This window comes from Mya arenaria, chromosome 5, assembly GCF_026914265.1.
Source record: "Mya arenaria isolate MELC-2E11 chromosome 5, ASM2691426v1".
Taxonomy (NCBI): domain Eukaryota; kingdom Metazoa; phylum Mollusca; class Bivalvia; order Myida; family Myidae; genus Mya; species Mya arenaria.
The window spans coordinates 54,692,580-54,764,668 of record NC_069126.1 but is presented as its reverse complement, the minus strand read 5'-3'; the positions used below and the strand labels follow the sequence as shown (position 1 = coordinate 54,764,668).

Below are 72,089 nucleotides of genomic sequence, written 5' to 3'. Positions count from 1 at the left end.
CAGTTAAATAGATTTTAAAATGGTACATAGCAAAACAATCGCAAAGCACTATTTCCATTGTAAAGTAACATCTCTGATATTTGAAAAACATTTTTTTTCTATGTTATCAGTACAACCAAAAGATCCTTTTTGAATTATATAAGCCAATGGTTCTACAAATACTGAAGTTATTAAATAATTTCAGATAATAACCAGCAATACCAAGACATTGCATCCGTTGTCATAGGAAATTCAAAGGTAGCTTTGACCTTTGCTTCTATTGGTTTAATACGATAATATGATTCTGTCGTATAACACATTACATAAGCATGATAAAATTCACTTTTACAAGATTGATAGTTAATCTCTCTTCTGTTAGTCGATTGAAGAATACACTGATTTTCTAAAGATAGTCATTCCATCTGTCGGAGTAGATGATCACATATAACATCTCCTTTACCTAATATTAGTATTTCAATTGGGTTAGGTGGATAGGTATAAACCTAAAGTGACACAAAACAATCTAACAGCAAAGGTTAGAAATAGTCAGAATATATTTAAATGATATACTAGTATGAAATAAAAACAATTTATGTGTACGAGTCATAGCGGTAGGAGCTCTTTCCCGTTTCAAACGTTTCCCACATATAAAAAATAACATTGAAGTAATTCTTTTAAACGCAAGTACGAAAAAAAACTCACCAAATTGGATTCAGCAAGTGAAAAAAGCTTGTCTCCTTTTGCTCATCGCAAGCCTGTGCAAGCTTGGAAAGATGATAAATTTCCAAAGTCAAACAAGCATTGAAAATTCCCCATGTTTCGCATAACAAATTGACTCAAATTTATATGTGGACACTAGCTTATGCATATAGCCTAATGCTCAATTTTCACTTCCACCAGTTCACTTAGATTCCGCTCTCGGGTGACCGCCTAAACTCTGATAATAAAGATTTCTCCTGTCCTTTCTCCTTTCGATATACCGCTAGACAATTATATAATCTGTACCTAGTTCTAACTCCGTAATGTAGACAGCCTGTAAGTTGTGTCATAGTACATTTATACATGTGATAAAAAACGTGTACAAAAAGTATAATTATTCTCATTCCTTGAAACAATTTATAAGATGAAATATGTACACTGCTTATTTTCTTATTGTGTTAAAGTCATTTGTAGATAGTAGGGCATAAAAACTATTCAGATCATCACCAGATTCATACCAATTTAACAAATATTGATTCTTTATATGTTTATACTTTTTACAACGAAAACAGGCATGATATTCACAATTAATTTCGGATATATTATAGTTTAATAGACAGAAATTGCATAATCGATCATGCGGTGCAATGCTTAATTGCCTTCCAACATCTTAATTTAGCATATGCAATTTTATGTTTTTGTGGCAATTCTATCAACAAATATCGTTTGATGTTAAGTAAACTCTTAAAGTGGCTGTAGTGGTAACATCGGCTGGAATCACTCAAATTATCGTGCCATGCTTGAGTAAAACAGTCAATTATCCTGTCTCTAAACATTTTAACAAATAAATTACAATCACCAATATCTTGTGATATCCAAGCATATCCAAATCCGGAGACTTTTAACTTTGGTAGCCCAACAGATCCTTCCCGCATCATCTAGGGACTTTAACATTATGTAACGTTGCCTTGGATACCTCCCAGATATCATAGTTAATAATTTACACCAATACCTTACACAATTTATAAAATATGTTATACATAATGGCGATCTTCCACAGTCTCCTAAAACCATACAAGTCAAATTTACATTCACACTTCATTCCTTAACGATGGTTGTTGTTTATAAATTGCACTTTATTTCTGTATAAAGTACAATGGCTTTTCCCATCGATATCGCGTGCGTTGGTTCGATACTTCTGTCCTGTCATTGGTCGCAATAATACCAAGGGGCGGGGCATATTTACTACAGAACTATTTTTTTCAATGAAATCGTAGTAAAATTATTGGCAACATGCACAACTGTAATCTGCAGTAAAGCAGTTCAAACAAAGTAAGCAACGATAATTTGATTGATTTTAATGTAGATAATTTCATGATGGATGGAACAATTGAAGAAACGTTTGTGTTTAAAAAGGCTGTTAAATGTCAAGAAAATGCAAAAAAACAGTTAGTTCAAAATAACCTCTATAACGGGTGCTTGTATGTCGTCATGAGTGATGCCATTGAAAAAGTTTTACATTAAGCTGGATTCGGGCCGCAACACAACTAGGCAGCTGCATTTTGTTTCGACGCCATTTTTTGCAGTGTTCATTCGTTTTGAAAGTGTTGTTTTTTTTCGAAAATTGACTGGATTACTGGGATTAATTGCACACAATACCTATTGGGTAATCAATTAATTACCTGTTCAGTCCTACTTTAACCATTGTTTGTTTAGATAACTGATTTAAGCCTGAAAATATTTTAAAAATGTTCTTGATAAAATGTACAGCATCTTCAGCATCAGAGAAAAAATATTGGAATTTCTTTGTTCATTGCATACGACGTAATGTAATCATGTCCATATAAGTCGTATGTTCTAAATAAAATCGACAAAAATAACTACAACTCGGAGGAGTTATTCGTTTTAGACCTAATTTAGTGCTTTTAATAGTCAAAACAACTGCAAAAAAAAACTATTTGGTAAACACGTCAGCTTGCCAGGAAAAGACAATTCAGCAGGAAATATGTAAGTTATATGTGGTTAATATCATGTTTTGGTATTTGTATGCAGCTACATTATATATTCTAAAATATGTTTTTGTGCAAAAGTTTGCATCGTTGACCAACTTTCGGTCAGAAACCAGGTCACTCAGCCTTCATTTTTATGATGCGGGCCCAGAAAGTGCATATGTAAAACAAAAGACCGGACATTAACTGCACGTGAATTTACTGAATAATGCACGTTTTCTACCGATAACGCCCGGGATTTTGCATTTTAATAGACCACGATAAGGAATGAAAACACACATTTTATGCAATAATACGTATTTATAATATTTTTGACCTTGAAAAGATAGAAAATAAACATATAAAAAAGGAACTATTTTATATGTGCATTCATTGTCGTATAAAATTAGGTTACGATAGCTGTTCTAATTTACCCACCGTTGAGAACGACGAGAGAAAGAAAAAAAAAGAAAATGCTCTTGAATAATCAATTTATTTTAGCAGAAATGTAGATGTAAATAAATGTAAATATAAGTATTAAAATTCGACATGTTGCATTTCATTGGGGTATGGTATACAATGGCGCAGTTCAAAATGTTGGTCGAGTTCTTCGGACTCCGCCCATGTTGAACAGCCCCATTGCATACCATACCCCAATGAAATGCAACATGTCGAATTTTAATCCTTGATTGGTTGTTTTACTTACATGTAAAAATTGTCTACACAATTTATTTGGAATTATTTCAATGGTTTGGCTATATTCAAATCCCCATACTCGCAGCCATAACATAGTATTGGCTTAATCATAGAGCCAAAAATCAAAAGACACCTGTGGAGTTAACAACATATATACTTGTATACAGAAGTTGTTTTAATTGACTGTCCACGATATAACCATTACGGAATACAATGATTTCAGTTTTATCAAGATTTATTACCAATCCAGTATTAAAACAAAATTGATCAACTGCGTTTACCTGTTGTTGTAACTTAATTGCAGTTTCAGCTCAATTGGCAACATCATCGGCAAACATTAAACATATAATGTCTGGAATATCATTAGTTATAATAATGCCTTAAGCACAATTTAGCCTTAAAACAGACGATAACTCGTCTATAAATAGAGCGAATATCATTGAACTTGACTTATCCCCTTGTCTAGTACCAATATAACAGGCAATGGACTCCGTGACACAATTTGAGACTTGACACAAGAGGTTAGACAGGAATACATTGATTTCAGAATTTTACAAACACACCTTTTCTTTCTTAGGATGAAAACAACTTAACATGATTAACGTTATCAAAGGCCTTACGGAAATAGACATACAAACAATATAAACGGGCACCTTTCTTGGAAAGGTATTTTTGAGTCATCGTTTGCAGACAAAAAACATTATCAACAGCTCAATATCCCCACGAAAAACTAGTCTGATTTTTTCGGCCCAGTCATACAATTGTTTATTAATTACAACGGAGAAAACTTAACGTGTTCGTTAAAGAAATGCCTCTATAATTTCCAGGTATATTGCAAGGACCAGACTTATGTATTGGCGTAATAATACTGCTGCCCCACGAAACGAGAAAATTACCTGTTTCTAGTATTTTATTAATCAAAAGCAAAAAAGAACTGGTGCAATATCAGCAAGTGTGTATTTATAAAATTCTGCCGGAATACCATCAAGTCTACAACTTTTACCATTTATCAGTTTTGATAGAGACAGTTTAATCTCATGTAATGTAAACAGGTCATTAAGCGAGCTCGCCGTTTCTTCGGCATATGCGTGAGCATTTCCAATATACAATAAGGATCAACAACATGAGAGTCTCCAAGAAATAAAAGACCACGAAAATACTGGAACCATTCCGTAAATCTGGTTGCATTTATACCACATCGGAAATATTGCAATTATACTATCCAAAAGGTTACCACCTTATTTTGGTCCGTCTACAGTTCGTGTCGACTTGTGGCATCTCGTAAAACGCACGAAGGATTTCAAAATACCACATAGATATTACATTTAGAGTTCATTTTCCGACCAGTTACCATCAATGTCAATGTTACACTTCATCTAGGGGTGAATGACAAGTCGATTGTCAGTTTCAAAACTCCTCAAAAAATCAACTTTATCAAAACAAGTAACGCCGCAATGCGACGAAACCAGGCTTTTAATGATTGACAGAAGCCTGTGTCTGTTTTTTTCTTTTTTTAGTAATAGTGACATTGACCTTGACCCTTAGGACCCCAAACGCAATCCCATGAAAGGTTTCCATAAACTCTTCATATAGACCAAGTTTGGTCAAGATTTGTGAACCCTGACTAAAGTTGTTCAGTTTCAACCATTTTTCTAATTTAAAAACAGTGAAATTGACCCTAGGGACCCCAAACGCTATCCCATGAAAGGTCTCCATAAATTCTTCCTATATACCAAGTATGGTCAAGATATGTTAACCCTGACTAAAGTTATTCCATTCCACCCATTCTTCTATTTTTAGTTACAGTGACCTTGACCCTAGGGACCCCAAACGCTATTAAATAAAAGGTCTCCCTAAACTCTTCCTTTATACCAAGTTTAGTCAAGATATGTTGACCAATACTTAAGCTATTCAGTTTCATCTGTTTTCTCTATTTTTAGTAACAGTGACCTAAACTTGACCTTAGGGACCCCAAACACAATCCCATGAAAGGTATCTATAAACTCTTCCGTTATACCAAGTTTAGTCAAGATATGTCAATCCTAACTAAAGTTATTCAGTTTCAGCCGTTTTTTTTAATAACAGTGACTTGACCTTGACCCCAAATGCAATCCCATGAAAGGTATCCACGAACTTTTCCTTTATACCAAGTTTGGTCAAGATATGTCATCCCTAAAAAAAGATATTCAGTTTCAACGGTTTTTTTGTAACAGTGACCTTGACCCTGAGACCCCAAACGCAATCCCTTTAAAGGTATCTATAAACTCTTCCTTAAGACAAAGTTTGGTCATGATATGTCAACACTTACTAAAGTTTTTCATAAGCAACCGTTTTTCTATTTAAGTAACATTGACATTGACCGTGACCCTAGGAACCCCAAAGGCAATCCCATGAAAGGTATCCATAAACTCTTTCTATAGACCAAGTTTGGTCAAGATATGTGAACTCTAACTAAAGTCATTCAGTTTTAACCGTTTTCTATTTTAAGTAACAGTGACCTTGACCTTGACCATAGGGACCCCAAACGCAATCCCAAGAATGGTATTCATAAACTCTTCCTATAGACCAAGTTTGGTGAAGATATGTCAACCCTTACTTAAATTATTCAGTTTTATAGGTGAGTTTGATGCCGCCCGGCCGCCCGCCCGAACAACGACGTTCGTCATTCTAATAACCAGGTTTCACTATATGAAAACCTGGTTAATAATGTGTTACAAATGATCTTCACATCGGTCTAGAGCAAAGAGCTGAGCACACTTTTACACCATATTCGTACATTTAAGGACAATGCCACACTTAGTCTTACAGGTGATACCCACTGTTCCTGTCCGCTCATGAATACCTAGAATACTTGACTAGTAGATTAACTACATTCAATTTGTATATTGCATTTTTGTCAGTGGGTCAGAGGTCAAATTCGTGATGTCCTTGAGGTGAAATTCCTTTTCCGATCAATAACTGAATGAAACATGCCATGGCACAGGAACCTCAAACTTGGTAAGGCAAGTTAATCATGACAAGCAGATGAGCCCCTGCGAATTTGAGGTCAGTGGGTCAAAGATTTAGGCCAATAACTGATGAACACTTGGGCATAGGAACCTTATATTTGGTAATGGATACATGGTAAATGACATGGAGGATCACTATGCATTGACGTGCCTTGCGAATCCTTCAAGGGACACGAGTGGCACACAGTATGTGTTATATGTTGTCCTTAGTGACATTTGTAAAAACAGATTAGGGGACCATACACATGTGTTGGTAGACTTGGGGAACACTGTATGCACATTGGTGGCCTTTTGTTTGACATTGAGGATCTTGTAGCTAGAGGTAATAGGGAGATGCCCCAGACTGTCGGAAACACTTTTAATTGAAAAACTGACTAAAAAGCAAAAGGTCTCTCTTCTTTGGTACAAGTATAGGCAAGGAATTTTAACATCATCAAATTTTCATCGTGTAGCAAGCAATGCCAGGGTTGTTGAAAAGAAAGGTCCGAATCAAGCACTTGCGTCAACTGTAGTGAGTGGTTCAACTTTCAAGCGAAATACAGCATCACGTTATGACCAAAAACAAGAGTCAAATGCATGGCAAATTACCTGCGGGTGATCGAGACAAACCGCAAAGACTGTAAAATAAAGAACTATGAACTTGTTATTTCTACTGTGCGTGAATACCTTGATGCTCCTCCAGACATAATTTTCTCCTGTTTCTGCCCTGGAAATCGACTGGTGGAAATAAAGTTTCTATACACATTAGTGGTTACCACCAGAATAAAAAAAAAACTCAGACAACCTCAGAGAAGATTAAGATGGCTGCCTTACACTAAAAGAGACTGGAAATTCAAACTTTGACCAAATTCAGGCTCAGATGGGTGTGACAGGTATTTATCAGTGTGACATGGTTGTGTATGATGGTAACAATGTGGAGGTAGTCCCGGGTACATTCATCCCCAAATACTGGGAAAAACTGGCTGGCGTTAATCAATAAAGTTAGTCAATTTTACCATGATTATGTGATCAGTGCCAATGACATTTCTGCCAATCAGTCAAGGAAGAAAGTCCAAAGTGAAATGAGTGCAAAAACAGACAGCTATTCAAATGGAAAATGTGGAATACATTCGGAAGAGATTGAAGCGAGTGATAAACAAGCAAGCACAAGTTGTGAATGCACGGTGTGCAACTGTAGACTCTGGTTCAACTGGAAATGTGTTAATTTTACACCGGGCCCAGAGCTTGACCCAGAGCCATCATGGTACTGTCCGAATTGTATTAGAAATTGCCTTATTAAAAAGTGAACAAGTGTTATACAAGAATTATCAAGTGCAGCATTTTGTATTATTGGAGATATTTATAAATCTATATATATGCTTGTAAAATTGTAATATATTCACTATATAGCAGTTTAACAGTTCACAACATAATCAGAACAAGAATGTACTATAATTATGATTATATTAGCTCATTCATTAGCTCATTCAGTTAATACTATATCCTTTGAGACGCCGGTAGCAATGCAAGATAAACTGTTGTGTGCATATACACTTAATTGTTCAAAACTTACTAGGCTTAGTTTTAATATTAACAATGTCACAGTAATCTAGACATAGTTAATTCCCCCCTCCGGACAAGGGATTAGCGGCCTACTGACCAGATGACTGTAATAAACCATGATATATTGATGTAGTAATAAGGGAATACTCTGCAAGTTAATGGACACATCAGCCCTGCATTTGTTAACAAATAAAGAAAAATACGACCAGGGCTGAATCCTTGCCTGGGCTAACACTGTTAGTTTCAGCATTATATACAGCGCTTTTACATTATGTTATACGACTCAAAAATTAACATTCAATTGTTGTTTTTTTGTGCTAATATATATATTGAACATATATCTATGAAAATTAAAAATTTAATGGAATCAGGACCTGGTTTATCAGTTAAAGAAGATATGCCACCATATGGTACAAAACATGAAATGGTAATTCTACAATACTGACAAACAACATTGCTGCAAGATGTTTAAAACAAATTCAATAATTTATAATAAGATCAGAAAGATTTGTAATGTAACGGAAATAAAGAAAATAAAGTATTTTCATAAAAGTTAACCAATTTCACTTATAAATTAAAATAAAAAAGGTGTTTATTACAGTTTATGATACTCTTTTGAGAACACTTTGAGATGCATATGCAATTCTTATCTCTTAGTTTAAATGTTTTTGATGATTACGGTACGGAAGTCATCGATCCCAGATCCAATATGCAACCCTGGTATAGGGTACTGAGGTGATCGGTCCCATATGCCACTCTGGTATCCTGGATAAAACGTTACTGGTGAATACGGTACTGAAGTGATCAATCCCTGATGCCAATCTGGTAATCTGAGTAAAACTTTATTGGTGAGTATGGTACTTAAGTGATCATTCCCTGATGCCACTATGGTATCCTGGATAAAACGTTATTTGTGAATATGGTACTGAAGTGATCAATCCCTGATGCCAATCTGGTATCCTGGATAAAATGTTACTTGTGAATACGGTACTGAAGTGATCATTCCCAGATGCCAATCTTGTATCCTGAGTTTCTGGTGAATACGGTACTGAAGTGATGGATCCCGATCTGAAACAGTTTAACACCAAACTGAAGTAATACACAGGGGTCATTGTGTTCTCATTGACACAGATTTTGCATATAATATTTTTTGCAAAACAGACTTCAAATCTCCTATAGTTCAAGTTCAGGCTATATGCAACACATACTGAAAGTTTGGCAATGATATATTAAACACTTAAAGAATGAGTATTAGCACCTGTGGTATTTTCATAAAAAGCAGAAATAGCCATTTCCATCAAATGGTAAGCCGCAATCCTTTTAAGAGCTATTATTTCCTCATTCATTGGAATAATCTGATCAAGTAGTTTACATTGTAGCTTTCAATGGTATCTATAAAACAGAACCACAAAAATTGCACACACTTTAAAGATTTTTTCTAAGCAAAATAAGACTTTTCCACTTAATCGGCTTAATGTTTTATATAAAAAAGAGCAAAACTAAAATGCTTCAACTTGTCCAATGTATGTTTTTCTGGTCCACTTATATACATAGGTAACAGAACTGTTCAGTTTAACATAAAAACAATTAGTGACCATGTGTTTATAGACAGTCTAAACTCCAATATATGACAAACTAATTGCTTCCGGGACAAATGGCGCAACAATGGCAAAAAAACACACACCAAAACTGAAAGGTACATGACAACTGCTAGTTTGTTCATGTGTGAGGTGGCTACATGATGTAGAAATGCAGAGATATCATTATTTTGCTCAATTTCATTTTATTTTTTACTTTTAGTATCTGTTTTGAAGGCTAGATTTGGCATACATTTAAGAGTACAGCACTTTACCATTGTCTATAAGTTGCTTATTTATAACTGATTTGCTAAAAATCTCACTCTTTTGAATCATTTACACACAAACAAGTTCTACAGTGTTGACTAACATCTTCATTCTTCTGAAATAGTGGATTCAGAGCTGCATCTCCTGGATTCAGATTGCATGACTACTGCCATGGGCGAAAAGCCGCAGCTAGCTGAAGCTTATTGGAAAATCATAATCTGCAAGCAACACAGAATAAAACTATCTGCTTCTACTGTTTGAAAATGAAATTTACGATCTGATTTTGTGTCAGCAATCTTATATCATTGGTTTTCAGACGTTTTGAACTTTTGGAACTATGCATCCTCTGTTACGGTCATATGGGTAATGGGCATTAATATATACCGGTTTATCCGGCCTTCTGTTCTAAATAGCTTCTGTCCATTGAGGGCCAGGAGACAGGCAATTTTTGAAACTCCTCCAACGAATTGGTATCAATTTCTGATTTTGGAAAATAGTAAAAGTGATAATTGTACAGAAAATGTTTTGTTTTAAAAAACGACGAAAGAAATCTAAAGGTGTATCTTCAGAAATGACTAGAGCCATTTATTGTACCTGAGAGGGTAAATTATCGATAAAAAATATAAATACTGGCAAAAATCAAACTCAAGATAAATTCAAACACTAGAAAACGCAGCTATAAACACCAGTGACAAATGTCTGAAATGCGCCTTGAAAGATGCTTGCTAAATGGCACGCGAAATTGAGTATTTGGAGGTTTATATTTTGGGTAAGAGATAAATTAGGATTAAATTTTGAATCTCGATTTCAAATTTGGGTTAGGGTAAGTAATCAGGGCCGCTCATCCAGACCAAATTTTTGAGTAAATTTTCAGGCCCGCTCGTGCGTGACGCTATTAATCCGGTGACGACGTACTTTCCAATAGCCCGCCATTTATATAAACCCTACTCACTTAAGGAATGGTCCGGTCGGTTTGAATATCGGTCCGAGCTAGTTTAACTATTGCAGTTGTTGCTAAAACTAATATTTTCTAATAACCCACCATTTTATTTAAACCCTCCATCAGTCAGGTTCGAATACCGGTCCGAGCCGGTTTAATTATTTCATGCCGTTGTGCAATCCGTATTAAAACAAATATTTCGTAGGTTTACCTATCCAGTCCAGCTGCTGACATCGACGCACAAAGATCGTAGCTAATAAACCGCACGAACATAGACTTTATCAGATAAACAAGGATCGAATTACAAATCGATGGAAAAAACAGGTAAAATTTTATACAATTCTGTATCGCTTCGGTCTTAATAAAGTCCGGTATAGATTAATAAATCAAATCAAATCAAATATAAATCAAACTTCTGATAAGTAAAGAAGAACAAAATACACATTTATTTACACATCAAACATATAATACATAATAAACAATACTTTATTGATATTAAAATTCATTAGCATTTATCCAGCTGTTAGATTTACGCGGATGATATTTCCATTTCACAAAATATTGTTTATTACGTCCTTGACCACGGATTTTAAACAATTTCTCCACAGTCCACTTTTGATCAGGATCAATGCTTATTTATTGGAGTTCACTTTGATAAAAGCTTCTTTTAATGTCCTCGTCTTGTATATTTCGTAGTCTGTATATCGGTAGTGTACCTCTGTGATAGCGTTTGTGTACTTTAAACACTTCAACAGGTTATGTTTGATAGTACGCTCGAGTACACACGGGTTTCAGATGACTGATACGGACATAGTCGCCAATTTTAAATTTAAATGGTTTGAGTTTAATGTCCGCCTTTCCACGTTTAGAGTTTTGCGCAAAATATGTGGCTAATCTCACTTCGTCCTGATTTGTGTCCATGACATCGGCGGGTCTCATTCCGATAGTTCTATGATACGCGTGGTTATAATTGTTAGCGATCTTTTGTTTAACCGGTAAAAAGGTGCCCGTGTCCTTGTGCGATATTATTTAATATTTTGTTCTTTACACGGTGTTTCTGATAAAAAAATTAAGATCGCCATTTCATATACATTACCTTGTAAAAGGGGTTATCCGAAATTCAGTGAGAAAGTTTTTTCCGCTAATTTGCATGTAGGTACAAACACATTCAGCCAAGATTGGTGTGGTGATCTCAAAATTTAGCTAATCCATATGTCCTTTGTCCATATTAAATAATTTAGATGTCATAAGGTCATAACGGTTAACACAGTATTTGTACCTACAGATTAATAACATTACGGAGTAAATCTATTGCCATTATCTGTGTTAATACAGATAAGAAGATTTGTATTTAACCATCGACATATTACATGTACAAGGACCAACCCCTGAGTAACTGTCCACTAGATGCATAGAACGTCGCAATGCAACAAACACAAACTACATAAACATTGAAAAGAAATGAACTTATATAAAATGACTGTTTGTGTTAGCGCCATGGAATGACAATCAAATCGAGGGGAAATCGATTCACTAGCACACACTGATCAACACTGATATCTTAAGTATATTTTGAACATAATGCACTCATGTATCAAATGTTCGATTTGAAGAATTGAAAAAGTAAGAGATATGTTTTAATATTTTATGATTTCGGATATTCTTCGTTCTAGCGCCTTCATGAATTCAAATCGAAATTAACACAACATACCTGATGGTTTCCGATATATCTAAATTACTAGCATTCCATCAAGGTTATCTTACAACGGTGTTAGGATTAACATTTATCTGCATTTACCAAACGGCATATTAAAAATGAAGATGGATAACAACATCAATCATTTATTCCTTGATATTGAGATATTTATTACGATTCAGTAACCCTATTATAACATGTTTACATAGGATTTCACAAGTTAATGTATACGATCAGGAAGTCTATCTGCTGTAGTATGCGTTATATTATCTAGGTTAGTTTTAAACTTCCTGATTATTGAACAAACTGCTGAAGTACACGTATGTACCATGCATAATGTATAATAATGCAGTTATGTCAAGTTTACACTTAAGAATTACCTTTGTGATAGTTATAGTTTGCAGGATATTCATAGGTGAGTACATTATTAATTACGTATATTCCCGTTTTATTTCAAAACACAACGTATGTTAATCTGTAGTGTGTACTTGTTTAGATCAAGTCTAATTTAATGATTAAAACAACTGCCACCTAAATATAGCTTATTTGGTAACGTAATATTCATTGGTTGCTTGGGAAATGCATGATCTGTTAGATTTGCTTTGTGTATGTCACGGATTCGACGTATTGTCTGCAAAATGCATCGATCGTATCATAGATCTCTGGACAATTGATATGGAACTGTTTGACGTCTTATATCAGTATCGTGTTGTATATTTAAAGGACAACATTGACTCAAACAATTAAGATTTGTAAGTTAGTTCAATACATTCAGGAATGATATATCTCACTGGTGGGGAATTATTTATTGGACGCATTTGCCTTTTTAGTTAATTAATTATGACATCCAACTGAAATATTTGCCCTCAGGCGGCAGCTGGATTAAAAATGCTTATATATATTTGTACGTAAAAGATATATTCACCAGTAGTATTTGTTCTTTTGCATTTTTCTTCAACGTATGGAATCAATAACAAACATTGTAAATTTCTTAAGCAATAATGATTACTAAACTGACATGTTTGGTTTGGAATTAAACTATTGTGAGTATGGATTTTTTTATTAAAGGCTATTTTACAAAATAATAATAATATAATTGTTTAAACTCATTTTGACAAATTGCTCTTATAAACGCTTATGAATTACTATTGAATGTTGACATAGGATAACACCAGAATAGCTTAATGAGGAATTTGAAGTAATTAGTAAATTGGAATAAGAATATGTAAGTCAAGAGTTCCTTTCAAAACAACAGCCTCGGTTATGGTCTATAGGAAGATGGAATCATTTGTTTGATAAACATGTTTATTGGCCGATTTTCACGTCATTTGGTACAAACAATGCTCAATGACTAAACGGTAATTTATTCTATTCTTGTACAATAGTCATGTTTTTTTTTAACAGCACCCCCTAGCGAACACGTTTGTTTTGGCGTAAAACCGTAACATACTTTAATTTATAGCTTGTTTTTATATCTGCTTTCAGAATATGTTTTCTTGTTTACTAAATAAAAAACTATTTAAAGTAAGTAAGATGTGAATATTTTAGCAGAAAATTAGGAATATTTTTTACCATATGTGAAGCCTCCAAGGAATAGATATGTACACATTACGGTTTATGGCATTATGAAATGTATAGCAAACCGGACAGTATACTCAGGTTAAGTATTTTGGACATAAATAATAGTAGCGTTAACAAACAAGTAGAAAACATAAATTACAGTCTTGACAGTGTAAGATTTCATAAAGGCCATAACGCTACTTCCGTTTAAGTACCAATAAATTCAAGATGGGGCAAAACGGTGAATATGTTCTGACGTTCTTACGTGAATAATTTATGAAGTTTCACATTTATATAATTGACTATGTGCTATGTTAAATGTAAACATTCCGAATATATATGTCAACGGGAGTTTAGCCTTTATGCAATAATTGCTATATTTTGCTGCGTTGAACATGCATAGGTTGTGATGCCAATAAACGGTTGTAGGTCTATTGTTTTTAAAATCAAAATAGATTTATCGGATTCTGTTTGATTTTGTGCATTAGTTTCGTGTATAATGTCTATTGTTCTATTGTTCGAACATTTAATTATATAGTTTGCAATATGATATTGAAAACATGTATACTCGCCCAATGGCATTCAATTAGTAATTTCGCATTAAAAGTATTTGGGCAGATATGAGGTTATGACCAACACCTCAACAAATTTAAGCATAGTTTATTTAAAATGTAGTTATATAAGTCGATGAGTAACAAAAACACTCCTGACAGAAGTGAACTATCAAAATTGATAATATCAAGTTAAGACAAGCAAAACGTTACAGTCATTGATCGATATCTATTTTTAAAAACATGTTTTAAAAAATCACCATGACTATGGTATTTTTTCTTCTTGTATTTGTTGTGACTTTTGTAACTTTCTAATCGCATACTTATGATCAAATAAGTAGTTGGTACTGATAATTATTGATTCTGAATGACGCTTGGCAGGAGTATACATTCTTTACAGGATCAAAGTTTACGAGATGTCTTTGGTTGCTAAAACTTGAAGGAGGAATACACAGTTTAGTTCTTGGGTATATACGTGGAAACCTCCCAATATCACTTAATACTGTTCAGTTTCAATGGACTCTAGCAAGCTTTCAAGCTAAGCCAATCTATAGATCAGTAAAAAGCCCAGGAATGTAATATCAGCGAACAAATGCGTATCCTGAACGGTTCTAAGGAATGTGTTTGGGACGATTGATTTAGCTGGCACCAAATACATTCCTTTTTTAAAGAAGCATGCAAGGCCGTGGTGGGTATTGTATTGTCTTGTTATATAAGTAAATTGCTGCAACCTGGAATGGTTTGGATAGAAGTGAGTTTTTGTTAAACCTAATTAGTACGACAAACTGCAGATTCGATCTGCTGCACCATATAGAAGGTATAATGATCTTGAAATGACAAGCGTCACTGTTAATATCACGCTTGTTAATAGGTAGTGGAGACAAATGCAAATGGTTTCCCAATGGCATCGACCATTGTAGTCTTGCCTCGCTCTTTTAACGGGAGCGACTCTTGTTATTCATTTTGCATCAACGTGTAGAATCAAAAAGCCTTGTAGTGTTATGGAGGGACTCAGCGCATGCTTTTCCGCCACTGTCCTCGTGTTAAAAGGCCACCATAAACTCATTTAATTTTACGCCGTGTCCCTCGTGGATGTTACAATCAATTGACGGAATTTGCTGGAATCGTGCCCATGTTATTTGCAGTCGAACTGACCCATTTGTGGATGCTGAGAATGAGCCAATAACACGTTTAATTGACCAAATACTGATTGTAGCGAGATAAGTCAAATAGTGATGATGTTCTAGTCGGTTTTCGAACGTTGTGCTGGTCAAATTTGATTAAAATAGTATGAACATTGCCGGGGTTTAGCTTAACCAATGGAAACTTCACCAATTGAAACATCACGAAATATTCTTCTGAAGCTCTTCCTTTACTATTTCGAAGTTTCATTTGAACACAAAATAGCATTTGTATGAAGGAAACAGTTGAAATGAAATTGTTCAACAAGGACTTTACAGTGTAAGCGAATAATTTGCACGGGCTAAAATGTGGTCCCTACGGCTAAGGTACACTATTCATCTTCGTTATGGTCGTATGATGTCCAACTTGGTTTGACTGTTAAACCGGGTTTAGAAGTTGTTTGTATTGGATCCGTTTGTTACGCAGTGACATCCCTTAGCAAATATGTGTCCAACAACATTGTCAAACTTGTGTAAATCTGATTTTGGTATTTGTTATTATTTAATCAAAGAGTTTCACCTCTGACAGTTACTACTGAAGTTATACGTTAGCTTTCGTTCCATGAATATCGGATCTAAGAAACTGAAACATTTTTAATACTGCGAGGTATTATTCTACTATATAAGGTAGAATGCCTAAGCTTTGTTTGTGTACGAAAAAATCTAATAAGATATAACAGCTTATAGCAGCAAAATCATAAATAACACACGTGTATATGTATTTAGTTTATAGGTAGATTTTAAAAGGGTATGAAAATGATATACCATTTCTAACGAAAATATATTTATAAGTACCCATTACCGCTTAACTTGAAAGACACACTAACTTCATTGAATTGGGAGTAATATAAAAAAGTGAAGTTTATCTCAAAGTCAACCGTATTTAATATACTTAAGACAATAAGAGGATGTTCTCTAAAATATTTGATTAACTTCAGTCAGAGAGTGGAATAAAGGTACTGAATGTTTAAGCATAATCATTTTTTTAATATACGAATCATTAAGTGCCTCTATGGATCGGTATACATCAGGCAAATATATTAATATTCGTGAATCTGACGTAATTGACCAAAGTTAATACGATGTTTATACAGTATCACTTGTTTAGATTGCATGCAAGTCCAAAGGTGAAACAAAATGAGAAATCAGGTTTCTTTTCGATCGTGTCCATCGGTATGCACTTGAATACCACTGATATACTACTGTCATATTTTATAAATTATATATACATGATCATATTCATTCAAATTGGTTGCAAGTATCTATAGAAATTGATCAATAGAGAAGTTTTCCCAAAAAGCGAAACAAAATTCTCCGATTGCAGAAATGTCTTAATAATAATAATATCAAAGTTTTGTTAAATTACTTAAATTGTATTGATGTTTAATAATTTACATTTACTACTTAAAACGTACAAACAAAACTAACTCAATGCTGCAAGATTAATTGTTTTATAAAATGTCCAAAAAGATCATTTCCGCAAAGTTTTGTTCATATACAAAACCCTCCCCCCCACCCTCCCCTCCTAAAAAAAGTGCAAAACTGGCCGAACGGGTGAAATATATATTGAATGCATCATACTTCTCAACCCTTTTTCTTACATTTTACTAAATCAATACAACATGCAACATTTCCCTGTGCCACTTTTGAAAGTCTTGCTGCAAATAATAAGAAAGATGTTTGCAAATAAGCCTAACTTACACCTGTTGCTGTTTAGTATAAAAACTGAAAACATGTATTTTCATAACAAATATTTACATGAAATATTCAAAACAAGTTTAGCCGTACCAAATTTATGACAGTGTAATAACTATGCACCCTTCAAAACAGTTTCTTATTATCATTGATATCTGACGCCGATACTGGCAACATTTTAAGGTATAATAAGACTGATTTGGGATTTATTTCATTTGTACTCTGATTGATTTCATGTCTTTTTTTTCTTTTTTTTTCTTTTTGAAATTGTCAATCAGTAACAATCCGTTTATTTTGTCATAACACATATAAAGAGTACACCTAACATCAACAAACAATGTGGTAAATGGTACATCATTAAGGTGATTAATATATAGCAATATATTTGATAAATTCAGTAAGAAAGCGCAAGGAAATGCCTTTATTTATAAAAATGAGTTTAAAGAGATATTAAATCAATATAAAAATGGTGCATAATAGTACTCGGTTTCGTTCTTCTTTCACACAAATAAACCACCAAAAAACATTTACAATTTCTACAAAACATGACTCTTACTTTCACATTCCTGTTTCTCTGCGTTACACGGAAAAAAAATATACAAAGCAATGGTATAAATGTTGTTCATATCATATAAGCTGTCAAATGAAACAACATTTAATATTACTTGATTACAAAATTCAAAACTGTTTTATAACGTGGGTGTACGGGAACTTATAATTCCGTACATCCATAATATACGGGAAATGTACACGCCCGTATATTAATCGTGTACGGGAATGGTATAATCCCGTACTCTCAAAATGTACGGAAGAGAATAACTTCCCGTACACTCAACATATACGGAGAACATACATGTTCGTCCGCTCAAGATATACGTAGATGTAGGGTGCCGTAATTTCATCAAAATAGTCTTAGTACTAGCCGTAAATCAACCCGCATTGTCGAATATTATTATACTTTTATCATAAACATGTCGCTTTTATTTCATCAAAGGCTGTTAAATCTCAAAAGCATTACATTTCCAACAAACGTGACCCTTACTAACATATTGCTGTTTCTCTACGTAACACGGAAAATGTATACAAATCAATGATTTAAATGTTGTTCATATCATATATGCTGTTAAATAAACCACCAAATTACCTTACATGATTACAAAATTTAAGACATTTTTTATAACATTGGTGTACGGGAAAGAGAAGATTTCCGTATATCCATAGTGTACGGGAATTGTTACTTTTCCGTACACTCAGCGTGTACGGGAACTGATTTATTTCCGTACATCCATATTATACGGGAATTGTACACGCCCGTATATTCATCGTGTACGAGAATGGTATAATCCCTCTCAAAGTGTATGGAAGAGCATACATACCCGTACACTTAAGATATACGGAGTTGTACGGTGCCGTATATCCATCAAAATAGTATATTATTAAGTACTAGTCGTTAGTCAATCAACTCAGTATTGTCCAATTTATTTATTTGTTATCATTCATACCTCTTTTTAATTTCATCAAAAGTTGTCGAACCCCATTAAAGGATTAAATTTTCTACAAAGGTGATTTTTAATGACATCTTCCAGTTTACGTAACAGTGTTTTTTTAAGTCTATGGTATAAATGTCGTCCATATCATATATGATATCAAATTAAACACCCAAAGACCTAAATTAATTACAGAATTCATTTTATTATAATAACACGGATGTACGGGTTAGTACACGCCCGTATATCAAATCCCGTATACTCAAGATATGCGAGTTTTATGAATATACGGGTCCGAACACACCCGTATATTCAAAATCCCGTACACTAACCGTACACGTTGGATGTACGGGTTTCAGTACATTCCCGTATGTTAAACCATTTTCCGCAGTGATAGTAAGTCTTGTCAATACAATAAGAAACCTGACTTAAAACAATGTTTACAATGTTACATGTAAATTCTTTTTGAGTAATTTTATACCCCAGCACAATGTGCTAAATATTCTTAATATGTTTCTGTATTCCACATCATTTAAAGACTGTCTAAATAGCACTAAAAAAAGTTGAAAATGCCTTACATGTAACAAAGAAGAACTCATAATATTATTTTCTACTTCATTGTCCTATATGCATAAAGCACATTCTTTTACTTTCCAGATAATTAAATTTAAATGTTTTGCTATAATATTATGCAATAAGATTTTTTAAAACTGTTTGAATTTATTGTCCACGATGCATTTATGAACTATGTACAACCAAGAGTTCCAGCAAGTATGCTCTTGTAATCGTCTTTCACAATAACCATGAACATATGGCTTTTCATAGAATTGTTTAATATATATCTGATATATCTGTTTATTCGCCATGTTTTAATGAGACTTGTCTTGACATTTAATTAAAAGTTTGGTTCTAACCATAGTGCTTGTAGATAATATTTGTTCTTAAGGTTCCTTTCTAAGTGTTAGGTATTGCTTGTGTTAATATATTTACTACTGCTATACAATTTTGATTATACTTTAGAATATCAAGAATAGTATTTGTGTCGAGGTTGTCCGAATTTGATATAGTGTCGTTTATATAAAGTATGTTTGAAACGATCCAATTCTTAAATAAATGACTTTTATTTTTAAATTTTATGAATTTATTACCCCATATTATATCTTTTCTAATATTTAAGTAAGTGTTGGGCCTTCTAGTTTGATTAATTGGCAGTTGTTTAAACTAGATCCATAATAAAAGCAACAGTTTATAAAACAAGTTATTTTGTTTATGTTCGGCAGGGATTAAATACTGTCTACACTCATAAAGAATATAAGAAACTTTTCCCCAAATTGATCGAATATTAATGATGGTATGACTTTCCAGTTTGCATTTACTGTGTTAGTTAGATAGTTTATCCATTTTAGTCTGTTTGTTTTAGAATACTATCCAAAATCGGGCATATCTAAACCTCCTTCAAGTTTGTTTCCAATAATTGTTGTGCGTTTAATTTTGTCTCTTTAACCACTCCAAAGAAAATCAAAGATCAACGAATTAACAATCTCTATTATTAAATCAGGTGTTAAAATGTTTTGAGCTAGATACACACATTTTGGAAAAAGTAAAGATTTTATGACCGTTATTTTGCCAAGAAGGTGAATTTTCGTTTATTCCAATTATTTATCAATTGTTTAAAATTTTCTAATTTTTCATTCCAGCCTAAGTTACTACCTTTTTTATCATTTCTAAACTATACACCAAGTGATTTAACATAACTCGATATGAACTTTATATATTATAACTACAATTTCCTTCGTTTCGTTTGCATTTGCCAAACCAAAGACCTTTTGTTTTTGCTTTATTTAATTTTAGTCCTGAATATTTTCTCAATTCATCAATTATATCAAGAACAATTGGTATTTCATTATGGTTCTTTAAAGAAACAGTCGTGTTGTCCGCAAGTTGAGTAAGTTTAAGATGTTTTCCTTGTATGTTTATACCTTCGTAGTTTTTATTCAAAATATCGAACAGGAAATGCCACTCAACTGTGTCAAATGCCGTTTTAAAATCTAAAAATAGAATTGCACCATCTATATCGTATAAATACTTGTAATTAATTATATTGTCTATTTGCCTGATGTTGAAACCTATATTTCTATGTTTTAAGAATCCTTGTTGATCTTCACTAATTATAATAGGTAATACAGATAGTAGATGTTTTGCTAAGATTTTTGCTGCAATCTAATAATCAATATTTAACAAAATTAAAGGTCGCGAATTATTCCAGATTTTCAGGATTTCCTTTTTATATATGAAAGAAACAACGTTTTGTAAAGGATAGTTCACCTTTTGTATAGGTATGATTTAACGCCGAGACAACAAGCGTTCCAATAATTTGCCTAAAGTAAATTCTAAGTCTACTTCATTTACATACCTTTTTGTAATGTTTTTCGTCTTTAAACCCTGATGTATACAAACCTTTATAAAAGCTTTATATATGTATTGAGTTTGATGTAGTCTAGCTCCGTCTATCATTAATGAATTGATGACTTTCTTACTTTGGTGCGATTTTTTCAAGGTTTAAGAAATATTTAGAATTAGTTTCCCCCTTTTCAATGAAACCTAGTTTTGAACGGATTTGGGCGTCTGTGGCTTTATGTATATATGTACTATTTATTTCTCTCTCAAGTAAGGTGATACGTGGGGATACATCGATGTAGAGGTTTTGATCATTTGATTCGTATAAGCTTTTAAGTTCTACTTCTAGTTTACTAAGGTGGTTATGTTGATTTCTTGAAATTTGTTTTGAATATTCAATAGTTAAAAAAAAATATTTCCATTTTGAGTTCATTTTTTTTCAGATTAAATATTTTGTTGAGACACTGCATTAAGAATATTGCACATAATAGTGTTGTAGTCGCAATCTTTAAGGAGGAAATTATTAAATTTCCAGTATCCGCGGCCACGTTTATTTGGTATTTTAATCTTTAGCGAAATAGCCATATGGTCGGTCGGTTGTTAAATTGCAGACCTAATATCTGTGGCATATATTTGTGGTACAAAATTATTTTCAATAAGCCAAAAATCTATTCTGCTTTTTTCGATGTAATTTTAATGCCTCCACGTGATTTTTTTTTATTTTTTATCTTTATTCAATAATTTCCAAATATCGCATAATTTTATTGATTTAATTAGATTTAATAAGTTTTTCACAGTTTTGATATCGGACTTTTGCGTCCTGCTTATACTTATATATGTCATGTCCTTATTCTGACTGATTTCATAGGAAACGCATTTCTCAATATTGGCAACTGTTTCGTTTTATATCGATTTATGTTCCGATTTTAGCCTGTACAGTTCAATTTCCAAAATGTTTGATAATTGATTTTTATAATGGTATTTGATTTCATACCATCTGGAATATAAACCGCTTTAGATAGTTGGCGTGTCTGTAAATTGACAAAGTATGTCGAATAATTACTGTTTCAATCAAGAGTTTCAAGAGTTTATTGGCGAATCGGCATGTTTGCCTTTGGCCATTTACAAACTATCTAATTATGACCAAGACACAAAAGTATATTGATTTATAAAGCAATTATGTAATTACATTACATATATATTCACAAAAGCAATATCCTAATAATATATACGAAAAATAAACAATAGAAGCAGCTAAACTTCTAGCTTTTCTTGTCTTAATTTCATAGCACTAAATATAAACTTAGCTAAGTTTTGTAAAAATAAATCCCTCTTTACTGACATCAAATATTTAAATTTAGCCATATTTGGCCAATTAAATTTAATATGATATGTTTTTCTAAGATCTGAATAGGCTGTACAACAAAGTAGAAAATGGTATTCAGACTCCACAGTGTCATGTGAACAGAGTTTACATTTTCTGTTTTCTCTGTTAATATTCGTATATCGACCAGTCTCTATTTCCAGTGAATGAGATGACAGTCTAAATCTTGATAATTCTTTTCAGTGTGAATCATTTTTGACACACGTTAAATATTCTTCAAATATTTTTATTTTTTTTAAATCTACAATAGTATTCCATTTTTGGTTGGGATGTTAAGTTATCATACCACGTTTGAACATATTGATCCCGTAATCTTTGGGTTAACAAAGGAAAATAATTGTAATCTGTATTAAAATCAACTAACAAGTTACCATAACCCATTCTGTTTAACAAATCAGACATAGCTGAGTGCCATATTTTTTACTAGCAGGACGTATGTTATCATAATGATAAATATTGGATTGTTTTGTTAACACATGGTGCATTAATGAATTCGGATTCATATTAATTTTTATCTAATATTTTAATGATCTTTCTTTACATATAACTGACAATGGAAACCGTCCTAGCTCGCCTAAAACGGCGGCATCAGATGTCTGTTGTTTAACACCAAGAATATGTTTGCAGAACTTTAAATGGAGTTTATCTAGCTCTCTATGATCATATGCTCCGCAAATCTCCGATCCATATCAAATAATTGGTACAATTAGAGCATCAAACAACGATATTTTAGTTTTAATATCTAGTGTTTATCTACTAAAGACAGATAGTAGATGGTTGTTGCCTTTAAAGCCTGTTCATTCGGCATTTTTACAGCATTATTCATATTCCCAGTATAAAAAAGTTAATACCTAAGTAACAAAAGTTATCCACAACAATGTTGTCATAATTGTCCATCTAAAATTACACCGGCTTTTCCTGCTTTCAAACACATATATTTTAGTTTTTTTTAATGTTGATTTTTAAACCCCATTTACATGAATACATGTACAGAGAATTTAGCTGATGCTGTAAACTTACAGGATCAGTGGTAAATAATGCGATATCATCCGCAAACAACAGCATAAAAATAGACAGTATATCAATGTCTGACTCAGTTAAATTGTGAAAGTCAACAGACCCTTTAACATCATTAATGAACAAAATAAATAAAAGGGGTGATAATGGCTCCCCTTGTTAGCACCAAGTGATATATCAAACATATCGGAGTAGGACATATTACTAGCATCCTTAATACAAGCCTTAACACTTCTATATATAGATTTTATCATATTTATCATCTTGGAGCTAACTCCCGATTCTACTTATTTTACCCACAATGCATCATGGATAACAGTAGCGAAAGCTTTTTCGTACTCAACAAATGCACAATATAGTTTATGTTTGCTTAGAATAGTATTATGAATTAATGCATGTAAGATAAAAACACAATCAGAAGTACTATGACTATTTCTAAATCCGAACTGTGATTCATTATATACATTATTGTTCTCACAACATTTATCAATTCTATTTCTAAGAACCAATGAGAATATCTTAGCAGTAATATTAACTAAAGTTATTCCTCAATAATTTGCCGGATCAGAACGATCACCTTTTTTAAAAATTGGGACAATAGCCCCTTTACTCCACGCTTCTGGATAGTCACCCTTCTGAAATATGTAATTAAATAATTTGGGCAAATATGGAGAAATAAATTCTTTGAAATCTATGAAAAAATCAGCAACAACATTAGATGTGTCACAGCTCTTATTACGTTTCAGACTTGAAATAATTTTACATATCTCATCAACAGTGAAGTCGCAATCCAATTCATTGGTTTCAATAGAATTCACAGAATCAGGATAATCGTTAAAATCGAAATTGCTGGGATGGGGTGTATTTGACATATTTTTGAAATGCTGAACAAATTCATCAATACTTATGTCATTAGAATTTGTATTTTTTTACCTTTATACTTATTAATATATTTCCAAAAGGATCTAGCATTTGTCTTGCTAAGTGTAGCTAATGTACATTTTTCAATATATGAATACTTTTGTTTAGCTCTACGCTTGGCTTTACAATACAAAGTCCTAGCATTCAAAAATAATAATCTGTTATCAGGTGTAGGATTTTCAGTATACAGCCTTTTACAATTGTAAAAATCCTTTTTACGTTGCTTACACGTGTTATCAAACCAAAGCGGCTGTTTTCTGTGTGGTGAACTATTTTTGTTAACTGTAATACGAATGGTTTTACCATGTACAGCAAATGATATATCATATATCAAGGTTGAAAAATCATCGATACAAGTGTTTTAATCCACACAATCGTTTAATAAATTTTCAACAATATTATCAAAATGAGGCCTATTATCATTTAGTTTTGATAAAAAATGTTCCTTTTTAGAAACATCCCACATAATTTTATCACATGAAACATTTTCACTGCAATTTTTCATATTGTTTAGATTTATTGTAAAATGTAATGGACAGTGGTCCGAAAATTCATTTAGTTCATGCACTTCCAAATGATCAATCAACTGAAACATATCATAATTGACAATAACATAATCAATAACACTAGCGGCTAATCTACTCCTGATCAGATTATAGCAAGTAAATTTTCCCACTTCTTTGCGACCATTTACAATAAAAATACTGTTTTCTTTGCAGACCGTTAATAGTTTATTTCCGAAACTGTTAGATTTATTATCAAACGACGATCTTTTTTGGTAACTTATCAGCAGGTATATAATTTAATGGCATGTCAACAAATCGGTCCAGATTAATATTTTGTACAATATCTGACCTCTGGCCTACCCTGGAGTTCAAATCTCCCGTTATAAGTATATCTCCAAGTTGGCTATAATGCCTTATATCAATAGACAATAATTCAAAAAAGTCAAATTCAAATAATTGTGAATTAATGTTTTTATAGACATTAGAATCGTCAGGTGGAATGTAGCAGCTACAGATATAAATATCATTATCTGTTCCGAAGAATGTTTTGTCTAACTTAATCCAAACTAATCCATTAGTTTTAATAGAAATGAGTTTTATATAACCAAAATATTTTGTTTATTGTAAATTATTACACCTCCACTATTACGTTTAGCTTTTTTATTACATTTTGGGCGCGGGCAAGAACAACAATGAAAATGGTCTATGTCTACATTAGTAGTTCTAGAGTTCCACGTTTCAGAAAAAAATAATATGTCATATTTGGTTATCAAATTTATAAAATCACTGTCATTTAATTTCGCTGTGAGTCCCTGTACGTTCCACGAAAGACTAAAGAGCTGCTTCTCGTCGAGATCCTAGGGTCTGTCACTCGCTCCGGTGGCCAGGCGCGCCTGATTCCGGTGGTTGCGGGGTTGGGGGGGGGGGGGGGTAGCTCCGGGACGGGACCTGGAGGGGGGCGGTCGTGAGTGTAGCGAACTATGTCTTTATAAAGGGCGTCATATGCCAATGACGCATCCTTGCCCTGTTTCCTGGCATGTACAAGGTATGGGATTAGCTTTCTCCGTCGGTCCTGGATGGCCTTCGGGAACTGGTCGCTTACACTGAACGGAGAACCACGAAGATTAGTACGGGCCTCTTCCTTTACTGTTAGTTTGTCAACGTAAAAGTTGAATTTAACAACAATTGGGCGTGTGTTACCCTGTTCGTATCTGCTAATTCTATGAGCCCATCAAGTTTAAAATTAGTTCTTGCGTTATCAATTTTGAGCTCTTTTTCACAAAAAGTTATAATTTGATCAATTTTCCGTCTTTCGCAGATCAGCTGAGATTTCGTCGGTGATGTTGAAAAATAAAAGATTGTCTCTCATTGAGCGTGATTCCAGATCAACAATATCTTCATTTAACTGAGAATTTATATTCTTAAAAGAATTTATTCCCTCGGACAAACTTGCATTCTTCTCTTTTTGGTCAACTAAAAGTTTTTCGACCTTGTTAAACTTGGTCTTTAAATCATCGCAAGTCTGACTATCAAACTTCGGCTTGCTTCAATTTCATTTAATTTGTAGTCCGTGGCATTCACCTTGGATTCTAAAGAAATCACCATAGCTTCAACTTGAGACATCTTGGCAGAAATAGTTCTCGTGTCTGATTCAATTTTGTCAAGTTTATTTAATTTGGTTTCCATCGTTTTCTGCCTACAATATGGAGTATTGAACTATTACCTAACAATCAACGCACATGATTTGTAAACAATTACATGCTACATGATATTCAATTAAGTACATGGTACAAGATAAATACAACGGTACACTATGATCTTTTGACAACGGATTGGTTTGTTATATGAATCTTAAAACACTTCAAAGATGTCATCTAAGAAGAAATAGAGACACTTGTTTTTTTTGTTTATTCCTAAATAATTAAGAATTTATGTAACTTATATATACTTAAAAAAAATAATGTACGGCTTTTGTTAAGGTGTCCGTTTCTGGCAGTAATGCCTTTATAGAAACTTGGAAGTCATAATAATTATAACGTATTCGTCAAAATTAACAGTTCAACTAAACAAAATATTTGTATACGCAATACTCCGATAAAATATTCACTTTGGATTTTTTTTATTAATGTTAGAATATTTATTGACAACCGTAAAAGGATAAATAAGTACTAACTTAATTTAAACACAATCGATCCAAGTTTCTATTGTGATATGGTCATATGGTTAATTCTATCTTTGCTCTCGTCTTAAATTAGTAATACTGGTAAAATGAATAACTTTTAGACTTACAGAGTGGTACACAGCAAACTCCCTCGAATCGAATAATGCTAGCGAAACATAATTGTACGTAACATTATTATTCTTTGTTTATCTGCTGGGTATTATGTTGTTGTGAGCATTCGCTGGAATGCAGGGTAAGCGAGATACGAATTAAGTGTACTAGCGCATAATTATAGTTTGTATAAAAGCAGCTTAAGTGATTTTTTTTAAAATATACTGTTTCGGAACGTGTATGTGTATAATTGTCTTTAAATTATATTGTTTCGAAAGAACAAATAATGTGTAAGACGCATAACGGCCTGACTTTATCAATGTGAATTGACGCTGTGAGTCAACACATAAGATTATCGTTATAGGATTTAATACGCAAAGTTAATTACTTGATGACTACTTGTACCAAATATAATAACAATCGGCCGATATTTATTTTTTTCTAACAAACGCGTGCATTTAACTGATTAAGTTTTTCAATCATAAATGATTGTAAAATAAAAACGATTGCACGGAATATTCAATCAATTCAGGAATGGAGCCAGACATTTGAACAAAACGACATTGAGTTCAATGTTAATATCTTGAAATATATGTTACAGCCAGAAATTAAGTATAAGATGCTTGTAGCACTAAGGATATGCAATTAATAAATTGAAAATGACTAAAGGTTTTCTTTGAAACAACAAACAATCTGATGTTGACAATTTGACATGTGATGGGATTTTGACATTGGTATGCATACTGGTAATGGTAAGTGGATAACCCCTTTTGATTTAAATGTCAGTATATTAAACATGAAGGTCTTGGTGACCGTTACTTAAAAACTATCGTAACACATGTGACTTAATTCTTGCTTTAAAGTGTGTAAACTTGCTTATCACAATCATCATGGTCAATAGACGAACCCTTCCGTTTTTTTCGGATCAACAAGTCAAAGGTCAGGGTCATCATAACCTTTTGTAGAGAAATGGTTTCCAATTAATCACTTCTCGTACAGACCTAATGTTTTTATTGGCGCTGAGCAAGGATTAAGCGGTAAATTATACAACAGTCGAGGTAGTGGAATTTAACCAGATAAATGGTTTTAGATTAGTAATTTGAGAAAATAACGGAGGAGTCTTCAAACTATGTACGCATATTTGTCATGGTGAGAAGAAATACTCTTTTGATATTTAGATAAAAGGTCAAGGTCATTGTCATATTTAGAAAATAAAAGGATTCAACTGAATATACACGGTACACTTGATAAGATGGTCTTGAAACGTGAAATCGAAAAATGACTACTATATAAATGGCCATATTGGCGTTGAGGTCGAGGGTCATTTTTCAGTTTTCTTGTCCTTAATTCCAAATATTGTATTTGTAAGTAACTTAGATAACACCATTGTGACCAACAAACCTGATAAACCATTTATCAACAAGTACCACATGTCAAATGTAAATTATGATGTCATCCTTTTTGTTTACTTTCTGTAATCTAATTGAAATTAGCAGTCCTCAGTATTGTTCGGAATCAAAAAATAAATACTTGAGAGATTGCGAAACATTTCTTGAACGGTACTTGCCCGTTCTCTTTGTGCTCTATTTCATCAAGGTATGTAGACATTTTACGGGTTTAGAAGGTGAACATTCGCAAACGAATTTTAAACCTGACTGTAATTCTTGTATGTACGCCTAGCGTAAAATTACACATACACGTCGTGCTCCGCAGTCTCTATTTTGCCTCTCGGCAACCCTCGGAAAACGGCAAACACTAGCGGGGAAGACTTAAACCTAGGTCGACAGTGTTCCTACAGCTTGGCATGATGCCGTCTCTCATTTAAGTTAAGCCTGTCTGTAAAAATGTTTATTAACTTATTGTTCCCGATTTTGGGCCACTGTTGTGAGATATTCTTTGGAATATAGAATGCTTATATCGTGGTTTCAATGTGTTAAATAATGCTGATATTGTCGACAACTTTTGGTGATAGATGTATCCAAAATGTATATTAATGCTGCATAGGTGTTCAATTCTAAAATGCAATCGTAAATGAAACGACACTTCAAAACATGAGCCATTTCACGATTGCAATTAGTTTAATAACACTCTGGTTACACTCATGTGCCTGGAATTTACACGCTTAGTATGATTTGTGAAACAAAACATATTGGGTGGATCACATTAACGAATTATATGAGCCCCCTCATAGTAGCACTCTTATATACACATACATATATAGCTTGAATCTGATTCGGTCGGTTTCGAGACCGTAATACTATACAAGTTTACTTTATTAAGCAAGATAAATGAACTTGTATCAGAAATATACGATAGTTATGTCAATACTGCTTAAGATGCAGATGTGCTAAATAATTTGTCTGTAATTAACTATTTTAAAAAAGGTAATAAACCCTAGTTTTAATATCACATGAATATATACAAGCAGAATGCTTCAATACGTCGGTATTTGTTTCATAATATTTGTGAATTTAGTACCAACGGATAAACATTATTAAAATGAGTTTTCTAGATAGCATTTGTAAAATGTGATGTCAATATATATAAGACTTTTCGATACCACAAATAATTGATTATACTTTATTATAACATAATACAGGTTGGTAATAATGTTCAAAGGTTTTGTATCTAAAGAATAAAAAGACATTCTCGCATTAGCCTTAAAATAGAGTAAATACAAATTGAGTTTGTTAGTAACTTTAAAAATATATTTCCTTTAAATATTAGTAAATGGCTCCGTATGTTGTGAGCATACTCATTGCACAGTATGTAAACGCTTCTAACGCTTCTAGACTCGTGCATATATTCCCTTAAGGTATGATAACATATTGCTAATATGTGTATCATGTCTTTTTTCTGCAGGTGCTGATGGTTCCGTTACCATAAGTTCATCTGCAGCGACTGTTCCGGAGGGGTCATCACTGACCTTAACATGCACGTATACTGGAATTGTTCATCTGTTTGCAATAAGATGGATAAACAACGGCAATAATTCGACACGAAAATACGACATAACAATCCAACCACAAGAACCATGTTCAATATTTGAGACTGGTCTCAACGAAACTCTATTCACCTACACCTGTAACACGCTGACTATTTTAAATGTGACACGGGATGATCAGAACGACAACTTTACGTGTCGAGTAAATTCCAATATAATAAGTAAAAATAGTGTGATCGTCAGTGTGTCAGGTAAGTGTTTGTTTTTTTAGAAAAAAAACGTGATAATTGGACTTTTACTGTTGATATCAATTCAAACAACACATATTTACTAAGATCAATTAGGTTAACCATACAAAACATGTTGTCAACACTTCTTACGATCGAAAAATGGAGTTAGATTATAAAGTTTCACAAATCTATGGAGTTTATCGTTTTATTAATGCAGTTGCTATACAGGAATAACTTTGTGTGCCTAACGAATGGACTGGGCTCCTCAAATAGGAGGTATACCACAAACCTACAGACGTTGGTATATCTCAATCACGGTCCGCAGTTATAAATAACTTTTGAATCCCACAAATGGGTAATGTTGGCTGTATTTACCATTCAATTATCACAAACGGCCAGTTTGGGATTGTCTAACACATTTCTGTAGCCTAATATAAATAAAAGGTTTGCGCAGACAGACCTTGAGAAAATCCACTCATTTTTTACTTATTTACTCTTGTGTTGTTCTGCAAAAACAGCGAAAGGAAATTGACGTATACTGGGCGCGTACCTAAATCGGAACAGTACCTTAATATGGAACACCCGTTATAAAAGTGTTTTTTTTTCCGATCGAGATGAATTTATTTCTGATTTTAATAAATAGAGAAGCCTGCCTTAGGTACAACTCCCAAAGAACACAATTATTCGGTAAGTATTTCAAATACTGCTGTCAGTTAAAGTTGTTCATGTTCAAATGTCAATACATGGCACGCGGGGGAAAGACTTTATGCTTACCACAGTCACAGCATATTGGTAAAGCTTGTATTTTACTGAACTCATCAAATTTTACTGACAAAAATGACAAAAAAAACCAGCTGGAAATAACATAAATTATTAATTTACTTAAGGAAACATGGAGCAATAATGTAAAAAGAATACATAAAAAAACTAGTTCAAACTGTTCCATAGTTAGGTACTACGAGGACGAAAATGGCAGTCCTTGATTGTTGGGTTTATAAAGTTCTTTTCATGCGGATTGGTAGTATCTTGAAAATTGCCATTAATATCAACCAATTAGTCTTGAATCCTAGTAAACTGATGGAAAATTTTGGAGTTGTGTTGCAAGTCTAACTAAAAATATTTGAAAAATAGTGCTGAAAGTGTTCCGATTTAGGTACTCAGCCAGTATGCTGCCAATCAAAACAAAATACTATATTAGTGAGGTTTTTTTTGCTTTCTCGTTAATAAATATTCATTCAATTGCTTATGATTAATTTTATTAAAAAGCAGCTTTAATGGCTCCGTGACAGCAATATTCTTTCTGGTATTATTATTTTGGTTCAATATAAAGGATAAATTAAATTATATGAGTTAGCGGAACAAACGATGCGTGTTAAGGGCCAAGCATCTACTGTTGCATAATTAGTCGTTGTTAACTGTCCTCTATATTTTAATAACCAATGAATGCTTGCATTTTGATTTAGAATTGAGAAAGGACAAAAGGATGCTTTGGCTTAGAAACGTTTCGGACCTATGATTTTCCAACGTTGATATGTATGTTCTTTAATTACAAGCAATAAGTGATATATCAGCCGTTAAGTGCACACTTTCATTTTTGTTAAATAAAACATTTATCATATTAAACAGTTTGCAACAACATTTATTTTATCATGTTATGTTACAACTGTTACTTGCAAATCTATAACACCAATAATGTTACTTATCACAAACAATTGAGAATGTTATATATTCACATCTCCGGAGTTGTTTTTGCAGGCGAAATGATAAAATGGATTATTGAGCAAATACAATACATATTCTTTCAAATTAGGGTTAGGGGCCTATTTGTTCCATGAATATTAATTGAGTAAATGTTTGACCATCATGTTTTTTTATACCCACCTTTGCTTTAGATTGGAATATTATTCCGCGCAACATTATTTTTTATCTTATTTAAGTTGAACTTTTCTGTTTGTTACATACCCTACAAATATATTTATACTCGTGAAAATATTCTTTTTCTATGACCACTCGTGAAATAAAGTAAGATCTTACACTGAATTCAACAAATTGTCTTTTTATTTCATGCATTTATTGTGTTTTTTCATAATAATTATTTCCACGCTGGAGTAAAATTTGTTTGACGACAGTCCCTTTTTCCTTAGCCTCTTTGCGAAGGGAAGTAACTGCGGCCTAACCGCACCGCTATGTCAATGTTACCACATTTTCGCGTGAGCAGTCCGTCAACTAACCAAAAAGTTCCACACTTTATGGTTGTTGGAATTGAAATAAATTCTATATGAATTCCTACTTCCATCAACGAAACCTATCGTTTTCAACATTTATTGACGCACAAAACAAATATTTAATCAAAAGCATTTCAGAAATTAAAAAATATATTGCATAAAAATACAAGTAAATAAAACTTGAGCATGAATCATTTTTTGTACATTCAAAAACAATTTCAACAGATTTTAAATTAATAAAGTTGGACTTATAAAAGTGTGTAATCGTAGAAGCAACAGAAATCATTGTTTAGTGTTTTCGTAGTGTATATCTTTTCACTGTCGTTCTCAAACTCTGGATCTTACAGTGTGAATTCATGCTCAGTGCAGCCGAATGATGTTTTGTTGGTGAGACAGCGAATTAATTTCAAATCTATTGAAGTTAAATGTCACGTTTCCGTTAAATTTTGTGTTTACGAAAACCCCACAGGAAATGTCGAGAATGTGCCGGAAGATCTATCTGAGAAGGATGGAGCTTAGACTTAGACAAGATGTCGTAAAACACCATGGTCTAGTAAGGCTTGTTCAGTAGTTGCTTTATTTGTTTAGGTTTATATGGCCGATGATCATTGCTGATTCTATTCTAGCACAGGAGGCCATACAATCCACACCGTTGGCTTTGCTGGTCAACCTGTAATTTTATTTTTGTTCGAAGTTACGTACGGTTGAAAATGATTTTCATTCATTTTCAATCATTGTTATCATATCTACTGATGATTGAAAATGAAATCGGTGTGACTTTAATTGCTAATGGCTATATTTCATATTGTTTAATAAAATAAAACTGTCTCATAAAGCATTAACACGTTCAAGAACTGATATTAGTCATTTTAATTAATCCTTAAGAAACTGCGTAGACACTTATTGAAATCTATTTGCAGACAATGACACTAAACTTTAAGCTTTCAAAGCCGGGGATGGAACCCAGGTCGCTATAATACTGTCCATTGTCCTTTCCACTGGATCACTCCTTCGGCCTTAGTTTCACTGCTTATGGATACATGATGATAATATAGCTGCGCCAATGGTCCGATTTTCTAGCTACTCGGGTTCGATTTCTACTTTCGGCTGTTAATATTTGGCCATGAAATTCGGTTATTCCGTAAAGCGTCCACGTGCGCCTTGGCTTTAAGCACTGTGAGCAAACAAAAAGGTTCGGCTATCTCAAATAAACTGAATTATTCTTCCGCAATCAACATATGTCTAAACCCAATGCAGTAAAAGCATAAGCGTAAGATAAACCTGACCAATCATTTTGCAAATCGACATTGTATCCATGGTATCACAACGAGTGTTATGTTTGGAGCTTGAACTATACTTAAACAAATAAAAGAGTAATATCTAACAGCAGTAACCTGTTTAATTGTGAAACAATACTCATCACATACAATCCTGTCGGACGTTAGAGTCCAAACGGATAATGAACATATCCATTGGTGTGCATTGCATTGATTCAAATTAAACCTTCTTATCACTGTTTGTAAAAGGTATCCACGACAGTGAAGAATAATCCCCTGCTTCGTGGGCGATCCAAGCAGCGTAAAACTCAAAGTTATTTAATTTAGTGTTTACTTTTACAGACGAATCATCATATAATAATGTAACAAATTTCTCTTGTAAATACTAACACAATTCCGACGGCATCACGAACACATGTAACGGTCACACTTTAATTATAATATTTTGATTTTTACTGCAACAAAATATATGAAACCTTCTGTCGAGCGATTTTTAACTGTACAATTAAACTACTAAAACATTTAAGTATTCCTCCCGATTTTCTTGTACTTAGATTATTGACACGATTACTCAAATGATAGTTTTTGGATAAAAAAAAAATAACTTCTAAAACCATCAACGTAATTAAAAATGATTTTCTCGTTCACAACTCCACACCAACGCAATGAGTTTAAATCATTTCACACCATTGGTGTTCTTTCAAATGATCAATAACGAAACTGATGAAATATGAATTAGCTTAATTTATATCGCTATCTCATTTAACCTTTCTCCCTAACACATTGAGTCTTATCCCTCGGTCAAAAGAATTACACATAACTTGCTAAACTATATTGGGGTCATCTTAGCTAACTCTAACTTTCTACTTTTTTTTATAATTTTCTGCATATCTTGATACCCCCTAAAATCTCAGGTATTTGCTTCAGTAACTAGTTACGTCATAGAGCTCCTACATTATCGCAACGATTAAGAGGAGATTCCATTCCTAACTAGCTTTGTCGTAACCATGTTGACTTCCATTCTACACACAGCTGACTCAATCCTACTTCATCCGAGTATCAATTAAGCCTTACGAATCACAATCTCCACTTAAATACCCAAGGAGGAGCTTCTTCGAACCCTTCTTTAAGTGATTTCACCTGTTAATAACCGGTTCATTACCTGAATTATTTTTATGTTTCTGATCTCCAAAAAATCATAATATTGTAACCTAACATATCTCGACTGAATAAGCTAAATGCAATATAAGTCTTAAAACTAACAACACTACTTAAACTCGCTGGCCCTTTTTCATGAAGATAATGTCATGCCTGTTTATAAACATTTGACTATTCCATAATAATATGTTTTAATAAGCGTCAAGCAAAATGACGAAATCAATCAATGACATTTTTAATAAAACTGAAACGCAGTTTAATTGCTGTTAAAAAGAAGTTATTCATATTTCTGCTATCTAATTTGAACAAAGAAGCAAATAAAATCATCAGCAATACTCACAAATTAGTTTGATAATTCCCAAAACAAAGGGAAGCAACGACGGAGGATACAATCTACTAATAATTTCGTCACACTTTTGAGTTTTAACCAGTTTGTAATAACATCGGCAATTCATTCTGACATTAATGAAGGTATCAGCATATACTCGATGTAACATCTTTACCCAAAATAGCATATTTTATTAACTGAGTTTGTATACTTTCAACTTTAAATAGCTTTGCAAATCACAAAAATATGAAACATACACAATATGTCTAATAAGTTATCAAAAGATTTCAAATTTATGTTCTTGTGTGATATGAGTGAATTTAATCAGTTATATATCTACTTAAATATGTGTTTGACAATACTGCGTTTGGTAGGAGTTTGTCACCTAAGCCAAGAACTAAATCTAAATTTACAGGCGTATCCAAATACAAATATAAAATATATAGAGGTAATCTTCTCCCTTTTACTTACTCGAGATTCTTCATTTCATGCTTTTTGTCATTAATTGCCTGTAATGTACATACGAACATCTACGAGTGAATTCTTTTATGTTTTACTATCAACCAAACATTGCGGTTCACAGTTTAATAAAATAATTATATTCATTTTCAGTGCCAATATCAACAGTAGCTTTGACATCGCCGACTGATTCAAATGCCACTGTCAACGCGGGCTCATTAAATAAATTCACGTGTCGTACATCTGGGGGTCTTCCACAACCAACGGTGGAGTGGTATAAAACCTCTAGTAGCAGCTGTACCAGGAATAGCGCCAAGATTATAAATTCCATATTCAGTTCTCCGGCTGAAATCAATGGTCTTATACAGGTGGAAAGTTTACTGCTATTCACAGCATCCAGTTTGGATAATAATCTCTGGATTTGCTGCGCGGCAAGTAACATCAACTCTCAGTGGAAACTGTCAGGAACGAAGCTACTAGACGTAAGATGTAAGCATTTTTATTGAATAATTAACTATAGAAAAAAGTATTCTGTTAAGTTATAATGAAAACAGCATGACTGATTGTCCTGATCGTTATTCTATGTTTAGAAGAATAACGCATGTTATGGTATGGTACCAATTTGCACAACCGAGCCGGTCAAAGTTAAACTCCTATTGATATTAATAATGTTTGGAACTTCATAGACTTATTTTGGGCTGGTTTAAAATTCTGTATTGGCATTGCTTTTACATTAAGCAGATGACGATGAAAAGTTGTACACAGTTTTATTGACTGGCAGGAACCTACTTTAAACACGTATTACATAATACATATACGTTGATGATCGTTTCAACTTGGTCAATATTCAGTGTTTTGTGTATAGCACATGATTAAATGTTGTATATAAAACCATTTAAAAATATTTATGATCTGTAAGCAACATTTTATTTTAATATTTGCATTGTCACCCAACTTGACGTTTAACATAACTTCAAAATGCTCCCTCCGTTTAAAGATGCCTTTATTTCGGACCTCAATCACATTCTGTGATGGTTATATTTCGATATGAAAATCAAAGACGATCAGCACAATCAGTTAATTTATAAACACAACTATTAACATTATAATATACAGAATAAAAGATGAAAAAGAAATGATATGTTAAGACTGTGATTATTTTTATCATATTTATTTAAATTATATTAATACAATTACAACATCATGTGCAGTGACTAATAGCATTACAATATCCCTTCAAATTTACAACCTTCAAGACAAGCAAAATGTTAAAAAAAATCAAATTAAGGTTTCATCACTACCTTTTTTTCATTCCTATTTTAATTTAATTATCAATGCAATTTACAACTCATCGATATTCTGCCAAGTATTTCAAAATGACAAGACCGGTTTTCAAAATGAGATGTTTGCAAGCTATTTTAGTTCTTTTTTAATATCGTAATCTAAATAAGTAAACACATGTGTGATGTTCCTTTGAATGCTGTGATGCAGTTAAATTTCTAGTTTGCCCTTATTAGCTGACGTAAATAATTAAAATTCGGGGAAAATCATGGGTAAACATCATATGTAGGTATACCTCTGTTGTGTGTAGGGTTGACAAACGTCAATTATTTGCAGATATATGACATAATTGATTCAAATCAAGTATAATCAAGAAAACTACATCTGTTGTGTTGAGAGTTTTGATAATATTTTTTTCTTTTCCTTGCTATTATGTTGAAGATCCTCCACCTAATCCGCCAGTGATTGACAACTTCAACACAATAACGGACTACCAGATGATAGAGAATAGCACCGAACGGCTGACATGTAGGAGTACTGGCGGAAATCCTCTTGCCAGCCTTGCGTGGAGCTGTTACAATGGCACCGAGTCAAACCTTAACATAAACAACGGTTCAGTCAGTCGTTCTGTACAGTTCACAGCGCGGCGTAACCAAGACAACACGTGTACGTGTACTGCCATACATGAGGCGGGACCGTTGCAACAGGCTACAATGGACGTCAATATCATGTGTAAGTATAATTGAATTACGTGACTGTAGAGTTACTGATGTGTTAAATTTAACTTTGAACTGGACATATATGACCAAGCTGACTTAATATGAAGCCCTGACGCCTTCAATTATTTACACTTTAGCCTGGTAATGGTTAACCTAACTAACATTAGAATAAACGATATGCATATTTACGGAGGTACAATCCACTTTCGTAACTCTATTCGATAGTAGCATTAATTTGTCTCTGATAATAATAGTTTATACATTTGTATATTTAATATTCTCTCTCCTTCCTATTTGTTATCTTATATCAATAACAGATCTAATTAGCATGCCTTGGTTTGTATTTGACGCTTAGGTATGTCTGTGAACATATATATCAACCGAAACATTACGTAAATAAAAAGCTTTATACATCAGAATACCGTTTTACACATTTGTATTACTATAAATGACCGCCTGTCTGAGAAAGCAAACCTTCGCATTTCCGAGATATTAACGGAATTGGGCGAAAACCCCCGAATAAATGCGAAAGTAAATACCTAAATTAAACGAAAGGAACGGTTTCAAAAAAGTCAATTTTTATGCTAAAACTGCATAATATTTGATTCTCCGATGTATCAGAAGGTTGAAAGACGGACAATTTAGAAGCAAGTATAATTCCATTCATGGAATATACTTGAAATTGATTTTTTCTCCATTTGTTTTCAATTTTTGCAAGTGAAAATAGAAGTCGCTTACTCGACATAATACTGCAGAAAGGTAAGCTAAGGTTTATATTGAAGTCTTTTATGTATCAAAACTGTTTAATCATGATAAATGTAACTATGTATAATTATTATCGTGTATGGACAGAATACCAATATTTTGGCAATAAAAAGCGTCCGGTAAACTCCGTACGATAGTGTTTGTGCGCTTATCGATAACATTAATACTTTAGTGCATTGGAAATTAGATAAGCCCTGTACTTGTAATTTTGCGTATCCGGATCGATTCCGGAAAACGCACACAGTTTTTAATACATTTTTAGATTCTATTTTTTTCAGCTTATACAGAGATTCTATGACGAATTCTTTGGATACAATTCAACAGTAGCAAGACATTCACAAGAAATCGAACTACACAGAGGTATAATTAACTGTTTATTGACGTTAAATGACTATTGTTTAATTTTCAATTTAAAAACAGAAATGCTATTTCATTTCATGATAAATTATGCGTTTTTGGAAACAAAACTCATCATTATTATTGTAAATATGGACACTATTTAAATAAATAATTGATTATTTTGCAGTAGATGTAAGTATGGCTCTTGTTTTTTGATTCGCAATATATAACGTTGCAATACATTGTTTTAGTTTGTATATTATTAGCAAACCTAATGCTTAACCAACCAATAGAAATACTCTCTTTCATTACACTAACGTCTGATGATGAACATGATGACAATCCAGCGGCATCAGAAAATGTAAATAAACATATCTCGGAACGGCTATAAGTTTGAATGTAATGTTGTATGCAAGAAAACTTTCATGTCTGTGAATGACATCGGCCCAACCCACTAAAGAACCTCTTAAACATGTAAACGTAAACTGAAATGTTCTCCATTGTCATGAAAACCAAGACCGGCGACCCATACATGCTTTAACTTTTCAAAAAAATGTTGTATCATTTTTTAAGAATATTGCTGTTGGGGAAGGACTGCCAATGACTGCAGCACATAGAGTGAGAGCCAAGGACGCCCATGTTTTCCTCCACAGCTCCACCACAAAGACAAAAAAATGCATAAATTATATGAAAAGTCGTACATTGAAGCAGCAACAAGAAGATGTATTACATATAGGACGTTCTGCATGTGGCATGAGCTTTTGTCCAAACATCAAGGTAGGTAGTACTATGCATTTTATGCTGCATAAGTTATTCAAATTTTCATTCCATCAGTTCTTTTACATAGGTTTTGTCCAAACATTGTGCACTGTCATAGACTCTGAACGGAGTGCTGCGGTATATATGTTATCTCCAAATAACTGGTGAAGCACGTTTCTAAAAGGTTAGCCTATTCAATGTTCATGTACAGTTATATTTCGGTACATGTGTAAAATAATTTAGTCCTTGTAAAGTGCAAATACATGCTTTCAGGGCAATATTTAAAAAAAGTTGTTTTTTACAATGACCATGTAAAGCGATACACCCAAGCATCTTTAAAACTTCTATATAGTATTTTATATTGTATTAAGAATGCGACGGTTATATTATTTTATTCCAGATAAATGTATCCGATTCTAGCTCCGTGTTAATTGATACATCAACAACCTAAGTATTAGCCATGCTTTTTTAATTATTTCATTATTTAACAGATCGCCACTCCCCAAGAGGATGTGTGTTTGAAACGTGCGAGTTGGTACGGAAAAGGGTTGCTGATGCCACGACAGACGACGAGAGATGGCTACTGCGTCAAATCTCGAGAGATACATCAATGTCACTAGAATAGAGAACAAGGTACTTTATTTGAGATTATGTTTTTATTATGATAAGTTTATAATTCAGTAAAAATATATTGAAATAAGAACTTCGTTCGAGTACATTATTTATGTTTGCTCTTCTAATGTACTTCGATGCATTTTCAATGAAAACAGTCGCTGTAATAAGACGATATTTGTATTATATTTGTATTTACTGAGCTAAGTATTTCAAACATGTCTGTGCATTCAAATTAGGTGTACAAAGACTGCGCAACTGCTGCTATGGACGAATTGAAGGCCACGGGCCGTCCAACAGAGCCAGTCCAGCCATGCTCAACTAACTTTCAGCATTCACATAACGCGTTCAATTTTGCTCAGAACTTGTGCCTGCCACACCCCAGTCGCCAGATTGGACCTATGTACTTTGTCACTCCTAGGTAATACGTCAAATGCTTTCATTTAACAGGAATACTTTTCAAACTCCGACCTTTGCGCCAAAATAAGTCCTTTAACAATATCTTACTTCTTAATAGTAAATTTCCGAAAACAGACTATTTAACAATATGTTAATTTATTTACAGAAAAGTTCATTGATTCGGGTTTCGGGGCAACGCCCTTCCTATTAAGTACACTTTTCTAAAAGTGCAGGATGGAGGCGGCATACATGGGCCAGATGCTGTAATCTTGCTCGTGGATTACCCTCTGACAGAGTTTGTGCACGGGAAACGAGTGACTACTCTTCATGTGGACAATTGCAGCGGTAAATGTTTTTATACAGATCGAAGATGCATTTATATAGCGTTATTTGATTTTAGTGACGGTCAACGAGAAAGATGCAAGAACGCCGAGTGACGCCCATTAGTTGATATAATGGAAACCAGTAATAAATCAAATTTAAAACCATAAACGCAATCAAACAACAATGTGGTCGGGGCCGGGGTAAATATTCGTTTACAAACTAGGTATATTAACATATTTTGATTATGGGTATTAAATCGTTTGTTTCTTAAACTTATTAATTTTTAGGACCAAACAAAAACCGCTACGTGCTAGCATACTTCTGCTGGAGGACTATCATTGGCCTTAACGAGATACGCTATTTGATGCAGGTTGCAGGTCATGCCAGCTGCATATATCGCTGGGTTCGGGCGAATCAATGTGCTTTATAGGCAAACGGACTGTGTAACCTTGAGCGATCTAGGTTAGTTGAAAAGATGTCTCCTCATTCAACATCAAACTAATTTAAGTTGTTTATTTTAATGAAAAGACTGAACTAAAATATCAAAATTATATTGTGTATGTGGTGAGTAATTGTTATTAATCATTTTCACAAAACGTTGTCGCATCTTCTTCAATGACAAATGAGGCTGTCCTTTACAAGACATGTGATGGAACCTCGAGGTTCGAATTGCGGGAACGGAAAACAGTTTAAGTCAACATTTCCGTGCACTGAAAGGAATAAGCTCCTACCAGCAGTTTCGTTTCAGCTCTGAGTCGCCTGGGGTCATTTATTAGAAGAAAGGCGACGAGAAAAGATGCTGTGTAATCCGTGGTGGTAATGTACTGCGATGTTAACCGCGAGAGGTACCAGCTGCTGGTCTAAGCCGCGAGAGTCAGGCATACTTGGCAACTTACGTGCGAAAGTACTTGTTGCGGGCAACGAACAAGGACACAACATGTCTGCTCTCTGAAGAATAGTGTCAAGCGTCTGACAGTGGACATATTATTGCGTGTTGTTTTTGGTTTATTAATATTGTGTTGTTTTTGTTAAAGAACATTTTGTAACGGTATATATGTTACATGGTTTATGCACACATATTCATTGAAAATTGATTATTTAATGCTCTTGTTGTTGTTGTTGTTGTTTTAATAGCTAAATATGATGGCTTGGAAACGCACTTCAATAAGCAAAGGAGTTGTTCAAGTTATTCACTGTTTTATATGAGTATACAATATATATATATATATATATATATATATATATATATATATATATATATATATATATATATATATATATATATATATATATATATATATCACTAATGTGTCATTTAATCTATATCCATGTTTTTTGTAAATCTTAAAGATGTATTGTAATTCAATGTTTAATTTAGTTTCAAGTCTCATATTGTAGTTAATTAAATTTGTTCATACTATTTGCATACATTGTTATATTCAATGATGGAATGGTCATAACAACGTCAACTACTGGGGATTTATATACATTTCATATTGCTGAGGGGGTCAATTTTTTCTGGGTTATTTGCAGAGGCTTAAAAAACTAAAATATACAATGCTGTTTTACATATTTAGATAGTTAAGTACAGGTTGATTATCAGACAAGTGTAGAGTCTGTGATAATTCAATTTAAGTAAACTCAATCTGTTTTAGTGACCTTGTTATGTTTAAAGCAGGAATCATTATTTTGTACTATTACGTGCTTGTGTGTTATTCAGTATTGTGATAATTAGTATTTTTTATTGTTTTGTATGTATGAGGTTTTTTTTTCAACCATTAAAATATTCAATTTATTTTGCATTCCCTTTACCTTACTTGTGATGCACCTAAATGATCTAATGAGTCATAATCGTGGTATGTCTTATAAAATCAATTCTGCCTTTTTTGTTTACCTAGGAAAAGTTATACGGCATTAGTAGTTTCTGTAGTTGATAACATTCCTAGAGCCCGTCCAAGGCACTGCCATCTTTCATATTGCACTGTATATTTGCAAAAAAAACAAATTTTGACAAAATATGCGATAAGGGTTTTTACAGGCCGGCGGTCAAATATCATGTTTTTTCTCTAAGATTTAAAAGTGTAGATATTATCTGTACAATGGAGCTTTTTTTATTTGAATATGGATTATACATGTTTAAAAATAGTTTCAGACCAAAACAAACAAACGCGTTGCGATCTTAACTGTACCTAATAATCAGAGAATAATAGACTAGTTGTCCCAACATCAAAATGATTTTATTTACAACCTATTGATTTTAAATCTATGTTACGGTAGGAAGTATTCAAAACTATATTTCTTCACAGATCCCCCTTCAATCCCGGAATTTAAAGTGAGCGGTACACCAGTGGGCGTCGAGATCAGCATAATTAAAGACAGTGCTCAAACGGTGACGTGTCACAGTTTTGGAAAACCTAACCCATCAACAAACGATTTCACATGGACAAAAGGAAGTGCCGTTGTTAGTTCAAACTCAGTTTTAAGCTGGACCGGCGGAATCAGAATTCAGGACGAAGGCAGTTACAAATGTTTCGTTACAACAACGATGACACCTTCGGATACCAGCAAAACTCCAGTTTCAACAGAGGTATCATCTGATGTCACCATGAATATACTATGTAAGTTTTCAAAAAATATATTCGAATTTTCAGCTCTTCGCTTTTGTCGAAAAATTGTGACAGACTTGGTGTCGTTTTTGGTGGTTGCATTGGCGTCACCATTTTAATATAAACCTTGCAAGATACGAAACACACACTTAAAGCCAGGCTTAACGCTCTGGCCTTAAAATTGCGCGAGTTTTCGACTATAAAACCGCGGGCGTTCTTTTTAAAATTGTATTAAAATTTCATTCAAGTTTTAAACAGCTTGATTATAATTGTGAAGTAAATTTGAACTTACATGAAGAGTTTTTGATATTATAAATCTAAATTATTTTTTTTCATTTCTTAGTAACGCGTAACCTTTTTACAGTAGCCACATTTAATAAATATCAGAAGCACTTTAACATTACGATAGAAATTCTCTTATAATTCCTTTTAAACAAAAACAAAACAATATTCAGATTAGAAAATGATCGCATGCAAACGTTTTCAATTTTCACCGGTCTGAAATATATCTTTGAGACGGAAACGTCAAAGATTTAAAGAATATGATTATAATTTTATGTTCTATTTTTACAAAATACAATTCAAACATTATTTGTGAAAACAGGCATCTTGAGACTTCATTTTTTTGTGCGATCAGAGATTGAACAATCCAAAAGTAGGACGGGAAATAATCATCTGCAACCGTTACATGTAGGTTTAATACATTAATTTAATGATTTGTGGAAAAATATGGTTCACTTTTCAAAAAAAATAATTTACAAGACAACGTGTGTATAGTTAAGGTTTTAATAATAAAAACGATGACAAGTGAACTTAAGGTTTCCGTAAAGTTTGTTTTGTGGGGTACTGTATATCTTCAGAATGGTTTAACTTGTTTGTGGTATGTCGCACTTTATCTTTTATTGATTAAGAGGTCAGTACGTGTTAAAGATTAAGGCCACGACTAACAGTCTTAGAAAGAATAGTCCGCATAATAATTTGAGAACGCCACGACCAAGGACTTTAAAAACAATCATTCCTATGTTTCTCTTGACTAGTATTTGATCCTTATTTATTGGGAGTCAGTTGATCAAAGGTCAAGGTCACAGTCAACATCTTTATGAAACGGAGTTGAAAGTTCGCAATGTTCCTCTTCGCTTTCATCAACATTTTGTGCAACCATTATCACTCGATACATTTCTTCTTTAAACACATTTATTCAATTTCGTAATGCTAAGTGGGCATTATGGTTGATATACATCCCTTGTCATTATTTTTTGTTCATACAAAGTTGGCCTATTTTCAGGGCTTTATGGCAACTGTTGATGTAAACATGGTAATGAATAAGATTTTGTATTACCAGGTTATAAGATGACACGTTAACCCTAGTTATGTTAAGGTATGATGAAATTTGACATAATTGTGTTTTGTCTCCATTCAATCTGTGCACGTGTAATGCAAAGAGTACCATTCTTTGTTTATTTAAATGCATACTGATCAAATGGGTTTCTTTAGCAGCCAATCATTTAATGGCATTTTTGATCTGGAGTTTGCAAACCATCAGAATAAAGCGGTTATTTTTTGAACGTCAAATATTTGTCTAAACGTGTTTGTTTTGTACTAATACTTTATCAAAAATATATATTTGTATACCCCGCTGAACCAAAGGTTTCAGGATAGAATATTGTTTAGGCGTTGTCATTGTGAAGTCATTTTGTCCGTCCTTTCATCCATATTTTTTTCTGATTGGAACCATATCGTGCTACTGATTGGTAAGATGATGTTCAGACGTGGTCAAAATGCCCCCTCATAAATCCTCGATGTTGTTTACATGGGTAGCAATAACAACGTAAACATCATTACAAATTTAAATATGCATATCTTTTAAACATTCATCAATTTTTGACAGAATTATAGACCTTTTAATTTTTACATTTTTTTCTGCCAAAAAAGGTCAAATTCAAAACCTCGGAATTCAAATGAAATAAATAATGTAAAACAACTCACTTTGTTAATTTTCCATAAATTTAATACACATTTCTGAATATCAGAGCTTAAACAATGTTTTAAGCAAATTATTTATGATAAAAAAATCATGAAATTTTAAATATGCCGTATATTTTGAAAAATGTGCCAACAATAAGGCAAAAGTCAAATTACATTAACATTCTTCCATTCATTTATGGACTGTTGCATTTCTACAATTAATAGTATTATAAATAGGAAGATTAAAGGCAAACAAAAAATAGTTGCCATGGTAACCATTTAATAAAAAGAAAAAACAAACTTCGCTTTTTGTTAAAAAGGAGAAATGTGTTAGTATATCTTGCATTGATTTGCCTGACAATTGTAAAAAAGGTGAACTTATACCCATCTAGCAATTGTGAATATTTTAATATATTAAAGTATGACATTGTCTGCAAATTTCAAGATTAAATCATGCATATAATTGAATACACAGTATGACCAAATGAATAAAAAATAACAGAAAATTTGTATTGACTGAAGCCGACACGCTCAAAAAGTATCACTTTGAAAATACTCAGATTTTCAGACAGTCTCCTAAGAACACTAGACTCTGGTTACCATGGTAACTGTCTAAAATAATTGACTTCTTTTAAAATTGACATGGTTTAATAAACACGAACAATACCACTTTTTGTTTAGAAACAAACTAAAGGAAAACATTTCTGTTTAAACCAAATTTAAAATACTTTAATGGTTAATTATTGGATTCAAACTGTGCATAGATTTGGAATCAAAATGTCCATACATATATTTGTAACCATTCATAACTCATGAAGTTTTACATATAAACAGATAACAGTTAATATGAAAACATTTTCACTCTATATTCACTCTAAAATTAAGGAACTGTTCATGCAGTATTTGGAATTGCAGTTACTTCTAATTGCAAGAAGATAAATCCTCTTTGCACTACACTGTTCTTGGATATTGCAGGAATTAAGAGAGAATCTGTGAGACACTTCATAGTACATTGTACATACAGAGAGAAGTAAGGATTTCTAATTTTAAACTTTATTCTGTTCAATATTTTAGTCCACTTTTTGTACATAGCAAATTACTTTTTCTTTATATTTGTTTTTCCTTTCAAACTTATTCCTCAAAAATGTCCACATTATAGTTTTAATAGAGCAAAATAAATGACAAAAAAAGTGCATACAATTAGGCTACTAAACCTGCATCAATCAGGTGAGAGTGTAACTGAAAGTAAAAAGAACATATTAAAGATAATTTAATATGTTTCATTCAGGGAGGGGCAACTTTGTATATATATATTCTGATATTTTGTATTTATCAGAATCAATTTAAGAATCAATTCAACTTCACAGCTCAGAACAAAATGTCAAATTAAAAGCATTTATTTCACAAATAATAAAATGTGTTAGCATACAAAATTTATGTCACAGTTAATAAAGACTTCTCAATAACTTATAATAAGGTACATATTAAAAAAGATTAAGCAAATGGCATGTTCATGAGATATTCACTATGGTAAATATGTATCTTTATTACCTCAGTTCTCCAATCCTTCCCATCATTCTGAGTAGCTGAATTTGAGTGACGTTGATATGTTGAAATTTGAAACTTTCCAATCATTATTAAAGTATAAGTTACTTAGTGATAATGTATGATCTATAAACAATTAAAATTGGAAGGCATCCAATTAACTGTTTAGAAGACTAAAAATTGCTTACTTTCTTAGTTTCAATTGTGAAATGCCTATATATAAGCCATTCTGCATATTTCTTATTAAGCAATAAAACACTTAATGGAAACTTGGTGTTGTAATTTGATTAATTGAAGTTTGGTTGTCGAGCTGCTTTTAGTTATTAAATATGGATTTGTCGGGCAATCCCATTGGCAGAACCATGCGCATAAACGCTAACAAACTTCAGCTTGAAATATTGTTAATTAATAATTTAGAATGGCTTTAATAAAAAAATAACCGCCAATTCTCCATTAAGTCATAAGTTTATTTACTTGTTTTAAAACCGAAAGTGGCCAGATCCCTAAAGAGCCCGGTCTGTTGATTTTTTTTAAACCGATCACAATATCCAAAATAAAAACAATTGCAAATATCTTATTTATTTAAATTATAAATCATTCGACCAATTTGCATGCAAAAGAATTGGCAAACCCTTATAAATAGCAACCTAAATACAATATAACAATGATATGCATAAACCTACCTCAATGTTTACTCCAAACAAATTATTAGTTACAGAAATAGGCATTTTAAGGTGGAACGCGACTATGATTTTTTTTCGAGTTACTGTCTGAAAACTGGTATGCGAATAGAAGAGCATATGCCCAATTAAGGACTGTTTTTACTTTTTCAATATTCGGAACAGTTTTCAATCTACGAGTCTTCAAAATATGCCACTGACATCAATTTTTAGACGTCTGTCATACTTTTGCGTTCCAGCTACAATAACCGATATTTTCATCAATTTTTCGTTTACAGCTATGAAATTTCAACATCAAGTGCGTCTTGTGAAAACGATCACGCTCATATAATTTTCTTTCTTTTGTTGAACGTTATTGTTTCTAAATTCGTCTTTAACGTCATTTTTCGCGGGAAAAATGGCGTCGTGTTCGCGGAAAAAAAGTGCGTCTTTCTTTAATTCTTGAGAAAAACTGCTCGTTTAATTTTTGACTTTTTTTTTAAATACATGTATTCAATGTTTTATTACAAATCGCCTGATATCAAGAAAAGGGTACCTCACCGACTTCGTTTTTGCGCAATATCAAATAATCTAACCCCTATACCTGTTTCTTTTTCAGAACGTAGTGTTTTTAAACGTTTAGCATGACGTAAATCGAATTGTTTTTGTTTATTAAATGGAAAGATTAGAAATTTTAGAGTGTCTGATCAGTTTTATGTTATGGATATTTGTACAAAATATCTAATTCCACACAAGACGGGCGCTGAATAACCAGCTTTATAAATCAATGACTTAAAATTGGCGGCTATTTTAATGAGAGGCTTTCTTAATTATTAAGCAATCTCATCTGCCGAATAATAATATTTTGATAATACACATCAATAATCGTTCCAGTCACTATGCTATGAACTGTGACTATGCTGATTAGTGCTTTATATATATATATATATATATATATATATACATCTACAGTAATAACGCAACAATAAACGGTTCTACTACTTTATTAGTTACCAATTTCTTTAATAAGTATACGTAGAAATCTGCAGTTATATCTTCAGTCCTAAGGCTCTAAACTAAGCAGAAGCATAGTAAATCCAGTGCGTGACACTCATTTCATACACAAAATATCACTAACAAACCAAAAAATGATAATCGACAAAAATCTGCATTGTAATAAGCACAAACGGATCCCGGCAGTAGAGGGGGTAAAGCACCCCCCCCCCTTTAAATCATCCCAGTTTTCTTCTGTATGTCACTATCGGAGAAAAATGTAATAGTATACAGATCTATAAAATACGCGACTATATAGTTCAGTGTTTTGAATCTGAGTTTGATGTGGTCAATCGGTTATCTTTGAATAAAAATTTATACAATTAATAAATTCCACTAATAAGGGTAACCATATTATTGACTAAGTTTGGTAGTGAATATAACTCTTGAACATTTTCAACGAGGGTCATTTGTTACAAAACGGTTTGGGGAGGGGTAGGGGATGGTCAGTTCTTGACGTTAAAAATTGGCATTCTTTGAACAAAAAGAAAATGACTCATGTGGTCAATATATAACGGGGTCACAATTGAATGTTACATCGGCGTTAATTTAAAACACACTAAAGTTTTAAAGTGAAACTCTTATTCAAAATCAATATTCCACATGCATAACAAACATTTATTTTGACTGATAAACCCTTACTTCTTACTAAATAATAAACTCACACAAAATATTATTCACTGATTACAAGATTGTAACTGTTTATTTAATAGTAGAAAGCGCAAAAATGATTCATTTTTGGTGAATGCAAAAGGATTTACTATGGTCTCATATTTCTTTCCAATTAAACTCAGTATACTTCATAAGAACCATTGTTTTCGATATGTATTTTTGCTTAAAGCATATTAAAACAATAGTATTAGTTGTGTTAAATCGTATTTATGTTTAATCCGAGTGTTTGCACTGATTGTAAATGATCACATGGAATTGTTTCTTTTATCTCTTCTTATTAAGGGTTGTTATAGTTCACACAAATGCACTCACACGAACGCACGTATACGCCGACATACTCGTAGATGCACGCACGCCCATACACACGAACACGCAAACACACGCACACACACACACTATGATAAAATATATGTTCCAAATGGCTCAAATGATGTTCTTAAAGTTAATGCATTTAGTGCAGTAAAATGTTTAATTTTGTTAATCAATGCATTGTTTGTTTTAATCCATAACGAGTTATTTTGTTTTCCTGACTTTACCATGCAACCAAAGCTTCTCTTGCGTACAAGCAACTTCATGAGACAACTTTCGGCGATGCATTCAATGCCCATGATACAGAAGCCAACATAGCTACCTTATCCCGCATTCAATGTCCCTGCCGTGCGTACAATGGTTGTGCACGCGTGCGTGCGTGCGTACGTGTGTGTGTGCGCGAGCGTGTGTGCATACATGCCTGCGTGTGAGAGCGTACAAGTGCGTGAGAGCGTGTGTGTGCGTGTGCGCGTGCGTGTGTGAGAGTGCGTGTGTATGGGCGGGCGAATGATCGTTTGTGGATGTGTGCGCATATATGCATGCATGTGCAAGCGTGCTTGAGTTTGGGATGGTGTGTGGGGTGCGTTTTTACGCGTGCTTGCGTACGTGACTTTATTGTAGGTTTTGTGCGTGTGTTTGTATGTAAGCTATAACAACCCTTAACAAAATGAGCTTATAGTAACTATTTAAAGATGCACACTTACTCTCCCAGCTCAACTCAACTCAATATCTTAATATTCCCCATTGCTGGACATATTCATAATATGTGCAAACATTGATAGACGTAGAGCATAAATAATATTATATACAATAATAGTATATTTTAAAATTATAGAATATTGGTGTCAAAATAGTTATATAGGAATGATATAGCTATATATAAGTATAAATAAAAAGCTTATATTCTTCATGCAAATAAAATAAGTATATTTGACTTTAATGATAGTAATGTCGTGTGTGATCTGACGCTTGGTTGCAGAAAACTGGTCGAAACCAAAGTTCTTATGAGAAATACCGAGTTGACTTGAAAATAAGTAGCATAAAACATTGTATTTTTCATTATAAGATTAGAATAGACACAGTAAATATTTAAGCATTCACCAATAATTTAATGTTTTTGCGCATTCTGTTATTAAACACGCGGTTAAAATCTTGTAACCAGTAATTAATATTTTCCATAAATGCATAATTGAGTAAGAAGTTTTATTAGACAAAATTGATCTTGTTATACATGTTTATGCATGGATTTTGGATAAGCATGTCACTTTAACTATAGTTCAATTATAATCAATGCTTTAATGATTTAATAATGTTAACTATTCGACATTCAACAGAAGAAAACAATTTTGAATTATCAATTTAACTAAAATTAACAACAACTGTTATGTGTTATTGATCAGTGGTTTATTCAAAACTAAGTTCTTATTAGTGTTAATAATAGTTCGATTTACGTGATGCCAAACGTTTTATTACAATACGTAATGAAAAAGAGCACATATAGGGGGTAGATTATTTGATACTGCGCAAAAACGAACTCGGTGAGGTACCCTTTTTTGATATTCGATTTGTAATAAAACATTGAATACATGTATTTAAAAAAAAGTCAAAAATTAAACGAGCAGTTTTTTCAAGAATTAAAGAAAGACGCACATTTTTCAGCGAAACACGACGCCGTTTTTCCCGCGAAATATGACGTTAAAGACGAATTTTAAATAAATAACGTAAAACAAGAGAACGAAAAATATATGTGCGTGAACGTTTTTACAAGACGCACTTAATGTTTAAATTTCTTAGCGGTAAACGAAGAATTGGTGAAACTATCGGTTATTGTAGCTGGAACGCAAAAATATGACAGACGTCTCAAAATTGATGACAGTGTATATTTTGATGAGTCATAGTTTCAAAACTGTTCCGAATATTGAAAATGTAAAAACAGTCCCTAATTGGGCATATGCACTTCTATTCGTATACAAATTTTCAGACAGTAACTCGAAAACAAATTCATAGTCGCGTTCCACCATAAGTAAATAAAAAAATACTTTCTGGTTAATTAGGATACTCTCGGCTTTTAAGGTTGCTTACCTTATGAGTCATCAAAATGTTCTTGTTTTTGGCCACTCTCAGAAATGATGTGTTTATGAATAGCCCTTGCGGAAAAATGCGATAGATTATAGAATCAAATGGATAGTATCACTATGTAGATAAATGAATGAATTCAGAAATTCGATGATGCATTGGTAATCTCTTTCGAATTGGACCTGTAAATCAGGATGTTTTATCCCCTGTTTTATTTTGTTTACAAACATAAAAGCAGAAAAACTCCATAATTCATAAAAGGTATACTCACCGATGCAGGAGACGTCAATGTATCCTTGTAAAGTCACTGACAATCAAAACAATTCTTTAAATAACCAAAATCTGAAGTATAAAATGTCAGTCAAAACGTCCCAAGACCGGCAGAAAAACGAAATATTACAAAAAATGCTCGTTTTATTTTGTTCCACAGAATTAAATAAAACCCGTTGATAGATAAATTATTCATGATTATTTTGGAACAATTTTCGGCAGTAAGTATAAATGTTTGCAGTAGTAATATCCATTGGAGTGAGGGGTGGTATTACCATTGTGTAGAATAGGGAAGCGTAAAATTCGACGTCACGCTGTTATTGCTAACATGGGGTTAACAATTAGTTCACTAGGTCGAATCTTTGGAACACACTAGATTCTTAATATTTGGTCAACTTTTCAGAGGTTGTTTTAATCAGCTCGAGCATTAATTTGAAACTTACTTCATGTTGTGTGCAAAAATTAATAAGTCTCTAGGTCAAATCAATGGGTTATGGTTATGTCTGGAACACACAAAATACATTATATTAGGTCCAATATCCATGCAACTTTATCAGACAGTTTTCCTTGATCAACTCTATGATTAATTTGAAACTACGTCATATGGTGTCAAAAACAAGGTCACTACGTCAAATCTTGGAAAAGATGTTAGAAACATACTAGATGCAATAATTATCAATTTAATCAGAATGAGTTCTTGATAAAACCAATAACTATTTGAAACTTTGTCACATGATATCAGAATCTGGGTCACTAGGTCAAATCCAATTTTTACACTATATACATATGACATTCTTTGATTTGAAATGGTGGCATCCAATACTCTAGAGTTTAAATTCGTGTAATAATTCTGATCCAGTCTGCCCTTGATGAAATATTTTATTAGTTTGAAACTTCGCAAGAACTAGGTTACTATGTGAAAAATAAATGCTACATTATATACGATATTCTTCATTTCAAACAGTTGCAAACCAATTTATATATATATCATATCCAATGTTTATAAGAATCCATAACTCTGCAGTCGTATTGCATGTTTTGATCGGAATATTTTACAAACACATGATTTCCATGCCATCTACTTTGCATAATTTGGCGGGGTTATATATCCTATGACTTTGCTTGTTAATTTGTAATTACTTATGCATGTGGTCAAAGCGTTATTGAATACTATAAGTCTGTATTATTTGTGTTAGCTTTTGAAACTTCATTCTGTAACATGATGATACAATGTATCATTGCTCAGACTAACTACCGCATGTTCACTTAATGTATACTGCATGCCTTGTAGACGCCCCGTCCACACCAGAAATACGAATGAACACTTTGATTGGAGACGTGATAACGGACCAGATCACGGTTGTGATTAACAGGCAGTTTGAGTTGGTGTGCAAGGCGACAGCGCATCCAACCGCCAGTTACAGTTGGACAGGCGGCTCCAGAATAGATCACACACAGATTCTACAGGATACCATTGCCATAAAGACAAATACGTCAAGGACTTGTACAGCCCACAATGTGCTGAAGCCGTCTGTCGGAATTGAGCAGACCCAATCCTCGTCAGCTTCTATAGCCGTGTATATAAATTGTAAGTGTTATCATTTAACACCATTTCAAAGAACGCAACTACTCTGCAAGTATTAAGTACATGTGCTTATGCAAACACAGTGTATTTTCATGAAATAAATTGTATAAATTCAGATCCACCTGTGTCTGTCACTGTACGGCACACAACAGAAAAGGGTAACATGGTTTTATCCAAATATAACATCATGGAAAGAGCAAACTTGAAGCTATTTTGCGATAGTGAAAGCAACCCATCATCAGCATTTTCCTGGACAGGCTCGAACATATTGCAGACTGGAAGTGTTCTCCTTCGTAATAATATAAGCAGATCGGAGAAGGGTCATTTGTCGTGTACGGCTAGAAATACAATGACGCATATGGACCAGCTTGTAGAAGGATTGTCGTCTGCAAATATTACTCTAAGCATTCTCTGTATGTATATTCCTTATTCCTGTTTTCCCTGTGAGTCGACAATACTTATAGTTCTCAGAGTAAACAGCATGTCTCTCCTTTGGTTGTCCATGGTAATTGATTTTCCATAAATATTAAATCGCAAACAAATATCGATACAAAATGCGCTCAGTGCAATATAATGACAATAACATGAAAGAAGATAAAAGTTTTGCTCTTCGAAATTGCCTGTCATCGTTCATCTGAGAGCTCTAGTATATATAAGAAAGTCTACTTTTGTATTCCTACACATTGAATACATTGAGTACAGCACATTGTATTTACATAATTAATTCAAAGCGATTACTTTTTCATTTTTGAGTTCACTTTACTTATACCGAAATATAGTCTGGATATCATTAAAGAAAGGCATCAAACTTTCTCGAAGATAATAAAGATATCAGGTATACTGTAATTTATGTTAGGACCGATGACACGTTTTCTCTAAACTCACAATCTGAAGTATTAATCACCTGAGATGATCCACTTTTAATATAAAATAGTCATTTTTAGTCATTCCTCATTTTATCATTTATTTCATCATGATTCGCCCAAACGAAGCTTATGCGAAACTTAAAACACCCAATAGTTGCTATAAAGAAGTTAATTTTGTGGTATTTTGTTTCAACATTAAACTTAAAGGACAGTATGTAATGTTCTATTTCAAATAAATGATATGACAAAATCCGTGTCTTTTGAATTACAGATCAATACAAAAACGGGAAACATCTGGTTATGAATAAGGTGTCTTTATCTTAGTCACTTTTCGCAATAACACAATATAAACTACAGGGTCAAGCTTAGTATCTTAAACTAGAACATGTGCAATCAGACGAGCGTTAGTAGCCGCTTTTGATACTCTTTATGATCTTATTAAAACAATTTATAAATTAAACAATCAAACATTTTATTTTCAACTTAATTGCAATTAATGTGAGTGACGTACTTTTTAACGACAATCTAAAAGAGGAATATATGTCGCATAAGGTTATCAGTACACATGATATTTGTCTTAAAGCAAGCCATTTCCATCAGATTAACACCCTTTTTGCGATGATTCTTTACCATTTCAATTACTTTAATAATCCAATTAATGTTATTTCTTTGGACTGTCGCTGAGGCTACACAACCCGAGCTTGTGATGGTTTTTGATCGCGGTAAAATTAATACCACGTTGATGAAACAAGTGACGTCAATGTTGCTGACATCGTTACTGTTTAAACAGCCGTTTTTTTTTTTAGCGTTTTGCTTCCTTGAAATGTTATTATTATCCCGCAGTTGGATTATACCAGAAACGTTTTGCAAATATTGAGTGAATATAAACATTGAATATTGACATAAGCCGATCAACCGTATTCCTTTAACATGTAATCCTTAAATCCTTAAATAATCATTTCATGTTTACACTATAGATTCGCCACGGTTGCATCAACTGTCCCGGCTTAACGCCCTGGAAGATGAAAACATAACTCTGAAATGTGAATACGAGCCAGGTAACCCAACAGAAACAACAGTCGTAATTGATCGATTAAACAATCGAATTACCTTGACCGATGGAACACATTTCATTACATCACTGAAGAGAAGCGATGCTGGTATGTACAGTTGCACAGTTCGTAACATTATGCAGCCAACGGGACAACAAAATGGAATCGTTGGAGAGGATACTGGAATGTTCCTGATTAACGTATGGTGTAAGTGTTTATATAATAAGCTTACATTAGAACGTGAATTGGGTGAGATGTTGTGGAATGTTACAGAGAATCTTTCGTCGTAGTCCGTCTTTTCCAACGTACATCAAACGAATTATGATCCAAAACAGACGAAAAACTTGATCTTTAAAGTGTTTAGTTATATTGAACATATCAGTTGCTTGGTGACACGCAAGCCTTGCTACGAGTTTGAATACATTTTAATAGTACAAATAAAGAAATGTAACATGTATCGAATAAAGAATAGTTTTCTGTATAGTACATGGCACCAGTTTTACTGTAAAAAGTGTAACAGTTTACCTTACTATCATTTGAGAAACAGACTGATACAACAAGTAATAACTTACTTTTAAAGTATATACAGAATGCCATAATCTACAAAGTTTTATTTTATATGCTGTTTTAATAACGTTTATATACATATGTGTTTGTGTTCTGCAGACAAATCTTCTGTGTCCAAGTTTGGTTTAACCAGTCATCCCGACGCGATTAATGTTACTGTTGATGAAAACGCAACTCTTAACTTCTACTGTGAAGTTGACAGTAACCCAAACTCCACCATTATATTTGGAAGATTGGACAGGCTACAGGACAACGCTACTCTGAAAAGGAACGACGGGTTTCTTCATCTCGCATTTGTTGTTCAACAAGCTGGCTGTCTTGATACAGCAAGTTACTATTGTCTTGGATATAACAACTACACAGAGATTGAAACGGCGCCAAGGAAACAAATAAACGTTAATGTTCGATGTAAGAAACCAATATTTTACATGTATTGTTGAATTATGATTCTCATTAAAACAAAATTAGACACATAGAAATAACAAACGTTGAATTTGATGTGACGTTCTGTGAAGGATTTAATTTTGTGTGAACTCATCAATGCATTTATAAAAAATGGTTTAATATTTAGTACGAGAAAGGCCTTTTGGAAAGGTGTTTTATTATTTTAAAGCACACCCATAATCTTGAAACATATATGTTTTTCAAGGTTCACCAAGAACATCAGGAGGGCAATGGGAAAGCAATGTTACAGGGTTCATTGACGGCAATGCAACGTTTTCCTTTGATGTAATGGCATATCCTGTTCCAAACAAAGACGGATATGTATGGCACAAATGGAATGGGACTACGTATTCTCAACTTCACAACAATAACAAATACACCATCAACAATACTGGTGTTTCTACAACATTTACCATCTTTGCTATTGAGAAAGAAGATTTTTCGACCTATCTGCTAACAGTTTCCAATGGAATATATCCAGACTTCAAAAAAATATTTAACTTAAGTCCTCAAGGTATTAAAACTTTGTTTACTGAACAATATATTGAATGCCTTTATTAGCATGAACCACTTATTTTTCAAATAATGGAATATTGTAATCCCCTTTTGGATATGTTCAGAACTTTCAAAAGATATATATATTGAATTTAAATCGGCACCATCACTCTTATGAAATAATTAATTTTTCAACCCGAAAACTGGTAAATTGGCATTAACAGCTGAAGGATGTCGTGAACAAGCTGCAAAACTATTTTCTGATACTCTTTTATGAAAGTATGGTTGTATTAATCCTATTTAACCCTCTTTGGAGAGGAAAACTTAGAAAATAATGTCTATAAATTGCATTTAATGATACGCTTTATGTGCGCAACATTGGTGAATTGTCAACTTGGAAATAAAATGTACATGTAATTGAAGCTTAAGTGGACTTCGTACAATTCAATTTTGATCCTAAATGTTTCTATATCTTTCAAAAAAAGAAATAAACAAAAAATACATTTTCTGCTTGTAACATAAATATAAATTGATAAAAAACATCAGTAATGAGTTAACATATCGTCATTATGAATATGCCTTAGATTATATTTTTTCTTGCAAAGATGTCCTTCAAAAACATTTAATGTCAATTCTAGAATGATATAACGAATAACACCTAATTAAAGTTAAAGCATTAATGTTTAAGTTTCATTATACTAAAGTATTACCATATTTTATCTTATTAAACTTAAATATAGTACCGATTCTTTTAGGTAAAACCATTATTCATAAACAAAAAAATCATACATAATTATAGTTTGCAGACTAAAGTGTGTATTATTTGACCTACTATTGATATATTTTTTATTAGTATCAAATTTAATCAAAAGTAAGTATATTTATTGAAACACATCGCTTTAACCCGACTTATAAACATTTTGTCCGAAATAGTTGATGTCTAAAATTTATACATACTTTAATTTTCAGGTTTTAGTGTTTTTGAGCATTTTAGCTGTAAAGAAACCAAAAACGTGTTGTTCACAAATAATATGCAACATATTACATTTGAAAAATACCTACTTTTACATTAAGTTTTAATAATTTAAACTCATTAAAGTGCATCTTTTTGCATTTCTTGAAAGAATAAACATAAAACTATACTTCTATTACCCTTATGCCTTGGTACAGAATCTTTAACCTGTTTTTAACAATATCTCCTTTTTTATTTATTTTCCTGTAATTCTTGCATTTATGAGAATATCGTGCATAACAAAATAATTTTGGATCATATATTTAAGTAATAATTTTAACCATCAGCCATTTGCTTTGCTTTATAGTAATGTTTTAACACCGCAAAATGGCGTTAATGGAACCCCCTGAAATCCCTGCATTTTGTTACCAGCTTTTGGGACAGTGAAAATAGTGCAAATTCGAGTTGTCTCCTTTGTGGTTCATGCTAAATTCATACATAAACCTTATACAAGTGAAATACTACTAAAATAACATATACATTTGTTTCGATCTCTTTAACTGAAAGCAAAACGTTATATGAAAACGTAACCTGTAACTTCAGTAATAATAACTATATAATAACATCATTTTGTCGCCTTTGCAAAAGATTTCTTAGAAAAGGGACTGAAATATTTTCCCAATTTACATACACAAGTTTGCATTTTAGTCCTAGATAGGTTTTAGAGCTATATTTTATATAAAAATATGTTAAATGTATTTAACAAGAAAAACATTTGTTTGTCTTATCGATTAGTTTTTGCACTGACTTCACTTTAAATTTGATCTAAATATGTAAAATTAAGTTGATTCTGTAAAGGAAAATTCATAAAATAATTAATAAATATGAAATTTGTTTTTCACCAGCTCAACAGCACCTTACTTTAGAGTAATACACGAGCAGAAAAGGCTCTGTGTGAAGTAACTGTTTTGAGCATGTTGTTTTTGACAACGTTCAACAGCTAGCATGCGTATCAGTCAAAAGCGTTTTAATTGATTCTCCTTCTTACAATTGCACGTTAAACGTTCGCTTGCTTAACTAAACAGTAGTTAAAATATTGTTTAAAATAAGCCAAAAACACTCCAAAATTTAACACGTTTCAATAATATATTTCCCAAAGTACAAATTGAAATAGGTGAATTATTGAACTTCAGTTTAATTGCTTTTAGAAAAGAGTACAAGTGAAGCAAGATATAAAATGACTCGTTTTAAACAAAATTAACTTTTTTATATAAAGCAATTAATTAAAAGGGTAATTATATGTATATAATTCTGACCGTTCTTCTTGTGGCAAGTTGATATACCACAATGGCACATTGTGTATGACCAAAACGAACTATACAGTGATGAAAAAGGATTTGACATAATTAAATAATGAAAACAACATATGTGCGAGTAACATAGAATTTCACGGATTAAAATAAATAAATTCATATTGTTGAAACTATGATTTAATTTCCAGAAACATTCTTAAAGCGTATCGACGTTTGCTTACACGAAATATGTGTTTGTTAGAGTAGGCTATTACGCGAACACATGCAAAGGACCTTTTAATAGTGTTATCATCTCAAATGAAAAGAAACCATAACAAGAACATTCGTTTTAACAACACGATCATTTAATGCCTGTTTGCTTTCTTTGGTCTTAATGTTTTTGAATTTATTTTTCGAAAATAATTGAAAAGTTATAAAAAATGGGAACGGGAACATTGTGATGAGTAACACTAGGGTGATGCCAAATTTCGGTATTTGCAACTACAATTATAGTATGTGTATAGGACAGGTCGGAATAAAAACAATTAGTTTGAACACAAGTTTTCAAGAACGAGTATTTATTCATCTCAATTCAATTCAAGCTCTAAACACCAACATTGAACTTTAGCATTTTAGAACAAACTTCCCATATTGTTTTATTGCCAACCTTCCACACGCTAAACAAAACATTTTGACGTCTTATGTAATACCTTACGAATACACCTCGTATATTTGTGAATTGTGCTTTATAATTACACTATACCATGGTTAAACCATGGTTATATGTGTCGGATTGAATTCCGGTTTTGACAGGGTTGGAGGTAAGAATCACAAAATTATAGAAATAAAATATCTTTTTTGTCTTGTCAGGTCTACAACTGTATGAAGTGTTTGCGGTGTGTGGACGGTGTGATTCAAACAAAGGCCATCGATGATCTATAATAGATGTTCTTTTTCCGTTAGTTAATCAATTGGCTTAAATCGACTTACATTTACTATATGTAATTTTCTATAATTGTATTCATCTTTGTAAAACACAAGCCTGTAGTTTATTTATTACAGATGTTCCTCAGTGTCCAACTGGTTTAACATATAGTGCAACGACATCGTCTTCAGCTACTATTGAGTGGATTAGTCACTTTAATGGTGGGCTAAAGCAAACATTTATCATTTTGTACAAAATGATTGAAAGTTCGGAATACTTGGTTCTTACGGCAGATGAGATGGATCAGAAGATACAGTACGAAATAATACTAACAGGATTAAACGACGGATCGACGTACAATGTCATTTTATTCTCAAGAAACGAAAAAGGAAACTGTAAACAAAATACTTCACTCCAATTCGACACTGAACTACTTGTCGGTATGTAACAAATCAACATAATGTAATGCACTGTTCCGAGGTTTTGCTGGTGATATATTTGCACTTTGCTTGCAGCCGTCATCGTTGCGTTGATGAATAAATAATTTTATCCTATCTTTTCGTCTCTTTCGGGTACTGTTAACTTATTGATAAATATTGCTTTATATGGAATGAAATGCAAATAGGTCGTGTGAATATATTTTTCCAACTAAATTAATAATATTATACCATGTACTTTATTCAGAAAATCATATTGTACGTTTGAGTACAATATCGGTGCATAGTGCACGATGTTTAAAGTTAAAATTCAACAGAATACGTCAAAGAAAATAATTGAATATGTCCTCGGTGTCAATCAAATATAACTGTAATAGCAACGTTGTCCTAATTTACATGTTCAGTGTATGCGTTAGTTTAATTGAGTGCTTTAACAAATATTTGTGTTATTGCATTAAGCAAAATCGATTACAGAAAACTTGATTCATTAATACGGTAGATAGGCTCGAAAAGCGGTATAAATGCTCGTCCTCTCATGGGTTGCATTATTCAAATCATAAAGCAAATATTTTTTTAAAAGATCAATTCACATTCCTCTAAACTGAGATAAAAAATATATTATTGAGTTGCTATTTGATCGGCTGATTTGACTCAAACCGGATTGTGTACATATTTTGCAAGATTTAGTATCACATCAAATCCCCAGACCACTAATCTGGACTTACGAAAAATAGAAGTTCACGTGTGTGTCAGTATTAGATGATACACAATTGACATTAAAATAACTCCTTTGCCTTAAATAATAGTCGCACGGTTCTGATTTTGAAATCGTTTCACAAATTGTTTGCTTGGTTGAGTTAATGTGTCAATAACATAGTCAAGGTGAGCTTAGACGCTGCGGGAGTTTTTATATTTTTTTCGGAAACATTACTTAAATGATCTACTGAACCAATGATTGAGACAACATTGGGGTAATGACGTACAGGAAGAGGAAGTCTGATTTCAAACAAATACATGTTCACTGGAATGTGCCGTTATTAACTCTAGTCCAATTTGAAATCGAATCGTGGAAAGTTTGGAAATTGGCATTCAAAAGAAATGTCAGATATATTCAAAGGTTATTAGATACCAATAGAGGTTAAGATAATCACAAGTCCTTTCTTTCTTGGCAATATTAAATGCTTACTTACAAGATAAGTTTGTAGTAAATTACATGCTAAATTTTGCTATTGTTTAAATCTAGAATCACCACCTGGAACCATTGGATCTATAGTTGGTGGAACAACTGGAGGGATAGTGGCAGCGATTATTCTGGTGATAGTTGTGGTCATTGTTTTGAAACGAAAGTACAACATTGACTGTATGTGTCCAATCAAACTATCTCGGAAAGGTGAGATTTAAAGTTCGAATTTTATAGTAGAAATAAACACTAGTATAATATAAAAAGAAAAAAGAAATTACATGATATAAAATAAATGGCCAGAATATTACTTAGAATATCAGTTGAACTTAATTATTTTTCCAATTAATTTTGGGTGTTGTGCATTGATGACTCACACGATATATAGTCCATTTCTCTCCACGAACATACGTGTATATGACTAGCCATATTATCGCCTACAGATAATTGTTGTTGTTTTCATGTGTGTGTTGAAAATACTATAAATGCTTGTTAATACAAGGTGCGACTATTTTACTGAGCGTTCAAAGAACTTTGAATAAGGAATGACATCTTAGGATATATGACAGCACAATGTTTACCCAAACTCATTGGTAATGACGTTTAAAACTACCAGAAATGAATCACAACAATGCAGCTCTTTTTAATTAACCGGCGCTTTGTCTCGCTTCTTAGATTCATTTTAACACTGCCACTACAGGAAACAAAGCCACTCCTTTATCGCTAGTCGACAGTTGGGCCAAGTCGGCGGCAAAAGCCAAACTTATTTAAACTGACTAAACTCGCATTTTATACTACCTCTCGCGCCGAGCAATATGTGATAGATTAGATAAGTCCACTTTTTAGAGTATCACATGTAGACTAGCTCATGTGTGAGCCGAGGGCAGATAGCTAGCTATGAAAACTGCAAGTTTAATTATACCTAAACTGTTAATAATACACCAACTGACTGTATATCCTTTGGGGTTTTTTAAAATCATCGTATAAACAAGTTTTTCATATGTACCTTTAAATGAAGTTAAAACATCTAGAAAAAAACAACAACATACTATTGTATGAGGAATATTAGTTGTGTAAAACTTTCCTTTGAATACTAAGCTTTATGCGGTTTCATTTACTCACAGGGCATATCAAGTTTTATTTTAACTCAAATATTTTTGTATGCGCCCCATATAATTCCTTTCCCCAGCTCTGACCAAATCGCACACACCGCCCAAATTTCCTCTGGGTTGAAAGCTGCCATACATTTCACACGATATACTAAAAATGATTTACTTATAGGTGTATACTAAGACATATGCAACACGATATGTAATCAATGTTAATCAATGTTAATATATTTCATTGCACAGAAATAAATGTCTAAACAATCAAATCAACTTTGCCATCAGTGTAACTCTTTCTTTATAAACTCATACAGACGTTTACTTGGCGACATTTTTTACAATCTCACACCAAATGCATACACCCTTCCAAGATACACAGGCAATAACTTAGATAAAAAATTGAGAGGTCTTATCATCTCGCATTAGAATAAAGCAGATTTAACTCGGATAAAAGGTCAATGAGATTAAGTTTTCTTCTTACTAAGTATCATCCAACTTGACACACGTGCATGTACTAGTCATACTCATAAGTATACATGTAACAAAGAAAAAAGAAGTCAACAGAGTCAGAAATTATTTTTGATATTCGTTTTCAGATCTGAATCATGATGCAAACACAGATAACGGAATAGATACGTAAGTCAACATTTAAGTGAATAAATCCGAATAAGATTTACTTGCCATTTTACTTTTTATCTAAATTTTTCTAAAGGAATAACATGATTAAGAAGAATCGATATGTCACAAAAAACATAACTCTGTAACAAATGTTATCAAAATGCCCTCTTTCACAAGAGAAATATGCTAGAACAAAACATATCGAAATGGAATTGTAAACGATATTGGATGAATGTGAATAAAACTTCGTATATCAATGGATGACAATAAGATATTGTGTTTTGAACAGGAAAAAATATGTGTGACTAGTTTGTCACCAATTGGTCTTTATATGAAATAACAATATGTTGGCTGTGTTTATATGTATTTAAGCTAATATTAAGAACCATAACTCTGTGATTCACAGGTCTCAATGTGTATCCCATCATGTTAAATATGATTTATAAAACATACGATGAAGTTACTTGTTCTTGGAACAGATGGCAATTTTATCGTGTGTACAATACAATAACTCAATTTCCATTCACCTTACTTTCAAACATACATGTACGATAATGTTCATCATCCTTTGGTTTATCTTTAAATATGGTATGGTCATTACGCATACATGAAATATTTGTTTGCAATTCAATATGAATTAAAATTTCGCAGAGAAAACGATACGATCTAAGAGCATTTGTTTACTGCATGGGTTATATTAGCATACTAACACTTATTGAATTTTAGATGACAGCATACGCTGTATCCCCCTGTTCATTATGCTATAATTCGGGGTCTTTGTTGCATCCAGTGATGACTAAAATGAATGTTTAAAACGTCAATTCTCAAACACATGCTCAAAACAGTTGGCAGATGTTGCATGAAATATTTTTTCAGAAGAATGCGACTATGCATGTTGAAAACAATAATTTCCACCAAAGCAATGATAACACCGAACGTTGTAGTATATAAAATCGCATTTAACATTATTAAATGTTTTTCTGAATAATGATAATATGAAGCCCTATGAAGCACAGCAGATAACTGAGGTACGCTGTCACATTTACAGACAAGGAGCTGATACTCGTGGGTACAACGCAACTCAGACCTATGAAGACATTTCCATGGTAACGGATAAGTCCCCATACGCTGCTCTGGGTAAGATTTTAAACTTACTTATCTATAACAATTTTATTGTTTGCAAAATTTGACTATTATACAAACATATTTTGGGTCTTGAATGTTTGGTTCCACGCCAATTAATCCATCGGCGGGGTAAACCATTTCTCTAATTGGCTGTGGTTATATATAATCTGTGTGCTGTTGTAATCGCATTGATGGTATCAGAGCTTAAGGAATGTCTAACATGTATAGTCTCAAACCTCGATTGAATTGTGTATTTTTTAATGTTTGTATCCTTTCTGTAAGAAGTATTGATGGACATGGTAACTTAAAATATACATATAAAGATAGTTTGCAATTGCAATTATATAGATACATGATTATACATGTATGCTCGTATACATCCTAATCGTAATGCTGTTTATACATTTATTTTATTTTACAGATAATGGCGACAATGGGTGAGATAAACAAATGAAAATACTCCTTTGATAGTTCAAGACGTATACAAGTGTATGAATTGCAACATGAAGATAGTTGACATTTTGTCCTTTTTTGAAATATTTATTTCAACATCAAGGGAATCATCAATCAATGCATCACAAATTCGGCACCAATTATTTCTTTTTTGCAATCACTGGCGTTTATTGCGCTACGTATGTCAAAGTTACTGTATTATTTCTGCCGTCCATATTAACTAATCCTTTAACTGTTGTCTATGACATATCTATCGTCAAAGTAACATCCAATGTACACATAAATCTGGCGTATATCGAACAACTCTTGGTAAGGGTTGGTGTGTCAATAAACTTTTAAGTTATGCATTAAGTACAAATAACTAAGTGTTAATTTATTTATAGTTAAATGGGAATGAGTAAATAACGAAACTTAAAGTGTGTACGTAACTTTATTTTACTAAGTTAGATCTGACGTCCGAAGCGCATAATAGATCTTCGATTTCGGTAATGATATTTAATTGGAAAATGTACTTTATGATAGAATTTCTAGTCGGGAATTTATGTTATGTAACCGTGTCCAAAGCTCACTCAAGCATACATACTATGTCTGTTCATGGCTCTGATACAATCAATCATTTAACATATAGTATAATTCAGTATTATCAATAAAATGTTTTAAATGAATTCCTTACACAGTAACTATTCAAAATATACACACATAATACTATCCTTGTAGATACGGTTAATAATGGTCAATTCCATTACATAAAATATGTATACAAAAACAGTGCTATTATATACTTATTTACAACTTATAGTTGTTGTCTTAAAAATGTATTAAACCTTAACAACTGACACAACAGAAATACTCAGATGAATGTAAGATTTTAAAGTGTTACCCGCTGTGACCTTGGCAGCTACTCCTCACACACTTCACACTCCTCACACTCTGATAGGCGTTAGCTGATTACAAAAATGCATACTTAAAAATATACATTTGACATAAATACAGTCAGATCCGTCTGAATTCTCAGCCTTCCAAATGCCAAATGTTCTGTGACATATCATTTCCAAGTCTTTATAAAAAAGGTACAATAAAATAATATAATATCTCTTTAAAAAGTAAGAAACCTAATATAATAAGGTTAAGATATTTGACTAACTTGGAAGTGAAAACAATCTTCACCTCATTTGGTCACTTCAACGTCTCGGTGAACTTGCCTATTGCGAAAAACTTAACAATCAAGTTAATCTAGTTTAATTCTAAACGACAAACGGTCGATTAAAATCTGGTTGCATACCACCGATGCCATTACATAATTTCCCGACATTTTGTTACAGATTACTGAACTACGTTTATACAAATGTATACAATATTTCTGTCTGTGTATTAAATTTTACCGTAATCATTCAGCATAAAGCACATATAACACAGTCAAACACAAAAAATTCTTTTAAATTGTAAATGAAAGCATCAATATAAAAATATGAAGAATATATATATATACCTCAAATATCATATTGCAGAAAATACATCCCTGAATGAATTTCAGTTATAAATTGTGAATTTCTCTTCACCATTTGTGCTCACTTCAATGTCTCAGTAAACTACTCCTGTCGGGAGAAACTATGCTAATCTATTTAAATCGTCTTAACTGCAAACCCGACGTCGATGCAGGCCGCGTCACACTTAAGTTTTTGTTTTTGCTTTAACGTTTTCATGAGATATATATCGGGTTAAATAGTTAACAAGCATGCTTTGTTTCAGACTGGACAATGTGCACGTGTACACGCAATTGGATGCGCCTGGTTCAAAGACACATGTTTCATACGAAAATGTCAAAGGTACAAGCATTGTATACATCAAATATATGTTTTGTTAATCAGACATGTGTTTCACTTCTTCAACATTCGGGTTATCTGGTCATTGATGTAGAATTTTTAAAGTAAATATCAATTTGCTTTAAAAGCAATAAATATTATGAGCAACATTTTTATGTTTAGCGTAATTGAACAGGAAAACGAAATGAGCATCACCCAGCATTGTATACATAAGAGGTTGTATGTGTAGCTAATTGGAAAAACATTGATTGAAAAAAAATCCTTGCATTGTTTTGTTCTCATTGTTTTTAACTTGGTTTGTAGATGATCCCGTGTACAACAACACAGTGCTTAAGAACCCGATACAGTCGGTGATTTAGATAAGTGATTGGAAGTTATAAAGCATGAGGCTGTATGATGACGTAAGAAGGAGTGAAATTTTAGGGGTGTTGTACTTTTTCCTTGCCGATGAAATGTTTAAAGTGACACTCTTATTCAAAATCAAAACATACACATGTATAACAAACATAAATTTTGACTGATACACCTTTATATCCATTTAGATATGTAATACTAGTATCCCACCTGGTTATAACAAGCATATAGTGAATTTTTATTTAATATAAACATGTTTTGAGATCTGAGACGATGGATTATAGCTTCCTTCGACGTGTTTTTCGACGTTATACCCATTTTTCTTGTATTTATTGAACTTTTTTGTACTCGCAAGATGTCAGCTATTTGTTTGCGTAACTTCCGCCGTTTTTAGGTCAAGATCTATGTATCTGTAACAATCATGTATATAGGAACTCATCCTTTTGATTTGTGTATGTATATATTAAGAATCTGAATGCTTTGTCCAGAGCCTTTCTTTGCATCAGTAGCGATTATTTTCAAGATGGCTGCCATAAATATATTAAAATGTTCTTTTGTGTGGCGGTCACAGGATTGCCACTCAATTTGTTTGCACCGCCAACGTTTAGGGTCATCAATTGTGATGGTAGCGGCGTTCCGTTAAACTATGGTTGCTGTGCGAGTATAAAAGCGACACGATTTTCGTTGGTAGGCATTCTGAGTCAATCATATGTTTAGAGCAGAACCACATTACGTTCGATAAAGTAATAAGCTGATTTTAGCTGAACCAATAACGATACTAAAATTTTAGTACGTCTTGGTAATTATATACTCAGCAAGCATATAATTTAAGTGTTCTTGTATAATTTTACATTTAGTCGTATTTTTACAACAGTTCCGTTTGGACGATAAGTTAGTTCCGTATTCCTTATTCCTTTTTCGAATAAGTAATAGGGAACTAGTTCCTTATTCCTTATTCAAAATAAATACTTTTTTTTTCAAATTACTATGTAGAAAAGGTCTGCTTTAAAAGTTTACAGAAGTGCATTGTCTATTCAAGAGTGCTTAAAGTGCTATAAATACTATCCAAATTCCGAGAAACAGAATTTACGCAAAATACTCAATTAGAAAGGGCTTCATATGATAATGTTGACGAAATATCAATTGTACATTGATCTTATCAAATATTTTTAATAAATACGTCGTCTTATTTAGCAGGATTGAGTGTTCCAAGTACTCCAAGTGCTAAAAGTGCTTTAAAAACGCTTAAAATACGAATAAGGAACAGAATTTACGAAAAAAAAAATGAATTTCAAAATGCTTCATATGCTTATTTTTTGAAGAAATATCAATTGCACATTGATCTAAAACTCTCTTGAATGGACAATGCATTTTTGTAAACCTTTTATGTAGACCACTTCTGCATAGTAATTTGATCAAAATGTTTCTTACTTCAAAAGTTGAAAACTCACCGTTTCTGTTCCTTATTCGATTTTGAATAAGGACTAGGGAACTAGTTCCTTATTCATTATTCGACTAATTGTGCTTTATAAAGTAATTGAAACTCTCCATTCCTTTAAAAAAGTTAATGCATTTATTTAAATTGTTAAATAAGATCAATTTTTTATATTTTCGTAAAAAAACGAGCAAATTAAGCATTTTGAAATTGAGTATTTTTCGTAAATTCTGTTAATTATTCTGATTTTGGAGCGTTTTTAAAGCACTTGAAGCACTAAAACTCTCTTGAATAGACAATGCATTTCTGTAAACTTTTATGTAGACCAATTCTGCATAGTTATTTGAAAAAAATATGTATTACTTAAAAAGTTTTTATTCCTTATTTGAGTTTGAATAAGGAATAGGGAACTTATTCGATTTTTTCTATTTTCGTTCATTATTTTATTCATGAAATTGTTTAATTGTTATGAAATTACGAAACACATAACAAAGAAGTGATTATATGCATATCTACAATTATTTATTTTGATTAAGGAATAATGGACTAGTTCCCTATTTCTTATTCGTAAAAGGAATAAGGAATAAGGGACTAACTAATTGTCCATTCGTTATGGTAGCATTGATATATAGCACTTACAGAACATACATGTATTGAAGATAACAAGGATATATAAAATTTAGTACATTATACATTATTATGATTTTTATGTATAATTATTATTACTGTATGATCGTTTGTACTCAGTTTGTCTGTTGTTGTACCTTAATAGAATAAAACTGTTAAACTAATTAGCTGTTTTTCAATACACGATTGGAATTTGTAGAGGCTACAACATTGTCTAGTTAAGATCAGCGTTGAGTAGGTTTCCTGAGAACAAATTGTCTGAGATTGTTAGCGGGGCTCACAAGAAGTAAACATTGAATATTGTGGTATAGCTGATGTCCACATATATTTGTGCCAAGTACATTTCACTAGCATGAAACTAGGATTTAAGAAAACATTTTACTGATTCAAGTTATACCAAACAACTTTACATACGGATGTGTTATGCAGTACGCTTATTGCAAATACACATTTTATTTGACTAAAATGCTGCGGTTAATTTGTATGTCAACAGAGATCTTACTATAAACATTATAACGCCATATTGAAGAACAAGTCAAAATAAATATTTAAAAACAGTAACTACAAGCTTTAGAACGATTGTTAATTTTCTAATTGGATGTTTGGGGTCAATGAGCGACTTAGAAGAGGTACTTGTGTTTAATTTATTAACACCTTACCATTGCCCTTAAGATGTTGTACAAATGAACATAAGACAGTGTACAACAATAAATATATCAATAATTGTTCGATCTTGTATTAGTTTCACCAAATGTTGTAGTGTTCGTGATACAATACTGCTGGTGACAATGCTGATGAACAATGGCGTAGCGGTGTCTGTGACATAACATTCATAATTCATTTATTTATACATATTTCCATTAACTTGAACAATTTAGGAACCAGATAGAGCCGATAATAAAACCGTCTTTAACATTTATTTCAATGATATAACAAAGGTTCATGGGTGTTACAATGTCTGACATTAGAAAGGGTTTTTCGCCAGAAGACGTAAAGAAAATATTATAAACTGAGGGCAATGTTTCAGAGAATTATCGGTTAAAGTCATGAACTGATTCCCGGTGCAACACTAATTAAATAGTGTATTTATTATTATTATTATTATTATTATTATTATTATTATTATTATTATTATTATTATTATTATTATTATTATAATTATTATTTATGTATTTATTTACTTATTTATACTAAAGATTGAAACTTTTGGATGAAGGTATGATGTATCTTTGTTTTACAAAGCTGATCAATTATGGTTATTCATTCATGCGTTGGCGATACAACCTCCAAAAATATTCGGACTTTGGTTATTTTGCATGACTTTCCATGCCTATCATAATTGTTGTCGAGTTCCATCATTTTATTTTATAGTATTCGCTTTGAATGTACTCACGGGATGAAACTGCCTGCCTTCAAGTATAGTCTTAACAATATTCGGAATGAATTCCTGTTTTATATTTCTGCGTTTATATGACAAACATTTTTTTTCCTGGGGTGAGTTTGACCCCGGAGCATATACAGGCATGTAAGAATACCTGTCTCAGGTCTATGATGGGCGCGTTTATAAGGTTGTTTTTTTTTAATCAAAACCAAGAGTTTGTGTTGTAAAAAAAATAACATTAATAGATGTTTTAAAACTATATTTTTTTTACTTTGTGCTGTTCATATTCGTTTGATTTGTAGGACATTGTAAGAATAAAATTATATTTCATGCAGTCAAAGTGGTGTTTTAATTGCATAGCTTCAAAAGTTCAATGTATACATTGTTAAAAGGAGTGCGGTAACTTATTACATACTCAAAGGTAATTCCTAGTTCTTTGTGATACGTTGTATAGCGTAGAAATTTTGTCTTAACATTTTGGCGCGCAAATATTAGTGCGCGGTTAAATCATGTGTGAAATTCCGGTGACAAATGGCTATTGGTTCGCAGTTAAGGCGGGATAATGTTCGTGGCGATTAGTTCTACGCTCGACAATGATCTGAACGGTCAACTTTTCAGGCAATCAGGTTCACGTTTTGTTGTTTTACAATATTATATATGATTTTGTAAGAGAAATGTACAGATATAATGCAATGTTGTCTTAAAGCAATTAAAAGCAAACTTTTTGCAGAAAACGATTTGATATGATGTTGTATATTGTTGTTACGATGTTGTATGTGCTTTACCAGTGAACTGCTCACGCTGTTTCAAGCAATTAATATCATGTCCTGCCCCGGCAAAAGTGTTTATTATTTGTGATATGCAGAATGTTTATTTTAACAATAGAACTGGGCATTCGATAGATAATAAAACTTTTTAAAAAGGTATTTACTTTTGTCGCTTTATTTTGCTTTTTTTCAACTGTAGCATTGAGTACGTACTCAAATGAGTAAACTTTAAGTGTATCACTAACTTGATTTTCTTAATGTTTATAGG

The 72,089-nt window shown here is 32.7% G+C and overlaps 1 protein-coding gene across 1 annotated transcript; it reads left to right on the top strand.

Annotated features, from left to right (window-relative positions):
* The first annotated feature begins 12,697 nt into the window (after positions 1-12,697).
* Positions 12,698-69,831, top strand: LOC128233446 (hemicentin-1-like). The gene is made up of 15 exons (XM_052947124.1): positions 12,698-12,807; positions 30,226-30,558; positions 36,138-36,473; positions 37,707-37,997; positions 43,489-43,800; positions 55,766-56,047; positions 56,507-56,815; positions 57,057-57,365; positions 60,653-60,955; positions 62,196-62,342; positions 63,835-63,874; positions 64,905-64,993; positions 65,403-65,418; positions 67,184-67,260; positions 67,561-69,831. Exons 1-15 carry the CDS (start codon positions 12,729-12,731, stop codon positions 67,614-67,616), a joined length of 2,979 nt encoding a protein of 992 aa, XP_052803084.1. The 5' UTR covers positions 12,698-12,728; the 3' UTR covers positions 67,617-69,831.
* Positions 69,832-72,089: the final 2,258 nt, after the last annotated feature.

What these genes read in the sequence shown, in the direction of transcription:
- LOC128233446 (XM_052947124.1), top strand. Translation starts at nt 12,729, where the DNA reads ATGTATAATAATGCAGTTATGTCAAGTTTACACTTAAGAATTACCTTT. An exon ending in TGTGATCGTCAGTGTGTCAG is followed by an intron (nt 30,559 to 36,137) that starts GTAAGTGTTTGT and finishes ATTCATTTTCAG; the next exon opens with TGCCAATATCAACAGTAGCT. An exon ending in AATCAAACTATCTCGGAAAG is followed by an intron (nt 62,343 to 63,834) that starts GTGAGATTTAAA and finishes ATTCGTTTTCAG; the next exon opens with ATCTGAATCATGATGCAAAC.